Consider the following 72,089-nt stretch of genomic DNA (forward strand, 5'->3'; position numbering starts at 1 on the left):
AGGAAAATGAACAGTTACCACGACATGGTAGAAGGGAGGGAAAGAAGTTGATCCCTGAACTCTTCCTCCTGGAGGATTTCCGCGTTCAGCCACGGGGCTGACGGAGTGCAGTTCAGCAGGAATTGGTTCCAACAGATTCAGACTGCGACCAGGAAAAGCATTCTCTCCAAAGCTACAGGGCACGAGGAAGCTTCCCAGGGTAGAAGACGAATGAGCCCTGCTATTAATATGCACCCTGGGAACTGCATCTTACTAACAGTCCTGAACTAAGACGAAAAATAAGTTGCATGTGTTGGGCAAAAGACTCTAGCTGAGCTTGGAAATCGATCCCATTAATCTTCCTTGATCCTATCAGGAAAAGAGACATTAGACATGTATATTCTAACCAAGGATAATTTGTTAATTCAATGCCCAAATTGGTACTAGACAATGCAAACCCCTCCATTTTCTGAGGCAGAGCTGCTCTTTCTAAAAGAAAAAACCAGTTACCAGTGGACCGGGATGTGTTACTAGTGTCAGATATTTGAAACTCTGAGAGCAGCTGCTCTTGCTACTGTCTTTAACTCACCACACGGGACCTACACTGGGGCAACCATTTCAGCTGGGAGAGAGCGGGCATCTAGCATGTCTCAGGGAAACTTTAAACTGGCAACAAGATAGGCTGCCCAAGGACCAAATTCCTAGAAGTCTGTCTTCCTTTTCTTTAGGATAAATAAAATCTGTAATTTCTGGCCCAGCCTCAGACAGAACAGAAGGATGCCAAGATTAGGATGCAGGTGAGGCAGGATTCAGGATTCCTGCCTCAGAAATCCTGGATAACTTGCTAATAATCCAACGGAAATAGGAGGTTTATGTGAGGTTTTTGTAAATGTCTTTTCTGTTCACATTTACCTCAGGTGAGATCTGGAAAACAGTGAGACTAAATTTTATCAGAAGTATTACATGAGCAAAAATCATCCCTATCTTGGGAAGCCTGCAAGATTCCAAAGTGATTGGATATGAGTGTTGCTTTGTGTGCAGAGGGTCCCCTGGAGGTGGACACCTAGACTCAGGACAACAAAAGAAATCCATCTTTAGGATCTTGGGCTTCATTCAGATGTGGGCCTTAAGTGGGATAGAAAAGTCAGAGGTCAATTCCAGAGAGAAGTTATTAAAAAACAGTCTAAGTCACAGCCTAGCCACAGGTTTGGTATTCTAGGAAGATCTAGTCGTTTCATTCTTAACCCTGCTCTTTGTATTATTCTGTTAATCAACAAAACTAAAATGAAGGGGCTACACAGAGAACCAGTTGTCAGTAATAAATGTACAGTGTCCAGTCCATGTCCTTACGCCTCACAGCTGTGGCCAGCCGTGAGCACACCAGATTTATCCCTTCTCAGCCATCTTCAGCCAATTTCTAGAGTCCCGAATTACAGATCACACAGAGACCAACCTGTAGAAAATAATTAGTTTTCTTCAAATGCCAGTTTCACTATAAAATAGATACAAATAACCTAATCCACCAATGGAAACCTGCAAAAGAATGGTAACAGCCATTATTACTGCAAATGTTTTTTATATGACTTTGTCCTTGAACTATATGTGACTCACTTTGAAATACGAGTGTCCCAAAAGTTGCCCTACACAGGGAAAAATGGGAAATTGTAGCTAAATGTACCTCTATTTACAAAATATTACAAAATTATACAAAGAGGTAGCCAACATGTAGAGAATGTTTCATAAATATCTGTGAATAAACGTACATTTAGCTACAACATCCCACTTCCCCCTATGTATGATATCTTTGGGACACCCTATAGAGTCAACAGCTTAAAGAAATGAAGAGTCACATACCCCCAGCATTTAAAAACACACTGTGAAAAAGAGTATAATCAAGAGAATAAGCAATCAATCGTGTCCATGGCCTGCCCTGATGACTCCGGTGCATACTATAATCAGCGGTGAAGGACAAATACACGTATGTGACAAGCCCCCAAATATCGTTCCCTTTGCTCATGTGAATAAAATTACCTCATGCACTATATTCTACCTTTCCTGCCCTAACCTTCAATTTTTAGAAAACTTGAGTGTCTATCTGTTGAAATAAGTGTAACTCTTTGAGTGACACAGGAAGAAAGGGGCCCACCTAAAATCCATCAAACACACAGACAGCTGGTGGGGATGTCACTTTCTGCCACAGAACTTTATTGTCAAACTAATTGTAAGTACACAAGGATTAAAGTTCAAAAAAGCAAACCAAAAGAGAACCTAAATGGCCACAGTTGTCCATTTGCTGCTTTTCTAGCAGTCAAAGAGGAATTCTACTAAATGTCAAACAAAGGATGTCTCTGGACTAGAAGACAAGTCCAAGGGTCTTGTTTGCATCATGGTGATGTGCTTGTTAGCTTTCTTAGAGGAACAAATCTGTGATTTTCCCATTTAATGGGCTTCTAGACTTACCTACCAAAGTATCCCTTTTCCTACAGGAAAAGACTAGCAATACATACTTACAGTGTATTATATATTATCCGTTATTATCATCCCAGAAAATCTTACTAAATATAAAAGTGAACTACTTATTAGAACAGTGCCTGTGACTCAATAATGATTTATGGGATGGTAAAAACCTTAAATTTCATCTCTGCTTGTTAGTCTCCTGTTTCAGAAAATTATGACTTTGGTTAAACCCCACTGGTTACTAGTTTGGGGAGTAATTCAGACAGGGCTAGCAGGAAAGCTAACTCAGAAGGCTTATGACACAAACACTCAGGCATCCTAAAGCCTCCTCTGGGCCAAGATATGTTACCTAGCTACCTACACAAACTCTGCTCCATGGCCTAGCTCTGGAAAATCTGAAATATCAGGGAAAAATCAGCACCCATAACACACTGCATGCCACCTCTTTTGCATCTATTCCTAGCCAGCATTTGGGAGAGACTTCACTTTTTAGCTTGTTTCACTTTTCCTTGATCCTCTACTTTCTTAATGGCTGCCTGGATGGCCTCTTGGTCCCCCAGGAACTGGTGAGGCCCAACAGCATGCAGATTTTCATCCAGTTCCAGAAGGATGGGGACTCCAGTAGGAAGAGTAATGTTGATAATGTCTTCATCTGAAATTCCTGTTGATCAGAAGAGACAAGGTGTTAATGAGACAGAAGGAAGTTCTGTCTAATAATTTAACTGCAAATCCATTTAATACCATTTAACTACATGCTTGAAAATATGCCAGGTACTATGAGGGATTCCAGCTACAATTCCTAGAAACCAAGAACTTTCCAGAAATTAAAGAAGGAAAAAAGAGAAAAAAGCTTATACAGAGATTCACACTAAGTGCTAAATCAAATCTCAGGACAAGATACCTTTGGGGGCAACTTGTTCTTGGCTGTTTCCTATCTGAATTGGAAGGAACAAAAATTATCTTCTCTATGCACATTTATGTTATTCCTTTTCCACAGGAATCATTTAATGTTGAAAAACTGGGAAGTGAACCAGGAGCATTTTCTGTGTTTTTCCTTTTATATGTTTTCCCTGGGCTGGTACTAAAATCAGACTGCGTGAGCCTGGATACCCTGGCTAGATCCCAAGAAAGAATGTTCTCCTAGATGCTTAGGAGGGAGGGTCAAGGAGAAGCAGAAACAGGTTTACAGTCTACAGCCCTTATTTACAGGCCTTATAAACAGGTCTATTCCCCTACTGTCCCTTAACATCCCCAAAGAGGAAGTATATGTAAGGTCAAGTCATCCTTAATCCTTTTAAAAATACAACTGATTATTTCAACTTTGATTAGAAGAGTTAAAGCTGTAGTAGTGGTAGTAATAAACTGTTCATTCTTAGAACTACTTCTAACAATGGACAGCTCATATGTCCTGAGTACATACTTCAAAGCATTTTTTGTGTATTATTAATAACTCATTTAATCATCTCTGTAATCCTATGAGGATATGAACTATTATTTCTCCATGCAAAAAGTTCCGGCACAGAGAGGTTAAGTAAACAACTCAAGAACACATGATAGTAAATGGTAGAGCCTGGATTCAAACTGAAGAGGTTGTATGTTCTGTACAAGGTAATGCCTAAAGTTTCTTGGAGTTCAAAAGGGGCAAGGAGAAGGCATGCAAAAACATGGGGGTTCAGCAAATTAAAAGGCAACTGAAAGTATTCAAATTTTCTATTTTATAGATTTTATTAATTACATAGACTTCTAAATTCTAACCATGTACTTTCTGTTCTTTAACAGAAAAGATCTAGGTGAAGAAAGGTTTTAAGGAGAGCCCAGAGTTTGACTTTACTTGATGGGGGTACACTAAGTTGTTATCAGTTAGTTATCAATGCACCTTGTCATTCTAATTAGCCATTGGTCCTAACTCTGTGCACCAGCCAAGAGTCACAGAATCATAGCACTGGATCCTTACCACTAGGGTGATTCATTATTACAGTTTCATGTCTAGGCCCAGAAGGGCTACCTAGAAACTCTTAAATACAAACTATCCAGACTCAAACATCTGTGAAACAATGGAAAGCATCTGAACTCATCCTAACTAAGAAGACGGTGTCTCTTCCAAGTGCACTGCCCCATGGCCTCTCCCACCATCCCACCTCCATATACTGTCTGTTGAATTACAGTGAAGTAACATCTCTGGACCTCCCTCCTATGATGTTAAAAAAAGGAAACACACATTTTTCCTTTTCCAATATGCAGGATAGGAGTGGGGACTTAAAAGGGAACATACATGGACAAGTATAGCAAAGTCTTCTTTCCCTGCTAGGACTTTCCTTCTAGGTAAAAGATTTAAAGGGAAGATTACGAAGACACAACTTTGACCTGCCAAGTCCCACTCCTATACCTGAGACCTTACACAAGATTATCATCGCAAACTGAGGCTGGCAAGAAGAGGTCAATTCAGACCAGACATCTAGCTGTTGAGCAGAGATGACTGTCCTAGATTCTAAGAGCCCTCTGGCTCACTCAGCCAGACATGTCGGCTGGCTGTGCAGCGGCTGCCACATGCATCTCTTGGGGAAAGAGCAAGGGGCATCTCAATGACATATGGATTAAAGCCAGGCGGCTGCTGAGGCTTTAGAATCCAACAATTCTCATCCCCCAATCCAGAGGAAGCTCTGAGGTCTTTAAGCCTAAAGGACTTTTGTTTTTGTTTTTGAGATAGAATCTCACTCTGTCACTCTGTATTGAGTGCCATGGCATCATAGATCACAGCAACCTCAAATTCTTGGGCTTGAGCAATTCTCTTGTTTCAGCCTCCTGAGTAGCTGGGACTATAGGGGTCTGCCACAATGCCTGGCTAATTTTTCTGGCTCTTGCTTAGGCTGGTCTTGAACTCCTGAACTCAAGGGGTGCACTGGCCTGACTGCTAGGATTACTCATTATAAGCCACCCCACCCGGGCCTAAAGGACTTTTTACATGCATAATGCTCTGGGCAAGGACATGTGTCACCTTGGCCAGGAATTTGCCTCCAATGATCAATTTCTTCATTTATAAAATGAGAGAAGACAATCTCTTCTGACACCAAAGTCCCTCTATTTTATTCTTTATGGTTAAGAAAAAGTAGAGGCAACTTATAGGCCTCTACATATAACTATTGCACTTAAAATTAAGGCACGTTAGAGGCCCAAAAAACATGTTTATAATCATCTATTATGAAAGATTATAGTTGATCTGTTTCTATTTCTGTGAATAATGTGCTTTCATTGGAAAGAAAGATATATTTTACAGATTTCTCCAATTAATCTAAATCTCCACTGTAAAAATTTATTTATTAAGACATAACGAGTAGCTGGGCATGGTGTCTCACGTCTGTAATCCTAGCACTCTGGGAGGCCAAAGCAGGTGGATTACCTGAGCTCAGGAGTTTGAGACCAGTGGAGTTCGAGACCAGCCTAAGCAAGCAAAATCCTGTATCTAAAAATATAAAAACCAGCCAGGTGTTGTGACAGGCGCCTATAGTCCTAGCTACTTGGGAGGCTAAGGCAAGAAGATTGCTCGAGCCCCGGAGTTTGAGGTTGCTGTGAGTTATGACAACGCCATGGCACTCTACCCTGGGCAACAGAGCAAGACTCTTCTTCAAAAAAAAGGAAAAAAGACATAACTAGTAAAAATAACCATGTTTAATTAAAGTTTATCATAAGTAAAAACTATGAGTGTACATATTTATCAGCACAGAGTCATCACTCATAGGCATGTGACTTTACAAAGTCAGCTCCTATTAAAGATCCAGTACTTTAATTTAAAAGGACTAAATACTCCAGTTCCGTTCAGCATTGTATTGGAGGCTCTAGCCAGAGCAAGTCCAGGCAAAAAAACAAAATAAAAGGCACCCAGACTGGAAAAGAAGAAGCAACATGATCTCTATTTGCAGATGATGTGATATCACCAAAAATTGTCATAACTAATAAATGAGTTTAGCAAGGCTGCAGGATACAAAATAGAGAAACATAAATTGTATTTTTACACAGTAGCAATGAGCAACATAAAAGTGAAATTAAGTAAACAACTCCATTTTTAATAACAGCAAAAAGAATAAAGTGCTAAGAATAAATTCAACCAAAGAAGCACAAAACTTACATTTTGAACATTATAAAACACTGTTCCAATTAAAGAAGATCTAAATATATGAAAAGACTTCTTATTATGTTTATGGATTGGAAGGCTTACTATCGGTACAATGGCAATGGTCTCTAAGTTAACATACAGATTGAATACAATTCCTATCAACAATCTAAGCTGACATTTTACAGAAACTGACAAGCAGATTCTAAAAATCATATGGAAATCCAAGGCACCCAGAACAGCCAAAACAATCTTGATAGTTTCGGATTTCAAACTTACTACAAAGCTACAGTCATCAAGCCAATGTGGTACTTGCATGTCATGTGTGTATGTGTGTATGTGCGTATGTGTATATGTGTATATGTGTGTATGTGAGTATGTGTGTATGTGCGTATGTGCGTATGTGCATATGTGTATATGTGTATATGTGTGTGTGCGTGTGTGTATGTGCGTACGTGTGTATGTGCGTATGTGTGCATGTGTGTATGTGCTACTGACATAAGATAGACACAGATCCATGGGATGCAACTGACAGTCCAAAATAAACTATCATGCTTTTGAGCAACTGATTTCCAACAAGTGCATCAAGACAATTCAACACAGAAGTAATAGTCTTTTCAACAAAGAGTTCTGAGATAACTGTATATCCACATGCAAAATAATTAAGTTGGACCCTATACTTCATATCTTATATAAAAATTATCTCCAAATGGATCAAAGACTTAGATGTAAGAGCTAAAACTATAGAACTCTTAGAAGAGAACATCAGAATAAAGTCTTTATGACCCTGAATTAGATAGACAATGGTTTCATAAATATGACAGCAAAAATCTAAGCCATAAAAGACAGTAAGATAAACTCGGCATAGACAAATTTAAAATGTTTCTGTTTCAAAGGACACTACTAAGAATATGAAAGGACAACCCAGAAACTGGGAAACAATTTTTGCAAATCATATCTCTGGTAAAGAACTCGTATCTAGAATATATGCGGGCAGACAATGAAGTTCATGAACTCATTCTAGAAAAAAATGCAACATAATTCATTGCTGAATAGCACAATGGTCACCTTCAAGGTACTTCTCTTAGGAAGCTATACAGTGTCGGCTGTGCCTAGTTCACCCTTCAGAGCAATTGTGGGAATACTTTTTCTGAAATGGCCATCGGGGCTATAATGGTACAAGGTCTGAAACTCAAGTTCATAAACTCAATCCCAGAAAAAAGTGCTACATGCCTCACTGCTGAATATCACTATGGTTACCAGATGGCTGAGGGGAGTACTCTGAAGGCAACTACACTGATATTCAGCAACTATTTATCAACTACACTGATATTCAGTAGCTTTTTCTAGGATGAGTTCATGAGCTTAATTGTCTGATTTCGTATAACTATTACACTTCAATAATAAAAAGACAAATGACCAAATTTAGGAGTAGGCGTAAGATCTGAACAGGCCTTTCAATTTCTTCAAGGAAGACATACAAATGCACACGAAAATACGCCCAGCATCATTAGCTATTAGGAAATGCAAAGCAAAACCACTAGATACCGCTTTGTACCCAGGAGGACGGCTACAATCAAAAACTGGGTTATAAACAAATGTTAGTGACAGTATGAGAAACTGGACTCATTGTACATCAGAAAATGAGTTACACAAAAGGCTGTTGCCTCTGAGAAAAAGTCTAGCAATTCCTCTTAGAGTTACCATATGACCCAGCAATTCCACTCCAACAAAAATGAAATATACGTCTGTACAAAAACCGGTACAAACTGTCATAGCAGTATTATTCAACTAGTCAAAATGTTTTTGAGAATTAAATGTGGCCTTTAATTTTCCAGAATTCATTCATCCAGCAGATGAATTTGAATTCTCAGAAAAACAGAGTATTATTTGGCAATAAAAAGGAACGAAGTACTGATACAACATGAATGAACCCTGAGGAAACCTGTCACAAAGGACCACATATCGTACGATCCCATTTATATGGAATGTCCAGGATTGGCAAATCTATAGGGACAGAAAGAAGATTAGTGGTTGCCCAGAGCTGAGGGAGTGGGGGAAGTCTGGTGGGTGGTGATAGCAAAGGAGGGTGAGGTTTCTTTGAGGGGTAAGAAAAATGCTTTAAAAGTGATTGTGGTTATAGATTTATAATTCTGTGAATATACTACAAGCCATTGGGTTATATACTTTAAATGATGAATAAAGTGCTATGTGAATTATATCTCAATAAGCTATTTGAAAAATATCAAACAGGCCCACAGAGGCTAAAGAAACCTGCTTAAGTCATGAGACTATTAAGACTTAAACTCTGGTCACATGACGGGTATGGTTATTTCCACCACCACCATGAGAAGGGAGAGAGGAGAATGTTTATAAATATGGCTTGCCCTTGTGAATAGTTAGATAGTAACTAGAACTCTTCTGATGTACCCAGTGTTCCCAGGACTGCTAAGGGGCATAAATAGCTAACCCACTGGGATCATGATGGGCCTGGGTTAGGGGCTGCTGTGTGTGGCTTCAGAAACAAGTTCTAGGTTTCTAGCTAGAGGCTAGGTTAGGAGCACACATGGGACTCATTTGTCTGACCAGGGCTTTAGATGTAACCAGATCCAACAAGTCCTCTCTTTCATAGCACCACCCTCAAGGTCTTAGCTAATGACCCATTTTGTGTGGAACTGAATTAAAGAGCTAACTAAACAAAGGCCACTGGAACTACATTTCAACTGTAATATTTCAACTACAAAGGAAGGAGATTTTGACAAAAATAGAATGTTTCCAATAAATAAAGCCAACCTTCCATTGTAAAGACTACTCAAGCCATTCAGCCAGCAGACTAATTACTTACGAATATTTAAAATACTTAGACCGGTTAATAATCAGTCAATGTGACTTCAGTGATTGAAATTTTAAAATAGCAAATTAGGAAAAACCACAGTGAAGTTATTACTCATTACCCAATTTCAGCATAAGCTACATTTATTATCCTAAGAGAGTTAAGCAAGCAGATCTCCTAAGGCAGTGGTTCTCAACCTTCCTAATACCACGGCCCTTTAATACAGTTCCTATGGGTCGCAGCCCACAGGTTGAAAACCGCTGTCCTAAGGCAACAATAATGCATCAGAACCGTATTAAACCAAACTGAATTAGGGCTATGTTCTGTAATATCCCATCACATGCTCATTCACTGCAATATCATATTAGAGTTAAAATGATACGCAGTGGAGTTGGGTACAGGAGCCTGAAAATACCCAAATCCACACACTCAAATTCTGAAGTCAGCCCTGTATAGACAGACCATATGCATGAAAAACTGGCCCCGCTAGTATGATTATTTTTGATCCACATTTGGTCGAGAAAAAATCCTCGCATAAGTGGACCTGCACAGTCCAGACCCATGTAGTCAAGTGTCAGCTGTGAAGGGAAACGCCACCAAGTTCTCACACTGGACCTTCCCCTTTCCATCACTGTCCCTCTCGTCACGTGCCCCTCACCATTGTCTCTGATTCTTGGATCTTTATGTAGAAGCATCTAGGCATTAACTACAACCAATTTAAACTCTGGGGATACGTCAAGTAAGAAATCATGAAAGTTTCAGGGTAAGTGAAGGGGGGTAATTCAAGGCCAAAATAGGGAGAAATTCCAACAACTTCATTTTCCACACACATGATTAGCTTCAAAAAGTCAAATGTCCTCCTACCAACCCCCTCCTCCAAGTCGCTGCAGCAGGACAGAAGCTGAATGCAAACTGTTATGACAATGTACATTTACTACTGCATTTAATTTTAGAGTTAACATAGCCTATACTGTTAAAAATAAGGATTTCTATCAATCAATTACACTCATAATAAAAGAAAGTTTAAGCATCCATCAGGCAACTAGGTGCCTCATATAAGACAGGCCTGAATTGGTTGCTTCTGAAAATATCACACTAAAATGCCAAAGGTGACTAACTCATCAGTCCCCGTTCCCTCAGCGAGTCCCAGCTGACCTTTCCATCCCGATACTCTAATTTCATCTCAGCACTTCTTTGCCTGGTTATACGTGCAGCTGCACATAATTCTTTGGGGATCAAGTCTATCGTGCATGAGTGTCTTGCGTGCCACTCTTATTCCAAACTTGGAACTGCCTAGTCCTGTGCTTGAACCTAGACTAAACAATCCACTTCCTCTGGCAAGATGCAGACTTCATCTAATGCTTCAGCTTGGTACCTGGCTTTTTCTTGCAGGCCAGCAGGAAACAAACAGGAAGTGACTGTGCCAACCACAGAGAAAGAAACACAGGCCTGTCTGGAATGCTACAGAACAGGATGCTTTTAGATACTAGGCCGATGTTAGAAATGTTCATGGTGTCTGAACCAGTCAGAGGTTGGCCCTGATTTAACAACCCTGGACTTATACTAGCACAGTATATTATTTTTGCTTCTAAAAAAATTAGCAAAGCAGTCTCTTAAGCAGGAATTTTCTTACTATATCCCATGTTTTCTTTTTTCTGAAAGTATTAAGAACTACCATCAGATTAAAAACAAAGTACTCTCGGCCCGGCACCTGTGGCTCAAGTGGCTAAGGCGCCAGCCACATACACCTAAGGTGGCAGGTTCAAATCCAGCCCGGGCCTGCCAAACAACAATGATGGCTGCAATCAAAAAATAGCAGGGCGTTGTGGCGGGCGCCTGTGGTCCCAGCTACTTGGGAAGCGGAGGCAGGTGACTCCCTTGAGCCCAGGAGTTGAAGGTTACTGTGAGATGTGATTCCACAGCACTTTACCCAGGGGGACAGCTTGAGGCTCTGTCTCAAAAAAAAAAAAAAAAAAAACCCCAAAGTACTCTCAAAATCATATGCAATTTATAAGCAGAGATATTGCATCAATAAGTCATTTGACAGTTTAGAGACCATCTTCATCAGTCAAGTGGCCTGAACGTACAGTTCTTATGTTTGCAATTCTTAAACAAGCATGTCATCTAACTCTCAATCAGTAATGTTTGCCTCTCATTGTAACCATTCAATTGCCTTGACTCCACCAGGTCCTTGCTGACCTACTCCTAGACTCGGTGGTTGTGAGAAAGAAAAAAAGCAGATGGAAGCCCCAGTTAAGACTACAGAATTTGGTAACAAATAAAAGCAGAGGTAGTCCTGGGATGAAAAAGTCTTTATTAGCAGCAGTGGTAACCTTTAACCTTAACAAGGCTCTCAAACAAGAGTTCACGGTCCAGCAGTTTATACACCAACTTCTCATGAAGAAATCTTTTAAAGTCCTTCCCTACACTGGCCATGGCTTAGTGCTAAATAAAGTCAGGACCAGATAGCTCAGACAGCTCCGGAAGCCTTGAGAACACATAATAAATGTCCTTCAGGTTAGTTTTCAAAGGCACAGCAGGTATACGTAGCAAACTTCACTTAATTCTGCTAACGGACAATCAAACAACTGTACTCTGTTATTTGGCAGAACAGAAGGTTAAGGGTCTCAATTAAGCGGTGACTTCATTGGACAAAGTAGGCCTTTTCTGAGGTATAATTTACATATAGCAAAATTCACCATTTTCAGTGTGCAGGTTTATGAGTTTTAACAACTGCGTATGGTATAAACACTATAAACTATGGTATAAACTACTATGGTACAGTATTCTACACTACACTATACTACCCTTATATACTGCACTAATCAGGATATCACTCCCCAAATTCCCTTGTGCTCCTTTGCAGTCTGCCTTTCTCCCACTAATCTGTGTTATGTCTTGATAGTCTTGCTTTTTCCCAAATGGCATATAAATGGAATCATACGCTATATAGCTTTCAGAGCCCAGTCTCTCTCATTCAGCATAGTGCAGCTCGGTTATGCTGATACATCCATGACCTGGATATACTAAACAGCCAAAGTAAAACACAGCACTGGACTATAGCTTTTCAGTGAACTCAGAGCCATGTTCTAGTTCCTACATAAAATAATATATGTATGTAAAATGTCTAGAACTATGCTTGGCACATAGGAAGTGCTCAAAAGGGCCAGCTTGTACAGTTGTGCTAAGGAGTGCCATTCATAGACCACAATGTTATGATTACAGCAGTAATAATTTCAGATTCTTATTGCATCACACTACCTTTTTATAGCTTACCAGCCAAGGATGCTTTGGACTCCACTCCTTATAACACAGTATTCCAAATAAAGAACAGATCAAGGGAAGGGCTACTTTTTAGAAAAAAAAATTTAGAAGTCCAAGTGATAAGTGGGTGTGGAGACTTTGAACTAGGTTTTGGGTAGCGTTCACCATTCCCACTAATTATCATGATCATGGCCAAGTCATCTGAAGTTTCTTTGGGTTTCATTTTCTTTTAATAGCACCTGTCTTCCCTCCCACAAATGGAGGAAGCATCCGTCAGGATATGGATGCCTATAGGGTAAAGTCATAATACCAAATACTTGAGAAACCACGTACCATCTTAAGAACCAGTATTCTCGTGGTTGTATACAGATGACAGGTCTGAGGACAGATCTGAGAGAGGAGGAGTAATAGCAGCATACTCTCAGTAGAAAGATCTTGAGACACTTGGACACTTCAGGGTAGACTAATATTTTAATTAGTTATTTAAATGGGCTATTTTTTCTTCTTACTCCAAAGTTACAGTTTTTAAATAAGAAAGTATTTTTATAACAGGACAATATGCTGTCATTGATTCTATCCCTTGCCATGCTCTATCCCAGCAGTAGGTAAAACACTTGAAGTTTGTTGAGCAGTTGAAGGATGAGATGGGGGGGAAAAATCACCCCACTTCCTTGAAAGAGCCCATTTTATAGGGGAGAATTTTATATAAACATTTCTAGAAAACATGACTAGAAATCAGATGACTTTACAACCACAAGCATTTTTGCTCTTACAATCAACATAAAGAGATTTAGCAACTTTTGTGTTTATAGGAAATATGGAACTCTGGTCACAACCATTTCTGGTATTAATTCTTAATACTAGTGAAAGCTATCATCTTGAAAGTAAGGTAACCACATAATTTATCATCCAAGCTGGGCACTTCCAGTAAAAGGAGATGTAAAAGCAAAGGGAGGTGCTATTAATAACTGCACTGGGACAACAGGTATTAACCAAACAGTGGGGTGTATGGTCATATAACTTCATAGTAAACATAAATTATTAATTAAGGGGTACATTTTATGATATATATTTTTTACCAAAATAAAACCATATACACAAATAGCAAGCAGCTCTTCCCACAAGAAGAAAATGTTTATTTTCCCTAAAGTAAGGGAGATTCGCTTAATTTTTGGAGTCTTAAAAAGATAGCATGTAAATTCAATGAAACGTTTTCTATTAGACCAGGGATTTATCAGGTACCACATGGAACCTCATAACTTGAGCTGTTGAAAGTTAGACATGCAAGACAACAGGACTAACTCAATTATTCTGGTGAGCAGATACATCTATAATAAGTTTCAAAAGGGCTAAAATCTCACTAAGTTAACAGAAATGACGTGGATCTGTGGTCATACCACCCTGAACACGTCCAGTCTCATCTCAGATGCTAAGAAGCCTGGATAGGAAAAATAATGTGGAAAAAATAGCACATATTATTTCTTCTGATGTTGAGAAAGTCACTTATGTTTAATTCTCACAGCCATGATATAGAATACTTGGACCTTAATTTCCAACATACATTGTAAGAGAAACTTTATTAATACAGACTGGCAGTTAGAGGACCCCTAAGAGAAGAGAGAACTAATTTATGAAGTGATCCTAAAACTCAAGCCAGACATAATTTCTTCCATTTTAGGCACTGGAGTTAAGTCACGGTAGGATAGCAACACGTAAGAACTACATGAATCTTAACAGCAGCACTAGGCTACTATAGGCCAGAAAGGAACAAGGTTGTTCTAGCCAGGTGGGGTGAGCCAGGATCACAAATCACCCTTTATCTTCCTGCAGGCAGGTATCAGTCGTTACATCCACTCCATTTGGTTCCTGGACTATGGGTTTATGCCCAACTACATGTTCTGGCTTTTCTGCCATTTTCTCCCCCTGAATGTCCGCCACCCTCCCTGGTCACCAACTCTCCATTTCCCTTCTCTACCTAGTTCACATATACTCCCTTCTCCCACAGACATCATTTTCCAGCTCTGTGCCTTTGTCCATGTCATAGACTTGCTACCCCAGTCAATTCCTACAATCTGCCTCTTTCCACACCAACCCTATTGTTTGACATCAACTATCCCCTAAATAAAACGTTTCCATAAAGCCTCTTTGTGGTGACAGAGATAGGAGTTAGTTACAATGTAAGGCTACTTTAATTTCATCAATCTCTGGAAGGTCATTTAGTTTCATACATCCAACTTAAGAAAAGACCTTCAGATGAAGGGCTGGAAGCAGCCTGAGGACCAATACTTGCTCATTTCTCGGCCTGTCCTGTAAGTCCTCTTCTGTCCCAGGGGACAAAGCTGCATTTTCATTTATCTCCTTATTCTACATTCCACATCTGTGCATTTCTGCTTTGTGGTCACTTCCACATATTTGCCCTAAACTATTACTTTCTAGGTCAACAATGACAAATAGTTTAACCTTTCAATTCTATTTAGTAAATGTTCTGAAGCTTTAATGAGATATAATTCACATACAATTCATCCATTTAAAGTGTACGATTCAATGACTTTTAGTATATTCATAGAGTTGAGCAGCTATCACCCCAACAAGAAACCCTGTACCCATTTGCAATTACCACTCTCAATCTCCCCCCATCCCTGTGTTAGGTAACAACTGTTATGTTTTCTGTCTCTACTGATGTGCCTATTCTGGACATTGTACATAATTGGAATCCTATAATACGTGCTCCACTGTGACTGGCTTTTTTCATGTAACATGATTTCAAGGTTCATCCACACTGTATTATGTATCAGTACCTCATTCCTTTTTATTGCCAAATAATATTTCATTGTATGGACTTACCACATTTAATTTATCCATTCATTAGCTGATGGACACTTAGGTTGCTTCCATCTTTTGGCTATTAAAAATAATGCTGCTATGAAGGTTTGTGTGTAAGTTTTTATGTGAAAATACCCTTTCACTTCTCTTGGGTAGTTTTTTTGTTTGTTTGTTTTTGGCCGGGCTGGGTTTGAACCCGCCACCTCTGGCATATGCGGCCGGAGCCCTACTCCTTTAAGCCACGGGTGCCTCCCTCTTGTGGGTAGTTTGCAAGTTGAATTGATAAAAGGTAAGTTGAAGTTCCAAACTCCAGTACCTCAGAAAGCAACTTTATTTTGAAATTATCTTTATCACAGACAATCAAGTAAAAATGAGATCAGTGGTGTAGGCCCTAATTCAATAATTGGTATTCTTATAAGAGAGAGAAAAATCCAGTACAAGAAACATACACACAGGAGAATGTCATGTGAAGTTGGAGGACTAGAACGATGCTTCTATAAACCAAGGAACACCAAAGATTGCCGCAAATACCAGAAGCTAGGAGAGGCAAGGAAGACTTCTCTCCCACAGCCATCAGAGAACAAACCCTCTGACACCTTAATTTAGGGCTTCCATCCCCCAGAAAATAAATTTCTGTAATTTCTTACACCAGTATTAAAAAATAAACACAAATTTATACCTAAGAATGAATCATATGATAACTCTATTTTCAACCCGTTAGAGTAACTGCCAGGTTGTTTAAAGAAGCAGGTATACTGGGGGTGGGTCTCGGTGTGTGACACAACTTTTGGGGGCAAGGCACAATTGTAAGAGGGACCTTACCTAACAAATGCAATCAGTGTAACCTGGTTTCTTGTACTCTCAATGAATCCCCAACAACAACAACAAAAAGCAGCAGGTATACCATTGGATTATTTTTTAATAAATTATTAATGCTTTCAAAACCTTCCTCAAATGTAGCAAATTAACCTTTTCTGTCTAAACTCATTCTCAACATGTAGTTCTCTCTCTGCTCCTACTACAGTGACAGTCTTCTACCATTTCTCAAACTTTCTTCCTCTTTCCCTCAAAAAGAACATTAACAAATAGTTAGATCATCAATACACTTGGGGAGAGGTTGTCTAGAGTGTGCTGTGTCTGGTGCTGTGGGATAATCTCAAGGAGAGCTAAACTGGAAGACAGGTGAAGGGCAAACAGTACTAACAACAGGAAACTGCTTTTAAAGGGAGGACTTCCTAGCTAAGGCGATGGGCTGGAGGGGATCCAGAAGGAGACTGTGGCATTTTCATTAGGAAAGAGAGCCCGGCCACAACGAGATCTAAATCTCATCTCTGGAAAAGAGTTGGCATGGTCAAATAGAATTTATCTTCTGACAGAAACTTTGAAATTCTTAATTTCCATTTGTTGTTGTTCTAATAGCAGCCTCATACTTCTTCAAACAGTGACAGAATTGTGTATCTTTTGATCAAATATCTGATTATTCTGAACACGGAAGAATAGATTGTTTTATGTAGCCGAGTAAGATATATACACCCACATAATCTAGCGCCATGTCTAGCCAATAAAGTTTTTAATAGTCAAACAAAGTCTGTGGATTTTAGATCTCTACATGATTAATGGATGTCAGCTATATGAGTAATGATTTGGCCCTTGGCCTTTCCATATAAAAATTAGGGAAAAATAATCACACGCTAAAGATCATTTTGTTAGCAATAACCTATTTCACATACAAGGTCGAAATTTTCATTTTTCACAGCCTCTTACAGAAAAGTAAAGCAGAATGAAATGGAATGACGGAGAAATGCCTTCTATTTAGTAAGCCAAATGCTGACAGTGATCAAAGGCAGGAAAACACCAGACAGGGCAGATGACTCAAAAAGCACAACCATCTGGGATTAATGAAGGAAAAGAGGGGAGCGAGAAACCCCCAGAAGGTGCCACAGTGCAGACTGGCACTCAAACTGGTAAGCTCGAGTCCTCACAAGAGTTCATTGAGTTCATTTTACTTCAGAAGAAGAATACACTACATTTTAGGATACATCCAGAACACAGTATCAAGTAATTGAAATAAAATTAAGGCTACTGATGAGCTACAAAATTTTAGAGTCAAGATAAGTAAATAAGCCAACTATCCTTTTATTTTTTTTCTCCCTAACTTTCTTACCATTAGTGGCTAAGCCTGGTCTGGAAAGAGAGGACTGGAGCACAAGAACTGCTCAGGAAGCCTAGGTGAAACACAGCAGTCATTTAAAGCTGGGAGAAAGTGGGCAAAACTGAAGTCTACTAATGTACTCAACTTAAAAAACTCAAATTTATTTTCAACACCATTTCCACGATTCTTTCCCTTCCTAGCTCCCTTTCACTGTCTGACAACTAAAGCCATACAGTCTTGACAACCAGTGTTTCTCCAAGTGCAGAACCCCAAGCAGGAATATGAGCATCACCAGAAAACATCTAAGAAAAACAAATTCTAAGGCTGATTTGGAAACTCTGATGGTGGGCCCACAAATCTGTGTCATACCGAGCTCTCTGATGCCCGCTGAGGTCTGAAAAGTGCTGCTTCAGATAATACCAATGGAAAAGACACAGGAGTTTTTATACCAAGATGATTCTTAAGTCTGAAGTGACAAAGGGGAATGGGAAAAGTCTGTTATGTAAATGGTGCATTATGACCTTAATTTCCAGATTAAGGTCCGACTATAATACTCAGCGATCTCTAATAAGTAGTACATAAAGCTGGTACCTTCTAGATGTTTCAGAAGTGCTCTACTGCTATTTCCATGAGCAGATATCAGAACGGTTTTACCACTTAAAACTTCAGGAGCAATCCTTTCATTCCAATAGGGAAGGAGTCTTTCCAGAACATCCTTTAAGCTTTCAGATTTTGGCAGCTGATCCAGGGGTACATCACACACTTTATACCTCCGGTCACTGTAGATTTCATGGTAGTAAGGATGAGACTCCTCTATGGGAGGCGGGGTCACATTGTAGCTTCTTCTCCAGAGCCTCACTTGTTCTTCACCATGATTCAAAGCCATCTGCTCCCTGTTGAGACCAATCAGAGCTCCATAGTGGCGTTCATTTAAACGCCAGGAGCTTTCCACAGGAACCCATTCCTGCCCCAGCTCTTCCAGGATCAGCCAGGCCGTGTGGATGGACCGATTAAGGACAGATGTGAATACACAATCAAACTCAAAGTTTAGTGCTTTGAGTTGCTTCCCACAGTTCCGAGCTTCCTCCATTCCGTCACTGTTAAGTTTCTGATCCACCCAGCTACAGAAACGATTCTCCTTATTCCAAGCACCCTCTCCATGTCTTAACATAATAAGTTTGTACTTGGACATACTGATGTCTGAGCTTCGTTGGTGTTTTCAAATTGGCTAATGTTCAAGGACAGTAATACATCTAGAGAAGAAACAAAAAGTTTAAGTTACAATACTCATTCACCTGACTACCTGGAAATGGAAGCACAATGTTAAAACATCCCATTTCTAATATAAACTGAAATCCTTTTGAAGAATTTTGACATCAGATATCTGGTAACTCACACACTATGGCACATACAGGTATATTCTACAGATAATTAATTACAAGGAATGTAGTTGACTTAAATTTTATGACGGCTGCATAGTATGTTAATTGTATGACGTAAAATAACAGAATACTTCATTTTAATGGCATGCTGCGATTCCGGCAGATCAAAGGTCATTGTATGCTTAAAGAGTGTAGTAGGATGAGTTATAGATATTTACAAGAATGATTAGGACCTGTTTTCCCAGTTTTTGCAGCTGAATCTCACTTCGTTTTCCTCTGATGGAAAAAGAAATATTTACCAGTCTCACATTCTTGTTACTGACACTGCTAAACATGTTAACTCAATGAACCGCCACATGTATTTGGTATGTATCACAACTAGCTCTTCAATGCCACAGGCTACAATACAAACAAGAAAATTCTAAGGTATGCAAGATGGGGGGAGGTGTTAACATTCAAATAGCATTAAAAGTGATTTAAAGTGACATTAAAACCAAATATAGTACTCACCTAAATAATTTCTCACCTGCTCCAAAATACAGCTTTTAGCAGGAATAAATCCGGGTGCAAAACAAGCTATCAACTGGGAGCAGCTGAGAGATGCTGCCTGTGGAAACAGATTAACGGGCGCAAGGCCGTGGGAGTGAGAGGAAGCACACTGATAAGGAGGCCTGCCTCCTCCTGCCCAGACCTTCAGGCATCCCCCACACACCAGCCTCCCGTTAACAGAATCTAGTGCGGTGGGACAGGCACCCCTCAAGCAATTCTGAACTCCTCCTATTTAAGCTACCGGCCAAAAATCTGCTGGGGCCACTGTGCCTTGGGAGACCTGAGGGCCTGACCGCCCTGTGGTGGACACGTTTATACTGGCAAGTGTTGTTCAGTTTCCTTGCCCGGGGTCTCCACCTCCACATAGGGGAGTCAAGATTCTATGAGCACTGGGGCCTTGTCTCCTGCCACTGTTGGCAACTTCCATTAACTGGGGATTTTCTGTTCCACTTGAAACCTCAACAGATCCTTTATAAATATTCAGCAGTTAGATGAAAAAAGTCAGCTGATAGTACATTCTGTGTGATTCATGACAGTTATATAACTATCAGTGACAAAGTTAACTGGAATCTAGAGCTAGTTTCTACCTTTTTTTAGTGATTCCTAGAGAGTCTAAAGGGAAAAGTCTTTTATATATATATATGGAAGGAAGGAAATCAGACCAAGATGGTCTGTAAGAAGTCATGCATCACTTAAGGAGGGGGATATATTCTGAGAAATGTGTCCTTAGGCAATTTTGTTGTATGAACATTACAATATACTTACCCTAACCTAGATGGCATACATATTTCTATTTATATTTTTATATGTGAAAAATCAAATGCCCCAGCACCATCACTGAATACAATCATTTCCCCTAATTGATCTGCAACGCCAGGGTCAAGTATATATGTGCCATTATAATTCCATGGGACCACCAACACATAGGTGATCCATTATTGACTAAAACACCATCATGTGGTGAGTGACTATAGTCGAAAGACTATAGCAGTTACCATACTCCCTTTTCATCAAGCATCAGGCTTGAAGCTTCAGGGTATATGGAACAGGGAAGCACCAGGGAACCCTTGACGTGCCTGGGCTCAGGGCTCACGTGACGGTATCTCCCAGAGCTAATAATTCCCAGCGAGGGAGCATGATGTCTCTACCCTCAGCCTATGAGAGGCATCTGGGCAACAGAAGAACAGAGAAGGGGATAAGGTGTATCTGGGCAGTGTTTTGCCCAGGAGCGGAATAATCATGAGGCTAATGAAATAAAGCTTCAGCTCCAGGGTCCCCCTCCTGGGAGAACTTGCATGGAGAGAAGGGTGTGTGTGTGTGTTTAATCTGCAAAAGAAAGAGAGTTTTCTATTATTTCTTTATAAATACCCAGTCTACCAAGTAGTAGAAGATTCAGGCCCATCAAAAACTGGATACCCTTTGTAACCACATATTGCTTTACTTCTTTTCTTTCTTTCTTTCTTTTTTTTTGTTTTGGGTGGTAGTGGAGGAGGGGTGTGGAGAAACAAGAAGCAAGCTATCAGCTATCCCCCTACAAGTTTATCTTGTCCAGCAAGAAGGCTCCACAGGCTAAGAAAGCTATTTTTGACTTCAAAAAAGAAAGGCATAGGGAACAAACTGTGTAGGCAGAGACACTTCTCCATCATCTTTTGATTATGAAGATACCAAGGGAACCAAAAAAATACAGCAACAACATGAACACAGAGATACCCACCACCAAGCCTCTGTAGCATCAATCTGCTATATTTGCTTACTTTGCTTAAAAAATAATGAACAATTTGTTTTCTTTTTACTCAAAATATGTATACTGGAGCAGAGGAATAGTACCACAGCCACAAAAACTACACAAATACACACTGTTCCCTCATTCGGATGTATAAGAATATATTCACTCAGGTGAATACTGGATAAAGTACCAAACTAGTGTGTTTATCTTGGGTTAAAAAAACAAAGTCACTCTCTTCTTCTTGGTACTATCAAACTGACTTTTCCCATTTAATTAATTGCTAAATACAGTAGACCTCTGTAAGTTGACCCTCCAAGGGATTGTAACAAACTGGTCAACATAAGAAACCATGCCCACCGTACTGATATGTATGTGTGGTGTATGTTCAGTCTATGAAAATTAACTTAGGGCATTGGTGGATGTAGGGAGGTTCTACTGTATTTACGAAGGAGCTGCTGAGGTCTGAAGTTCACAAACTTACATTTCAGTCAGCATCTACTGGAACTGGTTTACCAACAACCACACAACACTGTAGTCAGTTTGATTTAAAGGTTAAGGCTTGGATAGCAAACTCAAGACCTAGAGGCAGGCTAGAGAGAACCTGTGGATTCTGTGAGTGAAGAAGTATCTTAAAAAAAAACTAAAACAATCAGGCCCTAAAAATTGTTACATAAAATAAAAGAAGTACCTACTATTTAGTTCTAGCCCATGCCCTGTGATGCTGAGAAACTGGGGTTTCAAGAACTTTCAATTTTCAAAAAAAAAAAAAATCCCAAACCCTAGAAATATACATTTTTATGTGATATCTGATTTAAATATTGACAACTAATACAAATACATGTATCAAATATGAGCTGAACAAAACATGTCTGCAGGCTGAATTGTGTCTCTGGCAGCTTACGAGCAGGTGAATGGCGAGTTCACCAGACCCCAAGACATAGTCAGAACCCATCCCCACTCCTCTTCTCCCAGCTTTTCTGTGTTACTGTCCAACACCCCCTGTCAAGGGACAGACTCTGTAATCTCCACAATGCTCTGAGCTTTCTTCTCGCTGACCCACTCTTACAGCCCTCCTTCACCACACCCTTCTGAATGCCTTGCAGAGTTCCCAGCTTTGTAAACAAACTCCCACTCAGCTTTGAGGTTCAATGAGCTGAAAATGAACTGAAGACTCCCTCTTCCCAAGTGACACACTTCTCTCACTAGTGAGGATGTGCTCTTGCCTCACACACAGGGTCAAGGTCAGGTGCTAGGCAAGGTTCTGCTCCCCCTCAATGGTACCTCCAGACCAAATGACCCCTCCTTCACCATCTTGGAGTGGGGGAGCTTTGATCCTGAGAGTCTTGTTGTACTCAGCTGTAGCTCCTTTGCTCACTGATTTGTGGCAAACTTACTGAGCATCTTATTTAAAGATGCTCAATTCTTCCTGTTGATCTTAGGATAAAATTCAACATCCTTAAGGTGACCTGCAGAGCTTTGTTTTTATTTCCTTGAGCATGACAGGTTCTTTCTGGCATCAGTAGTTGTGCACATACTGTATCCTACCTGGGATACTCGCCCACCACCTCCTCCCCTCCACCGCCACTTCAGTCCACCCTGCTTTAGGTAACCACCAGTCATCCTTCAGAGAAGCTGTGTCCACTGAAGATATAAAGCAAGCCACAAATGTAATTCTGGATTTTCTAAAAGCCACATTAAAAAGTAAAAGGAAGTAGGTGGAATTAATTTTAATAACCTATTTTATTTAATCCTATGGTCCAAAATACTATCATCCTGACATGTGATCCATATTAAAAATTACTGATGAGGCATTTTATGTTTTTTAATTTTTTCACAGGAAGCCTTTGGAACCTGGTATTTATTGATTTTTTTGTAAATATGGAGCACGTCACAAATTTGCATGTCACCCTTGTGCAGGGGCCACGCCAATCTTCTCTGTAATGTTCCAATTTTAGTATACAGGCTGCCAAGGAACCTGGTATTTTATACTGAAAGTACACCTCAATATAGACTAGCCACATCTCAAGTACTCCACAGCCACATGCGACCATCTGCTACCACACTGGATAGGGCAACTTTAGAGCTCAGCGTAGTGTTACTTCTTGCAGGCCAGCGGTTCTCAAACTTTAATGTGCTACAAATCACACTGAACAGATTAACGTAATTAAAACAGATGGCGAGGCCTCTTTCCAGAGCTAGATTTAGGAGGTCTAAGGGAGGCCTGGAATCTGCATTTCCAGCAAGTTCCCCACTGATGCTGGCCCTGCTGGTCTGAGGACCACATTGAGAACCTCTGCTCCAGGCACACTTTCTGCCCTGTCTCTTCCCCCAGTGGAAAGTAGGTCAGCCCCCGCTTTCACACATCTGGTGGACCTGTGATGACTTATGCAGATTATCTGTTCAGTGTTTACGCGCCTTGTTAGGCGGGCAGCTACACTGAGGAGGGTCTTCCTGATGTATCTCTAGCATGCCACGTGACACTTACAAGGCACCGGGCAGGTGTGCTGACTGAATCAAAGTCAGACAGAAATAATTAGATTGTCCTAATGAGCCCACAGTTTTAGGGGTAATTGCCTAAGTAACAAAGTCAGTTGTCAAGGTCAAGATGTTAGGGAACATTGACTCAAAGAGTCCCCATGCATTTAAGAATAAGCAGGGGCCAAGAACAATTATCCACTATAGTTCTGCGCCCTGTACTTTTGTTGTGTGAGTTTAGTACGTTCATGGACGGCCATTATCTGCACAGAGGAAACAGGATTCTGACCCATTGACTTGTTTAAAAATACGTGGCCACTATATGGCAGACTGGGACTGCAACCCAGGTCTTAGGACCGCAGATCGTAGAGTCGTGGTTTGAGGGCCCGGGCTGCCTTGGCTTGACTTCACAGGAGCATCTCCAGTCCCAACTTGTCCTTCTAAACCCAGGCAGCCATTTCATAAAACACGAACAGACGAGGTGAGCATAGAGGAGGGCTCTGCTCAGTACTGCACTTGGGAAATACGTCAGGGCGCAAAGTCAAGTCAGACAGCCGTCACCCAAACTTAGAGGAGGAAACTTACCAAGAATCTATACTCCTCACCCCTAATTAGGAACTATTCTTCTTAAAATGTAAAGCTTTGGTGTTTCAGTTTGCTTTTGGTAAAACCTAGGACCCTGCACTTGGTTCTTAAGGTTCCTCATTTATCCCGCAACAAAAATTACTGGCACTTTAATCAAGTACTAGTTTTAATCAATAATTTACCTTATAACATAAAAAGGGACACAACGGTTACTGAATTATCATTCCCTTGGGTTTCTTCTTCTTTAAAGTATGATCTGGTTTTGCACGACTCTTTATCTCAGCCTCCTTCTCTTTCACCATTTTTATTTCCTTCTGGCCATTACTTTTTTAGTTCCCTGACACCTACTTGTACCTCTCCCACTCTACTGAAATAGTCTTTGAAAGAGCTAGATTAGTTATTTTAACTAAGTGGAGATCACCTTCTCTCAGGACTCACTCTGCTTTGACCCATCTAAAGCTGACTACTTCTATGAAAAGATGAAAAAAAAATACACAAAGATCTTGGTGCTGCATTTCCTCTAGCTCTTCTACTGTCCATCATGGTTTTGGTTCTCTGCATTTTCTTAACCACCTGTACTGTACTATGATGATGATGGTGTTAGCCACAGCAATTGACATTCCCTGGGTGCTTGCCATGTTCTTGGCCCTGTTTGGATCCTCAACCACTGTTCCATGAAGTAGGGACTGTGATTACACCCATTTCACGGATGCAGAAGCAGGAGAGGTCACCTTGCCTAAGGTAACACAGGTTCTAACTGGCAGAGCTGGAATTCAACCTCAGACAGACTAGACCCCAAAGCCCATACCTGTGCCTTGGACCATTCTCTCACACTGCCACACTGAAACCCAAGCTCTGTCCTCAGTCCTTGGAAACCCTTTCCTCACTACTTCACATTAAAATGGGTGATTCATAAAGTGAAAGCCCTAAACACTCACTAGTCTCCCCAGCCTGATCAATTAATTCATTCTTCAAACCGGTGTTGCAAATAGCATTTAGGCATGGCACCATGCTAGGCCTGCGAGGAATAGGGAATCCAACATGGATTATGTCATCAAAAACTAGGGGGAAAGGTGATGTGTACACATTTGTGTGTGTCACTAAAGCTCAAGGTAATTCACACCATGGAAAGCACTTCTTTTATAAAATGGAGACAGGAAAAGAGAGATTACTTCTGAGTAGGGCTTCGTGGACACTGCACTATTTAAACTGGATCTGGAAAGACATTTAAGATTTAGATTTACAGAAAAAGGAAAAGGAATTCCAGCATAAAAGAACAGTTGAGTGGAGTCCAAGGACCAAGTGCTTATAGAGAATGGTGAGCCCATTCAAACTGGCTTGGATATAGGTAGGGTGACCACATATCCTCATTTGTCTGATTTGCCATAAAAAGGAAAAAACTGTTCAATAAATTCCACCATAAACATTGAAGGTATGTTTCATGATTAGCATTCTCTTGACAAAGCAGGGACAGAGCAGGTAGATAAGGAAATGGTACATTTGCCTCATTAGAACAGTACGGCTTTAGGCTTGTGTCCCCATCGTAATTATTATTAGGGCTCCTTTCACACTTAAGTGTCCCATGTGGAAAATTATATGGTCATTCTAAGTATACAATGTAACAAGGAAGTAGGAGGAGACTAGCCTAAGAAGATAAGACATAATAGTGGCCTGAGAAGGGCCTTGTCCCAAAGAATGTAGTTTTTGCTACAAACATAGGAAATCATTAAAGGTTTAATAATATGAATTTGAGACGCTCAGGCAGTACTTACATATACAGAGAGAGATGGGGAAAACCACAGGTACAAATACTAGCTGGGAGTTTTTGTAATAATTTTGAACATACAATGAAGACCTGACCAGGATATTGGCTGTTAAAATGAAGGAGAGCCACATAAAAGACACTCTAACTCTACCTCAGCCATTAGCAACTTCTTCTGTAAAAGACCAAATAAACTTTTCAGGGTTTGTGAGCTACATGTTCTCTACTATAATTACGTACAGTTGTGTAATTCTGCCATTGTGGCTGAGTCACTGACAAGACATAAATGAATAAATGTGACTGTGTTCTAATAAAACTTTATGTGTGGACCCTGACATTAGAATTTCATATAATTTACATAGACATGAAATATTATTATTTCAACCATTTATCTCAACCACTTAAAATATAAAAACCAATCATAGTTTGTGGGCTATTCAAAAACAGGTAGTAGGGCAGAAACCTTCCTATGCCAATAGTTGACCTAGCTGGATCCCAAGCTCAGATCTACTAAACACATTAGCATTTTAACATTTAAACAAACACAACTGTCAGAGATAATCCAAATAAAACCCACAGATTTTAATCTTGGCCAGAACTGCAAGGACCTTGAGGAATGGAATCCCATTTAAAAGTGTTTTCATTCGACATAGAATATAATACTGAGCACATTTAAGTCAGTCTAAAAATCTGACTTTTGAGTTATTTAGAAATGAATTCAGAGAAATACAGATAAAAAGTGATTCCTGTTACCCTCCTTCAAAAATATAATCTGTCATTATGACACACTTTACTCCTATTAGACATCTTCAGAAATTCTTTCACAGTGCCTACATTTCAGTGAATGCATACTTGGAGTAGAGGTATGCGATTGCCTTGACAATAAACAAACAGGTGACTCGAAGAACACACTTCACAGGTGACTTATGACTTTCAAAGACCTTTCACTATTAGGTATTGGAATTCTACCTAACTTAGCTATCAAGTAAAAAATATTCTTTCAATGAATGCCACCATAAAATTAAAGTTATGTTTCAAGGTGGCCATTCTTTTGGCCAGGAAGGAACACAGAGGGAAAACTGGGGGAAAATGCCAAGGCACTGCATTTTCTGATGTTACATCTCTAATATTTTTGGAATCTCTAAGTAGTTTCAACAAATATAGCAGGAATATCTTTCTGCCGCTTCCCATTCCTGCTCTTCATTAGACCATATAATTTCACATATGAAATTGGGTGAAATATAATTTTGTATCATTATATTTCCTTCATAACTGAGGCTCCCCTGTCATAACTCCCCCATAACTGAGGCTCATCTTGTCTTCCAAACTAACACTCCTGGGACTCTGCTTCATCCTTTCCTTATGTGTTTGAAAAAATAATGTCTATGACTCTAGTCGCTTAACTCATGAGCAGGTAGGTCAAATTACAGTTCTAACAAGTCAAATAAAGTTCTAAAAGCTTAGTTTTTCTTCCATTTCCAAAAACTGAACCAGAAATTTGAACTCTATCACGTGGAAGTACTGTAAAATATGGGACGTAGAACCAGGGTCCCTTTGATCCAGAGTTACACTTATATATTTTCTACACTAGACCACACAGTATTTTCCTTGTGCAGATTCTCATCACACAGTTTTAAGCAACTTTTAAACTTTTCCCAACTATTGCATTGGGAATTTAACTTTAGAGAAAATGGACTATGTTTGAGGTCGTAGGAAAAGAGGGTTGGCTATGTCTCAGACAAATTAAAAAGGAACAGTTCTCAAGAGAACTGAAATCTGGGGCTCAGTTCTTCACAGTTTTTAGTTGAACATAAAGGGCAAACATGACTGCACCCAAAAGTATCTAGTATTCCATAGTCTATCACTTCTCCTAAAGTGTTATAGTAACTTTTCCATTTGTATTTGCAGTCAGAACATCTTTTTACCAGGAGCAAACTCAACCACTCTGGAGTGTTTTCTAGACATTATAATCCTTTCATTCTCCAAATTTACATCTGCTAATCTACTAATATACCCTACTGATCACAACAGTAACAAACCATACCACGTAGACTCTTACAGGGAAAAGATATACACGTATAATGAAATGTGTATTTTCTTAGGTCACGTTGCTTGTTCCAGTCTGCCTGGCATCACCACCTTGCACAACACCCACTCATAACACCTTCTTCCTATCTCTGGTCTTTTACTTCCTTGGGGTAATAGCTTTTGTCAACACAAACTCTTTCCACCAAACCCTAAAGGTTTAAGGTAAAAAGACCTGGATATGAACTCAGCTCTGCTGTTTATTAAAAATGTGGTCTTGAAAAAGTTATTTAAGTTGTTTGGATCTCAGGTTCAATATCCATAACGATGAGGATAATGAAATTATGGTTCCTAAGAGCTATTAGGAAAATTAAGTGAGATTATAGAGAGGTGCTCTAACAAAAAGTGAGAAGTACAGTGGACCAGATTTTGATAAATTCATGAAGAATGGCACAGATTTCAGGATCACCAAAGCGATCCTACCACACTGATAGTATGAATAAATAGAAGCAAAATCTGTGAATAAAGTAAAAAGAAGGGAAGAGTTAGAGAGGAGAAGCTTAATTTAGTGTTGGCAAGAGGAATGCAATCCATCAATCAATCATACACTGTGTGGTGGGAGAGAGTGATGGTGAAATACAGTCCTAGAAGCAAACTAAATACTAAGTAATCTTCTGCAAATCATGCTTCAGTGACGTGGTAAACATTTAATTCCTATTTTATAAAGAAAGTTTTTCCCAAATTTGTGGCCAAGTTTCAGTGAAAGAGTTTTGTTATCACTACTTTTTGCCCTGTCCCCCATACAAAACATTCCCTCATACCAACTTTATTCCAAGGATGTTTCAAGAAACTGTTCAGTACAAACATTTGTGTCTGTCCAGGCACCAGACACACGAAGACAGGCAAATACAGATATATCAATCATTACTTAAAATAAAAGGTGCCTCTTAATCTCAACCAAGTACAGAAGGGAAAGAAGAACTATTAAAGATCTACCCCAAACTAACAGTGGTTGGCTCCGAGGGCAGGGATTAAGGATGACACTTTCTGCCACATTATACTTCTAAATACTACAATAGCCTGTGGTTTGGTTTAAACATGAACACAAAAGAACATATTCTTGAAGCTTGGAACTTTTATTTGCTAACAAATCGATACAGAATTTACTGCAAGAGATTCTGCTTCTGTACCTATGATGAAATTTTTGTCTAATCCTTTTTATTTTAAAACAGACTTTTTAATAGGCATGAACTTCAGAAAATGATCTAGTGCACCCTTTGCTTTCCAAAGATGTAAAAATTAAGAGTCAGAGTTAAAATGGTTCATTTAAGGTCACACAAATATTAACAGCTTCAGAAGTAAAACCAAAGCATCCCGACTTCTAACTCAGAGCTCCTTCCACTATGCCATTTGTTTCAATTATGCTTCTCTGAAGTCCATTGCCCTCTGGGGAGCATCTACGGTGTATGACACGCTAGAGGAATACAAAGATGGATAAAACCTACACCCTAGACTCAGGGGAGACAAATAAAAGACAAACTGACACAAGTTCTGCTTTCATGGTAGAAAACCTTAGTAGCTACTAATGTGAAACACAGCGTTTTGATTGTCTCCCCCCCACCACCACCAAGGGGTCTGCATTCAGTCAGTCAATATTCCAGTTCCACTCACAAGCTATAACTCCTCCATAATTTGGAAGAGAGGCAAGAGGGGAGTGGGAGTTACAGTAAGTAATCTAACAGCCAATTATCCCTCAAAGCTTAACGGCAAACCTAACTTCAATTATGCATTTTTATTGACCTTCTCTAGTGTAATACCAGGCGCTGCCCCTTAGAAAAAGTGTATTACGGGAAATACACTTACTTTTGTACCTTTAGTGATTCCAAGAACCTGTGATTTGGCTCCAGATTCCAGCGGTACATGAAACCAGTGCATATATTCACCTCCTTCTCTTTTCACGGCATTTAAGTTTTTTTCTGTCTACTTACACAAAATGATGCGGCTAGACTGACATCAGCCTAAATACAGCGGCATAGCCGTGATTACCTCCAGGGAACCCTACTACTCTTCAGGCTCTGCTAGACGTCCAGGAGACAATTTATCATTCCCTTCAACTTCTATTTTTTCTTGCCTCAAGAACCCACTAGTAAGACGGCTTTCTCCTTTTAGGTGGCAGAATGAGCTCAGAGGCTCATTCTGAGAACAGCGGATGACAGGGACCCGGGGGACAGGTAAAGGTCCCAGCTTAAGAGGTGGAGCGGGCACCAGACTCCCACCAAAGACTAAACCTGGGAAAGTAAAGGGACTGGCCTTTCTCCACGCCCCAAAATAAAATACCACATCATTTAAAAATGAAAACGTTGGCGGTAGTAACATTCTAAAACAAAACCACTCACCTGCAAAAGGCCACCAGCAGCCAACAGTCAGAACTGCCCGGCAGGCACCTCCAACCAGTCATCGTTGCTGCCGGCATCGAGGCTCTTTTCTAGCCCCGGAGCCAGAGGGGCAGGTCTCAGGGCTCTGCCTATTGGGCGGTCAAGCTGTCACTCACTCACGCCCCCGCCCTACTCCCGGGACCGGCAGCAGCCTTTTCCGTTTCCACATCCTTGAGGTAAAAAGCGAGGCTCTGATTGGCTTTCTGCGGGACGAGCACACGTCTAGACCAATAAGGAGCTGACTCCGGACGCCGGTGAGTGGGCTTGGGCCTAGGGAAGTACAGAGCAAACCCTGCAGCGTCTCTGGGGTCGCAAAAAAAACCTCAGACCCGGGGAGCTCCGTGGTGGTTTGAGATTCTAGAAAACGATTGGATTCATACGGGGAAAAAGCTGCTGGTGAGCAGTGTCGGCGCGGAATCTTGGGAGAGATGAGGTGACGTTCTTTTATTCCTGAGAAGTTTAGGAATTGAAGCCTGGGGATGAAGCCGGACCATCCTCACAGAAGAAAGTTCCCTTTGCACAGATACTTGTGCTTTTAAATCTTAAATCGTGATTAAAACGAAAGCCTTTAACGTGCCCAATTTATAAACTCTAAGGTCTTTACTTTCACTGCTTTTATGGGGATTTCCCTTTTGGCGATTTCCCAACCGGATCGTAGGTGGGGAAGAAAAGCGGTGAATGGAATGCACCAAAAGCTTACAGCGCAGAGGCTGGGAGGATGGAGTTGGAGGAGAATTATAAATTTGGAGGCAGAAAGTACAGAACCGAAGAAACCTTTAAAAATACCCGAAACCTCGCACAAGCCTCCATAAAGCTTCTAAGCAGGCTTGAGCAACCGCACTATGTTTTGAAGCATATGTCAGAACTTATGTGTGGGCAAGAAAGATAAGGAGTGGTATGTGTGTCTGAATATGTGGGGAATTCCCTTATTGATTTTTTAGACCTCTGAGTTTTTCCTGTTTCTTCTTCATGACAAGTGCAGTAGGTTTGTGACTGGCAAGCAGGTAGGTCGTCACCATAATTGTACATAGGCTTGAAAAGATACTTTTCACGTTTTAAACCCTGCGACACATTAATATATCGGACTCATAAAGACGTAGTTGTTTGCCGGGCGTGATGGCTCAGGCCTGTAATCCCAGCACTCTGGGAGGCTGAGGCAGGTGGATTGCTTGAGCTCAGGAGTTCGAGACCAGCCTGAGCCAGAGTGAGACCCTGGTGTTCTGGGGGTGCCAGTAGTCTCAGCTAGGGGCCTCTTCAGCCCAAGAGTTTGAGGTTGCCGTGAGCTGTGACATCATTGCACTCTATGGGGGAACAAAATGAGATGGTCTAAAAAAAAAAAAAAAAAAAGAAATACCTAGTTGCTTGTATCTAGTTCTATATCTCATTTATCCATCTTAGAACATGTATTCCTCCTGGGAACTCTAAGAACATTACTTCTGGCAGAACACAAATCTGGGGTATGATAGGTCTCAGCAGGTGACAGGTCACATCTAGTGATAGTTAAAATTTAACTTGGACACAGTTCAGGTTAGGACGGCTGGAGGGGGCAGCCTTCAGCATTGACTCTCAGGACAAAATCAGGAGAAAACTATTCTACTGCAGTGTAATAAAGCGTCCTTCCTATTTGGAGTGCCCACCATCCGTACACTGGCGAATAAAGACAGCCATTCACAAAGGCAGTATGTGATGACATTTGACATTTAGGGAAACTTATTCTGGACTTGTGGGCACCTACTCACTGAATTTAGTTTTACTGCCATTAAAAAGATACACATGGGGTAGCTTATATAAAAAAATAGCCTGACTTTTGCAATCATTTGCAAGAATATGTAGCTTATGAATAAGTTATCGTGATTATAAGATGGAAGCAATTTTGTCAGTGCTTCTGTTGAGGAGGAATTAAAATTTTACTCAGGAGCAGGCACAGTCTTTGTAAAACAAAATTTGCCCAGAAGCTAACAATTTCAGGAGTCACTATTGTCCTAGGCAGGACTGTTTGATGAGCTGTCTCACTTATGAACTTTTTTATTTTTTTAGTTTTAGACATAGAATATCACTCTGTTGCCCAGGCTGGAGTGCAGTGGCATAATCATAGCTCCCAGACTTCAGACTCCTGAGGCTCAAGTGGTCTTCCCTCCTCAGCCTCCCTAGTAGCTGGGACTGCAGGTACATGTTACCACATCTAGCTAATCTTTTAATTTTTTGGTAGAGACAGAGTCTCATTATGTTGCCCAGGCTGGCTCAAACTTGTGGCTTCAAATAATCTTACCACCTCAGCCTCTCAAAGTGCTGAGATCATAGGTCTGAGTCACTGTGCCTGGTCCTTATGAACTTTAAAAATGAGAACAAGGCTCACAAAGATGATTGTAAATCCATTTAAGGCCAAGATAAACTCCAAAGGATATTAGACTTATAAAAACTTACTACTTGATCAGGCTTTAGAATTTATACTCTAGCCCCTCATTGTACAGGTAGACATTGAGGAGACCAGAGCTCATCATTCCCTTAATCCCAGGCTGGGGTCCCACACTTAAGTGATTTGTGCTCAGAATTACTTGGTTGGGAGCAGAGCTGGCACAAGGACCTAAAGTTGCTAATTCAAAATGCTGGGAAAATACTTCCTCCTGCTGCTGCCTCCCCCCTCCAAAAGCAGTGTATTTGTTTTAAATCAATTATTTTAGTATTAACTTCTATAAAGATTAATCATGAGGAATTCAATGCTCATGCAGAAGTAATATAGATAATATGAAAATAACTTGGTGTCATCAGACAACTTTGATGTATTCTCACTTTCATCCAAACAAGAAATGTAAAGCAATAAATTAATTGTAGCCATGTTGTCTCTTTTTGTCATAATGTATATTGAAAAAAGCCATGTTAACCCATATTATACTTCAGGGATCAGTAGCAGATTGTCTCCTTAATGACTTGAATAAAGTACTATTTTGTGATAGCGTATGTACCTGGTCAAAATGTTTTCACGGGTATTACAGAGACTCTAGCTTTTTCCAGCTGGGGCTGAGCTGGTCCACCATACATTAAAACACTGTCCACTGACTTAGGCTCTTTTGCTGTGTGCTAGTCTGGAAGAATCATTGGCTCCCTCCTTCCAGCAAACTCCAGAGTTAGCTAGTCCTATGTCCTACGTATAGGATTAATCTCCTTATCTTCACACCAGGAGCTGGTTGTTCACTGACAGTATCTAGTCTCCAACTACACTCTACCCTTTTCACAGTCAGACTGAAATCTGCCGCCCATAATCTAGCATAATAGGCCCATGTCTGGCCCCTACTATTGACCTACTAAGTACAGGACACCCTTTAAAAAACTGGAAACTTACAGATCAGATCTGCAAACTCTCAGATGGGACTTTAAAACCATTTATCTTTTTGTTTCAAACATGAAAACAGAATTTTCATTTACCTTGCAGAGTAGTGAAGAAAAATGGAGGCAATTTTGAAACAGCTTGGCAATCTCTGAAGCATCTACATCTGCCACTTTCTAGCTCTGGGAACTTAGACGAATTCCTTGCCCTCAGACTTGGTGTCTTTATCTGTGGAATAAGAGATAGTGACTAAATGGCCCATGTGGAAATTGGATGGAATAAGGTAGTGTTGTGCCTGGCACATGGAAAGATTTAACAAATAGTAGTTGTGATTCTTCAAGATCATGATAATGGTAAACATAAAACTGTTTTGACTACTTAGAAGGGTTCTTCATGTAAGAACTCAGGAAAGGTTGGCTTTGTGCTTCTCTTTCTTTCCTGCTCCCTGTTCAGTGATGATTCTGCCAGGTAGGACTCCTGCAGAAGGTGTAGGACAGGGATTTCCCCAGCTATCTTGCGGCTCCCGAGGGAAGAGACTGGCACGAAATGAATGTTGAGGGGGATACAAACCTATTGGCAGGGCCAGGAGCCTCTGGTACTGGGAAGTCTGAACTATGTGCAATGCCCCTACTGTAAGTCTCAAGACCGAGTGAGCCTCTTGTGCTCACTTCAGATTGTGACAAGGACAAGAGAAAAAGAAACTTGAGAAACTCAAGAGAGGCACTTTTCTCTTTTACAAATTCACCCCACTGTCCAAAACCCCACATTTCTTTAAATGCTTTCTTTAAAGCATTGTGGTAGTAAAAATAATTTCTGCTCTGTGGAGTTATTTTTTAAATGTTGTATCATATTTGTTGTATCTTTATATTTAAAAATACTTATAAGGTTTAGAAAAGAAAAAATTTCCAAAACTCATAACTTACCATTCTGAATTTGTTTTTAACACTTTGTATATCCTACTATTTTGCCCCCAAATCAGTTATTTTAAAAGTGTTAGAATCATAGAATAGATACTGTTGTGGCAGTATTTTTTTACTTAATTTATTAAGAGCATTTCCCAATGTCATTTAATATTCTTCAATGTATAATTCCCTTATGCAGATGTGCATCAGGGTATTATGTCTCACAATCCAAGCAAACCATTCTCAGGCATTGAAGTTGTTTCAGTTTCTTGAAAAGATCCAATCATTTAAATGAGTTGCAGCTTTCTGTAAGTGAACCAATGGGATTCATTGCCTGTTGGCTCCAGCCCTCCTTCCTGGAGACTGATAAAGTAGCCAGGAATTCTTTTCTCTGTGCCCTGATATTACAGAGCCTAAGAAAGATTAGGACAATTAAGCTTGATAGCTAGTGGAGGGCTTCTCCTTAACCCTCCTCACCCAGGGTTTTCTATTCTTTGATCTGAAGGAAAGGGATTTAGGTAAGGAAAAATGGGGAGAATGTTGGAAATTAGAGCTCCCTCAATAAAACCTCTCAGAACTCCTGTCATGTGTATTTTTGTCTAACAGATGAGGAAATTAAGAGAGATAATCTGCCCAAGATTGTGCAGCTGGAGAACCAGATTTGACTCAGACGTGGTTCTAAAATCTTTCCACTGTGTACTGCTCCTAAAAATGTATGGATATAACCTCATTCTTCTTTTTTGTGGGAAATTTATTGTCAGGCTCCTAAGATTAATTTATCTGCTCCCTAAAAGTAAAAAAGTCTCCTCCTGAATGTCCAAGAATGCCTTCTGCCTATGCGTTTCTCCAGTTGGCTAGCACTGTACCAAAAAACACATCCTCATCCTTTGATGAAGAATCAGATAACCCAGCTTCCCCCCCATGTACTTGCTCATTTTCTTAAGGAAGTGATAATCATAAAAGGTAGTTTTTATAAATCCTTCATCAATTAAGATCATTATACATTTTTGTTTAGCTTTTGAGATTTATTTTCTCCTTTGGCTTATGAACTGGTTCTGAAAGAAGTTGTAAAAGAAGGTTTTCTGAATTGTTTAAAGCCATGAAGCATCACTGAAATGGGCATATAATATGATACTTTGAAGGCAACAACATTTATGTGGAAGAGTAAATGCTGGAATGTTTTGTTAAAACATCTTTACATGGCTCGGCGCCTGTGGCTCAAGTGGCTAAGGCGCAAGCCACATACACCTAACTAAGGTGGTGGGTTCGAATCCTGAGCCAGGCCAAAACAACAATGACAGCTGCAATTAAAAAAAAAACAAAAACCAAAAACAGCCAGGCGTTGTGGCGGGCGCCTGTGGTCCCAGCTACTTGGGAGGCTGAGGTAGGAGACTCGCTTGAGCCTGGGAGTTGGAGGTTGCTGTGAGCTGTGATGCCACGGCACTCTACCCAGGGGGACAGCTTGAGGCTCTGTCTCAAAAAAAACATCTTTACACAAACTAATCAAAATTAGTTTCATTCAGGTTACGCATTTCGTTACTTTTTTTCCATCCTCTCACCCCACTCACGCACACTACCAACACCCAAGCTGCCATTACTTCTTGCCTTCATTTTCTCAGCTCCTAGCAAGTCTTCCTGGATCTGCTTTCACTCTCTTTTAGGCAGCCAGGGTGATAACAGTACAATGATTGCGTCACAGGGAACCTCTTTTGTCCCCTAGCTTAGAGCAGCAACTTCTCCCTATGCTCTTTAGGCCTTAGCACGTGTATTTTCTCTACTTTCAACACTGTCACCGTCCCCTCCCTCTCTCTGTCCTTTCCTCATCTTATCCGCTTAGTCTAATGAACTCCTATTCAACTTTGATAATAGTTAAGTGATTATTTCCTCAGAGAAACTTGATGCCCCTGGCGGATACCTCCCAGGTTAATCACCCTGTGTCAAGGCACCGTGCACCACTCCTTGTAGAACTTTACAGATATACTTACATTGTACACTATTTGTCTGTTAGGCTGTAAGGCCCCTAACATGGGCCCTGCTGCTTTGTTACCACTGGTCCACAGTATCTGGCATTAGGTACTCAATTAATACAGGTTAACAAATGAACACATCAAGGAAAGAAATAGGAACTGAATTTCCTCTACTTTCTTCACTAAAAAGCACTTCTTAAATATGCACTTGTACAAATAAATAAGCATATCTTTTTTTAAAAAAAAAACTATACACGCAGACATAAGGAGTATGTTAAGATAAAATGTGATATATATAAACTCATAAGAATAATGTTAAATTTTATATGTAGCTCTGAGAGAAATGGTGAAATCACAATTCAAATCCCTTATTTTACAGTTGGGAAACTAGAGGCCCAACGTGGGTGAAAGAATTGCTTAAGTACAAAAGCAGTCAAAGCACAGGACAAGAATGGAAGATTCCTAACTCCCAGATGGAATCTGTAATGCACGTATATTACTGGGAACGAGTCGTGATCCCACAAGAGGAAAATGTGAGTTGGGAGTTCCCAAGAAGTACAACAGTGCAGGGGGTAAGAGCATGGGCTATGGACCCAATCTGGTTGGTTCTCATAGGGACTCTACTCTGTACTAAACATGTGACCTTGGGCAATTTGTGTAACATCCCTGCCTTGTTTGGTTGTATAATGGGCATAATAATAGTATCTACCGCACAAAGTTACATTATTTAAACAAGTTAATAGGTGGAAAGACCTCAATAAATTATAGCTTTCAGAAGTCTCAGTGATAAAGACCAATATAATTTTTCATGTATAGAGTAAAATCCACCTTATTAGTTTTCTCTTGTTTTTTTCCTACAGAAAAACAGAACATGCAGCTGAGAGGCCTTCCTAGGGGAGTGAAAAGCTGGTTCTAGCAGATAAGGTTTCACAGGCTGCACTAGGTAGAGAAAGGCATGTGATTACTTAGTCAAAACGAGTGCCAAACCACAGATGCTAGTCAGTCGATAAAACATGAAGCTTAAGAGGTCTGAAAAATACAGAGGGGAAAAGGTAAAGGAATCTAAAACTCTTAGTATAAAAATCACAACCGAGAATAAGAGACAATCTATTTCAAGATGAAACCATCCTAGCTTCGAAACTGCCGTTTCTTTAACTGTTTCTAGGTCAAGGGTTCTCAGTCTCTGGGTTGCCACCCTTTTGTAACAATGAAAATAAATACATCCTGCATATCAGATATTAACATTATGATTCATAACAGTAGCAAAATTAGAGTTATGAAGTAGTAATGAAAATAATTTTATGGTTGGGGGTCACCACAACATGAGGAACTATATTAAAGGGTCGTGGCATCAGGAGGCATTAGGAAGGTTGAGAACCACTGCTCTAGGTGCTATATTTTATGTCAGAGAGAAGCTACTTTTCCTGTAGATCTGTGACTCCAGCACGAGTGGGACAAAGCTCTTTCTGTTTCCCATTTGAGCCCTCACAGAATCCTTATAAAGTAAACTTAGGAAATAGCTTGACTGGCTTCATGCATTAGTAAGTTTCAAGTAATAATGAAAATGAAGAATTTGTTCCTGGTCTTGTATCAGTACTCATGACCAACAACTGAATTTTGATCTCTTTATGCCAGTTGTGTGTCCTAACTAGTCTCTGACATCGTTAATCTGAGGTCCCAGGTAAGAGAAATAGATAACTCACTGATGCCAACCAGAGGATGTAAAAATCAGGAAGAGAAGAGAAGTTGCTCTCACTAGTTATGATTTACAAAGTAAGTAATGAATGGCAAGCTCCACAGTTTGATGGATGATTCTAAGTAATGATGGGTTGAAACTGAGTTTGTTACGATCCATTATCATTCTGACAGCCGAAGCAAAGAACTGCAATGCCAAAGGACCTATGTGTCTTCACTATCAGAACACCAAGCCAATTATAAGGCCTGTATCCATATCTTGAATAAGTTTCCCTTCCATAGAGAATTATTTTTAGGACTAATAAGATGTGTGTTCTCGACTCCAAACTCAATTATATTAGGCAGAACAAGAATAGATCCACTTTTAACAAAATATTAAGGAAATCATTTTTATTTTTATCTCAAGAAAGGATAAACTTAGTGCATATATATAAAACATGTATGCATATGTAAAACACAGTTATATCTCCTCTTGTCCTAAACTCAACTTTTGTTGCATCTCCATCTTCTCTACAGTTGGGGAATGAATAAGAGAAAAAAAGGAAAAGGAAGAATAAGAAAACAAGTAAAACTTTCAGACATGTACAGGATATGGTCTCAACCAGCAATCAAAGCAATAAATAACCACTTGTTCATTGATTGCCTCCTAATGTTTAAGAACTTGTGTTAGGAATTTTGAAAGAAGTGAATGAATATTTTTAGTTCCTACCATAAAGAATCACTATCTTAGATAGTGCACTCCACAAACTAATGATTTTAGTCAAGTGCAAACCTTGCAGAAACTTTTGCACATGTCCAACAAGAATCATACACGTATACGGTTTTGTTTCTAATAGCACAAAACTGAAAATAACCCAAATGCCCATTCCTAAGAGACCAGACAAATAAAGTGGAATGCTCTGAAGCAGTGAAAAGGAATGAACTACAGCTATACACATCAACAGGGATGAATCTCAGATACATAGTTTCATCAAAAAAGAATACATACAGCGACTTCATAAAGTCCAACAGCGTACAAAATTAAACAATGTATAAAGTGATAAGGCAGAAAGAAAGGGAACCACTGCAAAATCCAGGTTATAAGTTGGGTGTGGAATGCAGTTGGGCTTCAGAGTATTGGTAATATCCTGTTTCTTAGTTGACTGGTGGGTTAATGAGCCTTCATTTTCTTTAGATCATACATATGTCTGTGTGAAATACTGCATAATGAAGAACGAGGTAAGAGTGGGTGGCACTGGGGGAAGGGAAAGAGGAAAAGAAAAAAGGGAGAGAAAAAACATAGGAAGGGAGAGAGAAATGGAAAGAGAAACAAACGAACACTCCTGTACCTGATGTCTTAAGATCTGGGTGGTAAGTCAGATTCTGACACCAAATATCTGTGTGTCCTTGGATGAGTTACTAAACTTCTCTGAGCCTCAGATTTCATACCCGTTAAATGAGAACAAGGTACTCTGCCTTGTATACTTCCCAGTGTTATTGTGGGGATAAAATGAAATACTTAAACCTATGTAATAGCATGTCAATAAAATACTAAAATGTAAGACAAAAATATCCCAAATTATTATCTTGCTTCCTAATGACAGACCTAGTATATCTCAATATGTATGTGCAATTTCATATTCAGTGATCATTTAACTTATATCCTGCTTACTCCTGTCTAAACTAACATATAAAGAAGAAAGCAAATATTCTGTTGTGCCTTTCAAGAAGGTTTGTTGTTCCTCTGACCAAATTTTTATAAAAGAATGGTTTACCCAGCACATTCTGTACTTGCCAGCTAAACAATTGAGGGCTTTTCTCCTTTTAGAAGGGCAATGTTGGTCTGCTCTCTGGTGGTCAGAGGGGACGGCACACGTGAAGGGAATGTCAATTGGTTCTCGATTTCAAAAAATACAGTAATAGTCAATATAGCAGGTACCATGGCTTAGTATGTGCCAGGCTCTGTGCTAACTACTTAATATTCATTATCTCATTCAACTCTCACAACAGTCCTAAAAGATACATCACATTTATCCCTATTTTTTCAGGTGAGAAATAGGACCTCAGAGAATTGAAGGTAATGACTTACAGTTACCCAGTGAGTGAAGGCAGGTTTTCTCTTCAAGGCTGTCTGTAGCTAAAGCCCACACGCCACATATAAATTAGATGTCTTGGCACTCAGATCTCTTTGGAGAGCTTAACAGCTCACGGTACTTTAATTTTCTCATTGTCCCTATTTTCTTGAAATAATCATTCCCTCCATATTTTGACTAGTCCCCTAAGTGGCTAATTCTCTAGCCTCTGACTCCTCTAATTTCTGTCTCCTGGTCTTTTGCTTTATTTTTTATTCTATGAATGAAATTCATTAGTTGACTATTTCATAGTATGTAAGTACATAGTATTTATACTACTTAGCATAAATACATAATATTTCGTATTTAGTTATCCTTTAATTTCTGGAACAAAATTTTGTTGGGCACAGTGTATTTTCTAATATGCCATGAGAGTCAATCATTATATATTTTATTTAGGTGTTTTCAACTTTTTATTTTGAGAGGCTGATCTATACTTGTGAATGATTCTTTGCCAAATTTTAGTTCCAAGTTATCCTAACCTTGTAAAATGAATTGAGAGATGAATTTCCTTCTTTTTTGATGCTCTGACATAATTTGAATATCGGCAAAATTTTACTCACACTCTGAATGTTTGATAGGATTTTCTTTCTTGATCATTCAAGTTTGGAGATATTTTATAGGTAGATATTGTCACATGCTTTACAGCCTCACCCCCACCTTGACCTCTGGTCATACCTGGCCTATTCAGGTTCCTAGCTCCTTTTGAGTCAGTTTTGGTAATTTGTGCTTCCTATATAATTGTTTCATGTAGATTTTCACATTTATGGCACCAAAATTTTATGTCATGTGTTCTTATAATTTTAAGTCCCTTTTTTGATTGTTCTTACAATGCTTTTGTTGTAAGATTGCTGTCATTTCTCGTGACTACAGTAACCTCCTGACTGGTCTCCCCAGATCCGCTCTAACTACCTTTTCTCTGTGTATCTATCACATCTTTTGTCATTCTCTGCTGCATCCATCAGTGGGTCAAAGAGAGCTATAAGACATTAACTGACCAATGCCACACATCAGAGAAGGCTTGTTGAAGTAGTAAAATGTTGTAGTCTCTTCCTGGCGGATATGTACTGTATGAATCCCAGCTGGGAGCTGTGGAACAGAGTCCTGTGCCCATTCTTAGGCATCCAGGTTGTCACTGTGGTACTCTCGTCTCTAGCTCACAGCATCTACATGCATATGTACACCTGCCCTTCGCTTCTGTCTGCTCTACCCAGGCTAGCTACATCCATCCTATGGACCTGCCTCCCCGCCCTGCCTCCATAGCTCACCTCTGTTATTGGAGAAGGAAATGAGGACGTCCAGTACAGGTTATCCTCAATCCCCAACATTGCAGAACAACTGCAGCACCTGATGATCAATTGGGGACCCACAGTGCTACAAGCAAACCCTCAGCAATGTGCCAGTCTTTACTACACAAACCACTAGGGAAACTCCAATTCAGTTCTGTTCAGCATCACCCTGAGGGGAGTGGATAAATCTAGAGATGTGCATTGAGTCTTGATACCTTTAAAACTAACCCCAACTCAGAAAAAATTATCCATCCTCTAGAATTTCAGATCCCAACCTGACCATTTCACACATGTATGCCTCTCTTTTTTCTCAACCTCTTTCATCACATATTTACTGGTGATAGCTCTGTGTTAGACATCCTGATTTTTGGTATACAAATCAGGTATCTTGCTTGGCTTCTAACTAGAACTGTATTTCTTACTCCTGGGAAGTATCCAGCATAAGTAACCAAGATTAGAAGTTGAACTATTACACACACACAATGATTGTGTCCTTATCATTTGAATTATATCTTTGAAAAGTATACAATTGAGGATTTATATTCTTGGAGAATATACTATTCTTTCAACAAACAAAGTTATGTATGAGGTCATCAGTTCTATAAAAGTTAAAGAAGAGAAGAGAAACAATCTAGAGAGCTTTTTTCCTCCTTATTTTTTGTATGCAATGCTGCATACTTAAACAATTCACTTTGACTCTCTTCAATCATGTAGTGTGGATAGTAGATAAGCTTGGCCTGGAGTCAGGAGACTTTGGTCTTCTTCCATGATCTATTATATTGGCTGTGTGTCCTAAAATAGGTAAGGTGCTTAAAACCGTCATCCAACTTACCTGTCTGAAGCTGTTAAACTACACAACCTCTAATAATCTCTCTGGAACAGTAGTTTTGGATCCTAAAAGGTACATAGATGCGTATTCTTTGTTGAATAAATAATGTGGAAGAAATACAGTCCTTATTCTCAAGAACAAAATATATTACTTATTTTAAGTAGTTAGCTATAAGGCAACATTTTCTCTTTTTCATTATTTGTGGTGAACTTGGTTTAAGCTGTTCTAGTCCCATTTATGACAAACTTTTCTCCATCTATTCTACAAGCCTCCTTTTGAGCTCTTGGAAGAAGAAGCATGGTATCATCGTGGTCAAGAAACCATGTTATTCGACACCTCTACATGGCTTACTACTTCTTATTTCCTCCTTTTTCTTTCAGCTGATATAGATAACATTTTTATGCCATTCACTACTAGGATTCTGGTGGACTAGATAGAACAACTCTCCCACTGTAGTATGACTAGAGCCTGGATGAATTTCAAATACAATTTTTAATGCACTGCTGACTGAGGTTTTTTCCACCTAACAATCAAATGTGTGATGTCTTTTCCAACATCATTTCTCTTTCTGACACTGAGAGTCTAGAATTAGTGCAGACCCCACAGGATAAGGGTTCATTTCTACAAAACTACCCCCTCCAAACACACACATACTTCAGTTACTGGTCATGAGTCAGTCCTAGGTCTCCCATGCTCCCATTGACCAGCTATAAATCACAAGCTCCCATGACCCCCTCCTCAGGTTCAATAATGTACTATTATAGCTCACAGAACTTAAGAACATGCTATACTTATTATTACTTATTTATTATCAAAACTCAGCAAGCTTCAAAGGGAAGAGATATATAGTGTAGGGTTTGGGGGTGTGTGGGAGCTTCCATGCCTGCTCTAGATAACCTCCCAGCATCTTAATGTGCCCAACAACCTAAAAGCTTTCCAAATCACATCCTTTAGGGGTTCTTATGAAGTTTTCATCTGTAGGCAATTAATTCATCCTCCATCTCTTCCTCAGATATTGGAGGGAGGCCGAGCTAAATGTTCCAAGCTTGTAAGGAAGTCTTGGTCTTTCCGGGAATCAGCTGCCATCTTAAACCTATTTAGAGGCCCACTAAAAGTCACTTCATTAGGGAAAAAGAAGATCTTCTTATCACACTTATCACTCAGGAAATTCTGAGAGTTTTAGGAGCTCTGTGCTGGGACCCAGGACAAAGACCAAGTATCTTTCTATGATATCACACTGACTTTCAAGAAATAAAGGCTATTCTCATGTGCCAGAAGTAGAAAATAAAAAATAGCAAAAACTGGAATGGTGAGCAGTTTAAATAAGTGAAAAGGCTAGGATTGCCTTGGAGAAATGTCATTGGCAGAAAATGTCCCTGAGATTCCAAGACTAAGCCTTGAACTTCCTACAAAGAGGAGAATGAAATTCTTCCATTAAGTTTGGATCTTTGGAGAGTCTAGAGTGGTGAGTCTAGACCACTATTCTAGAATGGAGAGTCTAGATCAATAGCCATCCCTACTTACAAAGAAGCAAAGACCCAAATAAGGCCCTCTGATTTGTGAAGACTAAATTTAACCAAATAAGTTATTAACAAATATATTGTGAATTAAAGGACGAAGAAAAAACAACACATTTAAGTTCCTGACAACTTAAGATACTGAAATTATTACACAGCATAAAATAATTTTGTATCAAATGTTTTGAGAAATTAAAGATGGAATACAAACTGAAAAAGGATGAAAATATACATCTAAAAAATATCAGGCATACTTGAAAAAATGAATGAATTAAAATATTTGCAAATAAAAATATAATTATTTGAATTAATTGCTCAGAGAATGAATTAAACAGAAGAATGCATGCCAAGGGAGAAAGAATTAAATCTGACGGAAACACTCAGAATACAGACAGAGGAGATAACAAAGAAAGAGAGGTTAAGCTACATAGAGGATGGAATGAGTAAATATAACACAGCTAAGTGAAGTTCCAGAAAGAGATGATAGAGAATATAGAACAAAGGCAATATTTGAACATAGAAATACTGAGAGTTTTCTAAAACCAATGCTAGGACATGAATCCACAGGTCAAAGAAATGAATCCAAGGAAAAATAAATAAATAAAGAGAAATCCACACGCAGATATAGTTTAGAAAAACCGAAGAATATAAAAAACATAGAGACCTTAAAGACAGGCAGAGAAAAAGGGCAGAAAATTTATAAAAGAAGGCAAATATCAAGGTTCTCAATAGCAGCAATGGAAGCCTTCTAATAAAGTGATTCGCAGACAAACATGTTCAATTTACTAACAAGAAACCTTCCCTAAAGGAATTTGTAAAGAATGTACTTCAGAAAGGAAAAAATGATTTCAAAAACTAGTTCAAGATATCTGCATGCAGAAGAATAAAGTTAGACTCTAACCTCACACCATCTGTAAAAATTAACTCAAAATGGACCAAAGGCCTAAATGTGAAAGCTAAAATTATAACACCCTTAGAAGAAAACATAGGAATAAATCTTCACAATCTTGGATTTGACAGTGATTACTTAAACATAACACCAAGCACACAAGCCACAAAAGAAAAAAAGTAAATTGGATTCAAAATTAAAACTATGCATCAAAGGACATTATCAAGAAAATGAAAAGAAAAGACACAACAGGAGAAATTACATGCAAATCATATAAGGGTAAGAGTCTGGTATCCAGAATGTACAAAGAACTTTTAGAGCCAAACAATGAAAAGGAAGACAATTCATTTTTTTTTAATGGGCAAAGGACTTGAAAGGACATTTCTCCAAAGAAGATATACAAATGGCCAAAAAAACACATGAAAAAAAAAAATGTTTAGCATCATTAGTCATTAAGGAATGTAAATCAAAACCACAATGAGGTGCCACTCCATTCCCACTAGAATGGCTATAATCTTTTTAAACATATTGGTAAGGATGTGGAAAATTTGAATCTTTATAGATTACTAGTGGGAATTTAAAATGGTACAGCCAATGTGCCATATATATAGTATAATTCCATTTATGTGAAATATCCAGAATAGACAAATTCATAGAAACATCAGATTTCTGGTTTCCAGAGGCTGAGGGGATGAGGGAGGAATGGTAAGTGATTGCTTAATGGATATCAAGTTTCCTTTTTGGGTGATGAAAATGTAGAACCAGGTAGTGGTGAGATCACACATCACTGTCACTGTACTAAATGCTACTACACTGTACATTTTTAAGTAAATAGTGAATTTTGTATGTGAAAGTGGCATTTTCAAAAAGTTCGCAGGTGTAAATAGCAAATATGTAGGTAAATCTGGACAGTGTATGTTGTAATAGTTGGTGATGATAATGCCTAATTTGTGTGGTTTTAAAAATGAGAATTAAAATCATGGACAAGCAAATATGTGAGTTCCAAAAATGTAATCAGAGTTAAAGCATTTTTATAAGGATTTATGAAAGCCACTGGCTCTTAAGTGCTTTTGCCTTTGATCCACAATAAGACATTTTTTATATCTTTATCCAGTGTACACACATATGTATGTGACTGAACCAGAAATTTTGCAATGTCATACTTGTGTGTGTTGTTTAATGCTCTGTAAGCGAGCGTAGGGAAATGGTGAATTGGCTGTGTTTTCCAAAATCTGTTGAAGATGTCATTCTGTTCCAGTATTATAAACTGTGGAGGTGTGGGGGGAAATTCTAGTGCATTAGAAACCTTTGAACAATTCTGTATTTCTATGGTATTCTGTAAATTACCAAGATAAAATTCTCTTGAGCTATTCAATATGGATGCAGCTCATGGCATGCATTTCAGATTCATCCATATTGATTGTAAATAGTCTACTTCATTTGAAGAAATCAGAAGGTTGGTGTTGTGGTCCTACCCTTGTCATCCTAGAGGAGTCCCTTTATTGCTCTTGGTTTGTTTTTTTTTTGGTTTGTTCTCATTTCTAAAATTAAAGGAAACTTTAAATTTTTTAGGAGGCTCTCCTCCTAAAAAATGAATCTGTAATTCACTCTAACAAGTCTATACAGAGCCCCAATTTCACACACGCGTGCATGTGCACACGCATACACGCACAAATCCATTGCATTAAGACAAAGAAAATTTAATGTAGATTCTTAGCGGTATTAATTTGTTTTAAAATAAGATGTAATGAGTAGGATGATTTACCGAGCACATTTCTCATATATTTACAGGTGTAATTTTCTGTTTATAAGACATTTGTAGTTTTTTTAATTAGTTGATTGGGTGTGGTGTATTTTAAGTTACTGCAACTTAAGATGATTTTACCAAGTTAAAAAATGGGATTATACTGGTCTGAGCCTGTACCATTAAACATGTCCATCCATATTCCATGGTAGCTGCCTGGCTCTTGTTTAAATCCTTGTTCCAGTTGTTGCCAGGTACCTCAAGTAACAATATTTGGTAAGTTGTTTACACTTGAGATAGAAACATCTGTTTTTTTTCCACTACAATTATTCATTTATATTAGTCATTGTAACCATCTATGTTCTAGAATAGGATGTGACTAAGAGACTTGGTGTTTTCAGGTCACCACTGTCTGGGAAGATTCCTGTAAGATGAAACAATGTAAAACACATTCTCTGCACTAGCCATACTGAACTATTTTCAGTTCTCTGAAAGCCTTTTGATCATTTTTGTTTACTGTTTTTTTTTAAAAAAAGCTTTTGTAGAACATTTCAAACATAAATAAACAGAGTAGTATAATGAATACCACTTACTCATTTCTCAACTTCAACTATTATCAATATTCTCTCTTGCTTTATCCATTCCTCAACTTGTCTGTCAAATTCTTACTATTTTTACAGCTTTTATGATAAAGTTTACGAACATTGAAATACACAAGTCTTGACTGAACAGTGTGACAACTGGATACACCACTGTGCCTACATCTTTCCTAGATCTCCATGTCATAAGAAAAAGTCCTCCTCTGGAGTAATTGCCCAACCTCTCAAAGGCAACCACTGATTTTTTCACCTTAGTTTTGCTTGTTCTAGAACTTACATTTAAGTGGAAACATACAGTACACAGTCTTTTGTATCTGACTTATTTCCTAAGCCTTTGTTTCATTCATTCATGTTGTTGCATGTATCAGGACAGTAATTTGTTCCTTTTTATTGCTGAGTGATAATATGCCACAGCTTGTTTATTCAATCTCTTGTCCAGGGACATTGGGTTGTCTTTAAATTTTGACTACTATAAATAACATTGCCATGGACATTCTTATACAAGGCCTTCCGTGAACTTATATTTTCACTTATCTCAGATAATTCCCAACAACTACAATCCCTCAGTTAGAAGGTGAGTGTTCAACTTTATAAGAAAACACCCAAACTCTTTTTCAAAGTGATTCTATCATCTTATACTCCCATGAGCAATATACATAAATGAGCTCTAACTGTTCCACATCCTTACTAATACTTGGTGTAGTCAGTCTTAAATTTTAGCTATTCTGGTGGGCATGAAGTAATATAACATTTGGGAAATCACTCAATTTAGACTTACTTTTGACTCAACTTTCCATCAACAAAATAGGTCAATAAAACTTAGAAGTCAAAGGAGATAATGTATTTGAAAGGGCTTTGCAAAATCCTTCATCAATGCAAGATGACAGAAGCCAAGGTCCAGATGCTCAATATACCACACAGAGCTCCAGGTGTAAATATAGAGTGGAAGAGATGAGACTGGGAAAGAAAACACACATTACTGTTTAATATCTTCCTTGTTTTCTTTCCTCTCCCTGAAATTTAATTATGAGAAGACAAGTCCAGGTAATTTATCTAAGTGGAACCCCATGATCAAGACTTATAATCACTCATTCTAATCGTCTAACAGGTATTAAGCAATGAAGTATCTAGTGATACATTTCTCATAAATACATGAATACCTTCTTATTGTCTGTTTAAATCACTTATGATTTCTTTGAGGAAATGTGCAAATAATCAATATATCTTCAGACATACTCCACTTTTGGTTTGCTACTGGTCAAGCATGCTGCTAAGACTTCCAGCCACCCACCCCTACCACTTTCGATGGCTGTGATCTGTTTCATTTTCATAATTAAAAATTATAGTTATTGACCATTAAGAAAAAATTAGCAACCACATAAAGAAATTTTATTTGAAGCAAAATATTACACTACCTGTAGTTATTTTTTTCTTTTGGTAATTGGCATTCAATGCTGCCTTTTTGTGGTCACTTTATCAAAAGGAATCCTTTCAGCAAAGTTAAGAGGTAAGGAAATCAGCTTCAAGGCCACATGAGAATCAATTTTCCAGAATCAGTACGGACCATTGTCTTTTTGTTGTTCCCTGGATGGAACCTATAAAGGAGGGGCACTCTCCCTTTCTGAATCCTTCCCTGTTTCCCAATTTAGGAAATAAAAATAGTCTAAGTCTTAATTGTTCATTCGGTTTGATGCAAAGAGGTACAAAAAGCTTCCAAGGCTGGTGGCATTCAAGGAGAGACTAAGGCACCCATAAAATCTAAAGAGAAAAGACTATGTGAAAATTTTATTTGAAGGACAGAAAATCCCTTGGCTTCAACATTTCCCTTTGAACGGATACTCCATATGGCTGTCAGCATAAAGAGAGGTATGATGATTAAAATTTACAGCATGAGAAAGAACTCTCAGTATAGGCACTAAGTTACCAGGGATTAGAAAGTCATCACATTCTCCTACTGGCAATGCTCTGTAAAGCTCCTCCTCTGAGGTCTTTACAGTGTCTTCTGAGATGAGCAGGATTTTTTATTCAGGCCTCCCTTAACCTGACCTCAGTGATTGCTTGCGGGTTGAAGAGAAGCGTGCTTGGACCTGTTGTGGGAGGACAGTAGGATTACAGTTTATGCTTTCCATGTCTTGCCACTCTTGGTAGCCTGCCTTTTGGTTTCTCACATTAAGAGGAGGCTTTAAGAGTGTATTTCTAATCAGTTGTGCCTCTGAAGTAGGCACTTGCAGCGCTCAGTGCATCATCTCCTTGCACTCATTCTCACACATACTGATGCTTTCTACGGCAAATACCTGCATCTCTCGGCCGAGAGCATTCTCTGCCCACTGGAGCATGCTGGGTCCTGGATAAGCTGGAAGTACCAGGGAGTTAACATCTCTGGGAATAGCCCTCAAACTAATGACAGATTAGAGTCAACCAAATTCTCCAGCTTTCTCATCCTTTGAGTGGGACAACACTGAGGCATGGTATTCACCACCTCCCAGAGTTGCCGAGTAGAAACAAGCCCGAGGTGCCGTGGCTGTCAGCTACTCACTAAAGTGTCCTCTGCTGGCTTCCTTCTCTTCCCAGCCTCCATCATCCCTCTCCCCTCCCAATGCTTCCTGGGACCGCCTTCTAAGAAAATACTAGCATTCCATCCTAGTCTCAGGGCCTGTTCTAGAAAAACCCAACCTAGGCTAGCTTAATATCAAGCAAACTCACTAATAAAACAACACAGTGGAACCTCTGTAAGTTGACCACCCAAGGGACTGTTACAAACTGGTCCACATACAAAGGTGGTCAACATAAGGAACTAGGCCTACTGTACTGATATGTACTTGTGGAGCACATCCGGTCTATGAAAATTAGGTCAATGTAAGGAGGTGGTCAGCGTAGGGAGATGGTCAACTATGAAGGTTTTGCTGTAATAGTAAGTCCTATGGTACTCTAAATGTGTTAATTCACATTCAGCATTCTTAAAGACCTAGAATTCATGTCCTTTGAGTTTACCTGGTATTTTCCCTGAATATTATTGTCAGAGAAATATTCTTAAAGATCTAGTTTAAGGAGTAAACCCCAAATCAAGATATTGTCTTACATATTTTCATTCAGCTAAGTGATTTCTCAGAGCAAATTAATATAATATGTAATTCACTGTTTCCTAGCATATTAAGATGCTTCTGTGTATAATTAAAGACATCCTCAACATAATAATGTTTTGGTTTTATGCACTGTGCTCATGTTTGGCAACGAAAATGGAGAGCTAGAGTAATTTTGCTGAAAAAAGAGATGGCTGATGCTGGTATATGTACATGCATGTATGTGTGGGTGAATTTCGGTCCCACACTCTCCTTCAAAAGTATTAACAAAACAACACCTAAAATTTTCTGTTAAGTTGGGTTTACGGATGTGTCACAGGTTGACAAGTTTGGTAAACAGTGTCATATAATATTTTATAAGTCAAGAATCAGAAGATTATAAAAAACTTGAGACACTATCAGGTTTTCCAAGCTCAGGAATCTGCTGGCACTGAGATACATTTGCTACCCAATACATTTAAATATTTCTTCTTAAACCTCTATTTCATACCCAGAAATTGAGGCCAGAAGCCTACTTCCACAGCCAAAACAATCATCTTCCAGGCACATTAGTGTAACTTTCACTGCTGCCTTCTGAGTGCTATAGTCTTGTCATGATACTTTTAGAGAAGCGCTTTTTTTTTTTTTTTTTGAGACAGAGTCTCAAGCTGTCCCCCTGGGTAGAGTGCTGTGGCTTCACTGCTCACAGCAACCTCCAACTCCTGGGCTCAAGCGAGTCTCCTATCTCCACCTGCCAAGTAGCTGGAACCACAGGTGCCCGCCACAACGCCTGGCTATTTTTTGGTTGCAGCCATTATTGCTGTTTGGCGGGTCCGGGCTGGATTCAAACCCGCCACCTTAGGTGTATGTGGCTGGCGCCTTAGCTACTTGAGCCACAGGCGCCAAGCCTCAGAGAAACACTTGAGGCCAACATGGTACAATGGAAAGCTAACTCCTGCTCTAGTCACAGATCCTCTAATTCTCCATCTTTTTGCTTCTCAATTCAAAATTAAAGACTTTGTAAACTCTCTGTAACCAATTTCCTTGTTAACATAACACCTTACCCTACCTCCTCCCATGCTTTCTTTTCCGAGGAAAGTAGCAAATGTTAATAAACATCAGTTCTGGGTAGTCTCTGTGGATTCTCTGTTCTTTGTTCAGGGAGCCTGACCTCTAAGGACTGTATCATCCAGGCCCCTTGCCCTCCGCCAGTGGAGGAGAGAGATGTCGGAAGGTTATTCCTTCTCACTTGCTCTCTTCTTCACTGTGGTTCCATCAGGAGCTTTGTCACCAAACCGCAGCTACTGTTGGGTGCCCCTCCTGATTCCAGTTCTTAAATAACATCTGAAAACAGCATTTTCTCCCCCTGTGGTTCACACCCAGGGACTGTCCGAGTTCCCTGCTGTGCCCGGTTTCTGCATGCCTCAACATCCCTTGCTGGGTCCCCTAACCCTGCCCACACCTCTGAATAGCTCCTTATGAAAAAGCCTCTACACAGCAAAGCTGGGAGTGCTCTCCATTTTATGCAGAATGCCTCGTTGATGTAGCCTCCTCCCTTCAAGTTCTCAGTAGGTCATGCCACAGTAACAGATGTAGGGATCATAGATTCCTCCAAGCCTGGAATCAAATGAACACTGTGCACACAGAGTCATCACATTTCCCTGCATGCGCTCCCAATGCTCAGAGAGAAACGTGATACCAGAGATTGCAAAAATTCAGCAGAAACATTTGTCTGAAGTACACAATACATTTGAGCTGGACTCCCATAGGGGAATATAAAGTTTGCATCTTTTAGGGTCACAGACAGTATTTTCTGGGAACTGAGACAACTGGGAACATGTGGCCACTTACGGAACTATTGGGATGTATGTCAACTATCGCTATGAAAATTCTGCATCGCAACCCCCCTTAAAAACTTAGTATCTCAAAATAACAATCATTTAATCCCAAAGAGCTGTGGGCCAGCTGGGTGGCCATGTGCCATATGTCCTTGCCCATCTTGGACAAGTAACTTCAAAAACATTAAAAAACAATGCCTGTAACAGAGTTACAAGAGGACAACCTGATCACTCAAGCATATTTCAAGCCCCTGTTTGTGTCACGTCTGCCAAACCAAATCACAGGACCAAACTCACAGTTAAGGGTAGAAAAAGGATATTCCCCTTGCAGAAGTGAAAAGAGGGAACAAGTGAATATTTTTGATAGTCATCTACTACAGTGGGCCAGCTACAGAAAAGTCATTCAGAGCAAGCTACAGTTTATACAATAAAAAGCAAGAGAATTTTTGTTTCAGGATTTTTCCTTTCATTCTTCACAAGAGAATGTGAATGACTTTGAAAAATAAAAGGCTAATTTCTTGGCATTCAAAACAATTTTTTTATGCAGAGCTGGTATTGCCCTAGAAATAGAGGCATTTTTAGGTTTCAGATATTAGGCAAATATTATTTCACGAAGATTTCATTATCTATTCTTGATTAAACTGGGATTAGGTCAGACTTTGAGACCTGAATCTAGTCTTGTCCATTTTTATTTTCCTGCAAAGTTTCAAATCATAAAAGAATTGCTCTCATTCTGAATAGTGGAGTGAGACTCAGCACCTTACCGGCGAATGTGCCTGTTGATGATTCTGCAATCTGGATATACAAAGGGTTCCAGACTAATACTATCCTATCTGTACATAGTTTCTCTAATTAATAAATGATTTGGACTTTAACTGAAGCTACTTCAAGAGCCCCTCAATTTGGAAAGGGTTAAAGTTGAAGATCACAACAGATTTTATTAGTTGAATATCCACCAACTCTTTCTTATCCTAAGAAGGGGTAGAAAGTGTTTTCCTTGCATAGGATTAAGGAGGAACAAAAAGTCCTTAGTTATAGGGTAGCGCCTGTGGCTCAGTGAGTTGGGCGCCGGCCCCATATACCAAGGGTGGTGGGTTCAAACCTGGCCCCGGCCAAACAAAAAAATAGCTGGGCATTGTGGCAGATGCCTGTAGTCCCAGCTACTTGGGAGGCTGAGGCAAGAGAATCACCTAAGCCCAGGAGTTGGAGGTTGCTATGATCTGTGACATCACGGCACTCTACTGAGGGCAAAGTGAGACTCTGTCTTTAAAAAAAAAAAAAATTAAAAAAAAAAGCCCTTAGTTGTCTTGATCATCTTTGGGAGGGGAAAAAAACTGTTTAAAATGGTTTTAGATAAAGGAACATCAAAGAAAACAGTAGGCACATCAACAAGAAACCTCCATGTGCTTCCAGCAGTGTGTGGACCAGAGCATGTTTGCAGTTTAGCAGGGGCCGGGTTTGAACCCACCACCCTCAGTATATGGGGCGGGCGCCCTACTTCCAGCAGTGTGTGGACCAGAGCATGTTTATAAATGATGGTTGATTTCAATAGAAACATTAGCTTGGACTTCTAGGTCTCAAGTAGCAGTATAGCAATTCAGCACAGGTAGATACCCAAATAGTTTACAGTTATTAAAGATTTCACAGAGAGGATCAACTAGGACTGGAATTTGAGGATACATTGGTTTGAATTTGAAGATGAAGATGATGAAGGAACAGGCACTGGGAGACAAAGAGCGTGAGAGTCGTTTAGGAGTTAGGAATGAACATGGATGTTAAGGGATAGTGAGACCACTTTGACCCCAAAGGAGAAATGGTCAGAAATAAAGTGGAGCACAGATCATGGTGCCACATTATAAGGGACTTAATAGGCAAAGGGATTTAGATTATCATCGTGGGTGTTAGTAGCTATTGGAAATCCTTGGTGTGGAGATTATTTAGTGCAAACATCTGCAGTTATCACAACAGGCTGGTTTTCACTATGACTCTTGGCTAACTTTTGACTTGGACATGTTAATGATCACAGTGGGTGAGAAGGGATGAGTCATATGTATTTTGACTCCTAAACAGATTTGATGTTTGCCTGAATCATGAAAACTCTGTAGCCTTTTCTCATGCTTTTGTTGGCAGGAACTGTATGTTCCCATGGGAACATATACCACTTAGCTACCCAAACCTCCCTCTTGCCCTCAGCTTTTGTTCCCTGGAATGTTACATCTTTTCTGAGGAGTGTATTTACGTATAAGCTTAGAGTACATAGTCTACTTTTTTTCTTCAACTGAAAATTTATTCTGAATACAATAAAACTTCTATCAGTTGACCATGCAAGGGGTGATAACTAGTCAACATATAGAGGTAGTCAGCATAAGGAACTAGGCCAGAGGTACTGAATTGTACATATGGTGCATGTCCAGTCTATGAAAATTAGGTCAACATAAGGAAGTGGTCACCTATGGAGGTTCTGCTGTATTTTCTTTCTTTCTTTTTTTGTTTTATTAAGTCATATACACATAGATCATGAATACATTTATGCATACGTGAGGTACAATGTGTTGTTTTTATACAATTTGGAGTGCTTACATCAAACTAATTAATATAGCTTTTACCTCATTTACTTGATTATTGTGTTAAGACATTTATGTTCTATATTTGATAGATTTGACTTGCACCCTTGAAATATGCTGTATTTTCAATTACATAAAACTCCAGGTGTAACTCTGAGGAAAAGATAATGAAAGAAAAATTGGGGAGGGCATGGAATGATAACATCACATTAAACATTAACTGGTATTAACACCAGTTTTCTGCAGGGCCCAGACAAAGGAAATACGGCCCAATGTGCCTCTTCAGTGATTAATCCTGAAAATCCTTTGCCGAATCTTAAATCCAAAAGAGGAAGAACTCACATCCCACATATTCAAGAACACTGCCCTTCACATCTGCTGGAAAGAAGTTCTTCCCTGACCACAGTGGCAAAGTAGCACACACTTAGATATGTCTACATTGAATATAATTCTGCACTGAACTCTTTGCTCACATAGGACACACTAATTTTTATGCTACTTTGTTCATTTTCCAAATTCTATTGCCTTGAAATCCAAAATTGATGAAGTGAAATCATAGCAGTTGTACACTTTGAATCTGGTTACTAGAGATTTTCTAAGGCAGAGATTTTCAACGGGCCCAGCCATGGCATACCAGTGTGCTGTGAAAGGATCTTAGGTATGGTGCAAAAATTTTTAAATATCATTTACTAAATTATTTTTGAAAGAAGTTTGAAGCACAGTAAGTATAGTCTTTCTTTTTACTCTTTTTTTTTCAATCAACATAATTGAAGTGTGTTCCAGAAGTTTAACTATAGGTTCAAGTGTGCTGTGAGATAGAAAAAGTTAAACAACACTGGTCTAAGGTACTGTTTTCCTTATTTCACACAAAAAGTATTTATTGAGCTAGGTTCTAGATTAAGTGCTGGTGATTCAGACATGAATAAGTCATGATGCTTCTTCTGGGGTATTTTGGGTAAGATATAACTAAAAACTAAGCTATGATCGAATGCTATATGTCCTTTAATAGAGTTACATCGGTGTGTGGGAATGTAGAAGGCAGAATTGATTCTGCACTTCCAAGGAGGGGTTCACAGGGCAGAAGGCATTTGGACAAGTTTTGAAGGATTAGCCGGGACTCCCTAGGAAGGAGAGGGCACTTAGGGTACAGAACATACTGAATAAAAGAAAAGCACCAGATGAATAAAAGCATCAAAGTGTAATATTGGTTGTCATTTCTTTTCATTCCAGGTGAGACAGTTCAGGAATCAGGGACATACAAGGGTCTAGACAGTGGTTCTCAACCTTCCTAATGCTGCAGCCCTTTAATACAGTTCCTATGGGTCGCGACCCACAGGTTGAGAACTGCTGGTCTAGAAGGCTGCCCTCCCCAAGTGCTGCCTTCCCCAAGCACAGCCTTCTCAGCACATACTAGCTTCTAGTGGAGACTTCAGGACGGTAGGATCAGGCTGACTAAATCATATGAGTGTGACTTTCAGGGGAACAAAATATTTTCAAACACTTTCAAGGAAATAGGACAATAGATTTAAGTAATTACAAGGTTTTCCAGAGTATCAGGATGTGTACTTTCTAAAGGAGACATATTCTTCTATGTCTCCTACAGAGACACCTACTGGAAACACTAAAGCTTTGGAAGCTACAGTGGTCTCAGTCTCCTTCCCTAGCCCCAAGAATGCTTCATTGTCTTTTTCCTGACCATCTCACTTTATTAAAATATGAGTTCACTCCCTATACCAGTTTCTAGGGCTTCTTAAAAAATTACTACATATTGATGGCTTAAAAACAATAGAAATGTATTCTTCCACAGTTCAGTGGGCCGGAAGTCTGAATGCAAGGTGTCTGCAGGGCTGGCTTCTTCTGAAGAGTCTGAAGGAGAATCTGTTCCATGCTTTCTTCTGGCTTCTGGTGGTGGCCAGCAACCCTTGGTACTTGTAGACTTCTCTGTCTCCATCTTGACAACATCTTCATCTCTGAGTTTCTGCATGTGTCAAATCTCCTTCTCCTTTCTCTTAGAACAGCAGTTCTCAACCTGTGGCTTGTGACCCCTTTGGGGGTCAAACAACCCTCTCATAGGGCTCACCTAATATCAGATATTTACATTATGATTCATAATAGTAGCAAAATTACAGTTATGAAGTAGCAACGAAAACAATTTTATGGTTAGGGGTCACCACAACATGAAGAACTGTATTAAAGGATCGTGGCATTAGGAAGGTTGAAAACCACTGTCTTAGAAGGACAACAGTCACTGGATTTAGAATCAACTACTCTAAATCTATGACAATCTCATCCAAAGATTCTTAATTTAATTATCTCTCCAAATAAGCTTAGGTCCACGGAGTCTGGGAATTGAGACATGAATATATTCTTGGGTGGACACTATTCAACCCTCTATCTCCCCCTCTTTCTTGGACACCTCCTGTGGCTTGGTGCTATGGATGTCTTCTGAGCACCTATAGATCAGCTGTTTGACCTTGTCTAGAAACCAAATAGATACCAGAACAGAAAGCCACAGTACCTAAATTGCCATTGGCTGGGGTAAAATAGAGGTTCCAATTATCCAGCTTCAGGTATGCAAGAGTTTTCTTACAGTCTTTGACCAGAGGCTCATCAGATATAAGAGAGATAGAGAGAGGCTCATCAGATATAAGAGGGCGTTGGTTAAATCAGATGAACTCTACCTGAAAAATATCCAAAGTAAGACACTGTTACTGTAAAAGGTGGAGCTACTTCAAACACACTCTTCTTGCTTCTTAAATCCCTGTGGTTGTGTAATAATATACTCAGCCTCTTGTAAACTGGAACAAGTTATTTACAATTCTAATAGTTAAATGATATGTTGGGTTCTGATTACTTAGCTAATCATTGGCTACAGGATGCTTTAGACTCAGAGAAGAAAGCCAGCTCACAACATTTATTGAGGATAGAGAGGTTAACCTGTAATTTCCTGCTAAATTCCGGTTCAGTTTTTACATTGAAATACTTTCAAAATAGATTGAGTAAAGCATCTTCTGCTTTGCTTTCCCTTAAATCTTTTATCTGGCTTTGCTTATAACATATTCTCCAAAATCTTGGAAATTCAGGATTATCCTTAGCTAATTACTATATACTCTCTTCCTAGAGCAGTGGTTCTCAACCTTCCTAATGCCTCGAAGTATTTTCATTGTTACAAAGGGGTCACGACCCACAGGTGGAGAACCGCTGTCCTAGAGCAAAATTAAATGTTGGAGGTTGTAAGTAAAGCATACCCAGCCTTGGTTAAATCTAATTCTCACCTACATCATGCCTGTGCCCAAGCAGCTGAACATGGCTGGAGGAAAACACAATCCGGCTGACAGCTCTTGTGCTCTTGCTTTATGCTGCTTGGCCACCCTTCCCCATTTCCTCTCTCCTTCACTATCCCCTCTGCCCCAGTCATCAGTTACTGGCTGAGCTGACTTCCTGGTTTTTCTCAAAATTATTGCCTGTAAGAAGAGAATTTCTACACAGTCCATCACCTGTCTGTATCTGGGGCCACACCCATTGCCTTCCCACTCTTGCTACTGATAGATAGTCTGTGCTCCTGAGGAAGCCCCCCTCCCCAATGATGTACAAGGTCTCATTCTCTCTCATTGTCTTAGTTTGTTTTGCATTGCTATAAAGGAATACCTGAGATTGGATAATTTATAAAGAAAATATGTTTATTTGGCTTATGGTTCTTCAGGCTGTGCAAGAAGAAGGCTCCAGCACCTGAATCTGGTGAGGGCCTCAAACCGCTTCCACTCATGGTGGGAGGCAAAGGGGAGTTGGTGTGTGCAGATCATAAGGCAAGAGAGAAGGCAAGTGAGAGATGGGGGTAGATGCCAGGATCTTTTTAACAAGCAGCTCTTGAGGGAACTAAGAGTAAGAAGTCACTTCCCAGGAGAATGACACCAAGCCATTTGTGAGGGATTGGCTCCCAGGATCTAAACACCTCTGTCACTGGGAATTTTATTTCAACACGAGCCTTAGCGGAGCCAAACAAACCATGTCCCCAGCATAGCACTTTCTAAGGGCATAGCAGTTCCGTAATTTTCTTTCTTTTTTCCATCTGTTCTTCTCTATCGATTGGATTAATCCCATAAACATACAATCTGGCAGCATTTCCCATCTTCAACATGCAAACGCAGACACACAGCCTCTCTTTTGACCACCCCCCCCCCATACTCTTTTGTTTCTCTGCAACAAAATTAAGTGTTGTCTGTATAGACTGTCGCCATTTTTCCTTTCCTCTTTTGAATCATCCCCTATCCTGAACCAAACCTCCAAGGCTGCTCCCGTTAAGGTTACCAGTGTCCACCCAGTCCCTAAACCCAATGGTCAATCTTCATTTCTCACCTTAGTTGACACTTCTGCAGCACTTGACGTGGTTGATCTCTACTTCCTGATTGGAGCACTCTTACCTTGGATTCCAGGACTTCACCCTCCCATTTTCCCTGGCCTTGCCTTGGTCTCCTTTGCTGATTCCATCTTCTTGACCTCCAAAGAGTGGAATGGTATAGAGCTTTGGTGATTATATCTTCTCTTGGACTTCACTCACTCTTAGCATGCAGAGAGTCTGATTCTTGCACAACCTACCCATATCCCCTCAAGACTCACTTCTACATACAGAGGGCTGCATACTGGGAACACTTCTGATTCTCTGCCTAGGGGGTATTGACCCAGAGAGCACTGGACTCTCCTGTGAAGAAGCTGGAAGCACTGAAGGGTTAGTGCCCCCAGAATAGCCATCAGCCAAAGATGAGTGGTAATCTGGTGGATAGTTATCCTATTCTTCTGGTCTTTGACTTAGGTAACTTTAAGTCCTATTCTGCACTTCCTCCTAGAGTCCCACAATAGGACTGAAATTCTGTCACCTGCGGAGGTAACTTACTTCATAATGTACCTTTATTGACTGCCTTCATTTTCCTGTCTTAGTTTCCCACTGTCTACCTGCCAGCTTAAGCATAGTTATTCAAAACAATCAGGCACCTCATGGCCTTCAGGTGAGAAAGCCTAATTTAACTCATCTTCCCCACAACAGGTTTGTGTGTGTGTGTGTGTGTGTGTGTGTGTGTGTGTGTATGAGTGAGGGGGATGGAGAAGGGCAGTGTATCTCAGATGTTGGTACAGTAGTCCCAAAGAATAAACCATTCCACAGCAAATTTATTTTTACTTTTCTAGATTGAAAAATGGAGTGAATGCAGCATAAATTGTGGATAAAGGGCTTGAATAAGGTACTTGGCTCAGTCCCTCATGATTTGTTTCACAAAATGTGTCATAATGTGTGGACTGGTTCTAGATCAATTAGATGAATACATGTCTAGTTGAATGAACATACACAAAGAATGGTGCTTAATGAATTTCCTTTCAGCCTGTTAAGAGGATTCTGTTGACAGGTCACAGGGCTTTTGTGTTGCCTCTTGTGCTGCTGAAACGTTTTAGCAATGTCTTCAATAAAGGATATCACTGGGCAACCAATCTAATTTGAAAAATATGGCTGTGTTGAGTGGCGATGAAACTGGACAGTTGATGTGCTAAAGGCTAGAATGGATAAAATGAATCTAACAAGATGGAATTTAATGGGCATGAGAAGTCCTTTACTTAGGTCTAGAAAAGAAAACAGCTGTCCCAGATCTGGGTGGGGGTGAGACAGCTTAACAAGCATCACATGGGGGGAAAAAGGGCTCAGGGATTTCCTTTGGCTAGAAACTAAATGTGAGTCAACAACAAGTTGTGGCTGTTAAACCAAACCAAACCAAACAAAACAAAACCCTAAAGAAACACTTAGCCTAGAAAAACATAATTGTATCTAAGCTGAGGTGAAGAAATCCTTCTGTTTCTCTGGCATTAGTCAGCTCATACCAGGGCAACGGGTACTGTTTGAGGTATTGCATCATTGAGGGACAGCAGCATAGCACAGGTGTCCGGAAGAAGGGGACGGAAAGGGGTAAGGAAGAAGCCATCTTATATAAGGATGTCTGCAGGAATGACAGAGAAATTAGTGGGAGGACATGTCTTAATTTATCAGAATGGGAGGTGGTCAAACAGGGAATTTATAGGACAAAAATTACCTTTTTTGGTGCCACTTTCTTCTGTAGGAAAAGGACAGGAAGGGAACTTAACATTGAGTGTCTACTCAGTGCCAGAGAGTGATAACTATTTTATGTGTGTTATTATATGGCACCCCTATGCTACTCTCTTAAGACATTTATTGAGGTGCTTCTAATACATTTGCAGCATTCTAATTACTCTCTTTTGATGATCAAGAGGGGAAAGCATATGCTTGCTAGCATAAACATGGTATTTTGATACTAAGTTCAGCTGGATCCTGTATTCAGCTTTAAGGTTAAGTGATCAACTTGAGGGAAAAGGACCCTTTGCACCCAGAGTTGACACAGAGGTGTACCTTTCACTTTCTGTACTCAGACCAGGATCAGACTGGGATGAGGTAGTAGGTGGACTTTAGGACAGAGATGGACTTTTAAAAAATTTTTACCTCACCCTCCCCTCAGGAAAAGATGGACTTATTGGAGGCAGCCAGATTCAGAAGTCACTTGTCTACTTCCACCTCAGCTATTGCTCACTGGTGGACCAAATGAGAACGTTAGGCTCTCTCTGTTCCCTCATTCCCTCACATTAGAATAGTATCGTGTAGGTACCCCAGTCGCTACTCTGCTTCTTCACCAGTCTCTTCCCATTGTTCCCTTGATGGAGTCTTACTCCCATTGAGTCTATCTGGAGGCTCAGTTTATAAACAAGAACTTAAAGAAATTATTTTTAATATAAGTTGTAATCAATCTCTTATGATGTCTTAGTCCATTCTTGCTGCTGTAACAAAATACCTTAGACTAGGAAATTTATAAACAATAGACATTTATTTCTCACAGTTCTGAAGGCTAAGAACTTCAGTATCAGAGTGCTGGAAGATTCATTATCTGGTGAGGATACTCCCGGTAGAGTCTTCACATAGCATAAAATGTCAAAGGAGCTGACAGTTTCCTTCAAATCCTTCTACAAAGGTACTAATTCCATTCATAAAGGTGGAGTCCTCAGTACCCAATCACCTCACAAAGTCCCCACCTCTTAATACCATCATTTTGGGGGTTAAGTTCCAACATATGAATACTGGAGGGACACATATGTTCAAACCATAGCATATGACTACCAAGATCTATAAATCCTGCCCCCTTGTGTCCAAGATTATCCAGATAATGGCCAGATATATTTCTCAGACTTTGGTGGGGGTGAGGGGGAGAGGTTTTTTTTAAACTTAAAAAAAATAGATTTGGAAAGTATATGAGCGGTTTTGTTACATGAATACATTAGAGGTGTATAGAGGTGAAGTCTGGGCTTTTAACATATTCCATATGTTACATACTATATACAAAAGGTAATTTTTCACCTCTCACTCCCGTTCTACCCTCCCACCTTTTGGGGTCTCCAGGGTTATTTCACTCTGTATGACCAAGCACAACCACAGTTTAGTTTCCACTTATAAGTGATTTTCCCTTCCTGAGTTACTTCACTTAGGCTCATGGTGTCCAGTTCCACCCAAGTTGCTTCAGAAGACATTATTTTATTCCTTTTTATGGCTGAGTAGTATTTCCTGGTAGATACTTACCCCATTTTCTTTATCCAGCCATTGGCTGATGGATGTTAGGTTGATTATGTATCTTTGCTCTTGTGAATAGTGCTGTAATAAGGTCTTTATTATTTTGATATAATAATTTATTTTCCTTTGGGTAGACACTCAGTAGTGGGATTTCTGGATCAAATAGTAGATCTATTTTTAGTTCTTTGAGAAATCTCCATACTACTTTCCAAAGAGGTTGTACTAATTTACATTTCCACCAACATCCCTTGTTTTTTGACTTTTATATAATGGCCGTTCTGACTGGAGTAAGTGGTATTTCATTGTGGTTTTAATTTACATTTCTGTGATCATTAGTCATGCTGAGTATTTTTCCCTACGTTTCTTGCCAATTTGTATGTCTTTTTTTGAAAAATTTCTGTTTATTTCATTTATAAGATGGACTAAAGACTTAAAGATAAGACCTAAAACTGTAAACATTCTAGAAGAAAAACTAGGAAAATCTCTTTTGGACATTGGCTGAGGCAAAGAATTTATAACTCGGGCTCTGTTTTCCATTACATCCCTCCATGTGTTCTTTATTTCATCTAAATTAGATTTCTCATTCCTAGTATCATACTGCCATGCTGTTTCCCATTGTTACTGCTACCTGAAAAGATTTCTTTTCTATAAGTATGTATCATCCCCTTTACAAAACTTTGAACAGCAACCCCACACCCATGGAAGAGCTATTTATTTCTTACCTTGAGCTCCATAGCACATGGCTAAGATGTTTGTATGGCACTTACTTCCCAGTCATAAAATCAATTCACATAATATGGTATGCAGATTTAATGTATTTTTTCTTTGTTTATAAAAGATGGACTATCTAGTGGTTTCATATTGTATGATGGCTTGTTTTAAAACATTTTCTAATGACAAAAAAACAAGCCAAAGAACTAGGAGGCAGCAACACCATTTGCACTGCAATACTTGTGCAACAAGTTTATTTGAACTGTCAGTAAGGGGTGGTGTCAACAATGAGGAAGCAGCCTATTTTTCTTCCACTACTGCCTTCAAAATATTGAAGGATTAGGTCTCTTCCCTGTTCCTTGGAGATATCGCAGGCAGATATAAGGGCTTTCCAATCACTTCTCATTCACTTATGAGTACAAAAAAAAATCTGATTTTTCATGTACAAAAAGGTACTGTCTAGATTTTGTGATATAGGCTAATCTGCAGATGCTGGCATGGATGTGGAGAAAAGGGAACACTTCTACATCATTGGTGGGATCACAAACTAATACAACCTCTATGGAAAGAGGTATGGAGAATTCTTAAAGAACTAAAAGTAAAACTTCCATTTGATACTGCAATCCCATTACTAGGTATCTACCAAGAAGAACAAAAATCATTTTACCACAAGGACATTTGCACCAGAATCTTTACTGCATGGAAGTGACCCAATGCCCATCAACCCATGAATGGATTAACAAACTATGGTATAAGGTATACCATGGAGTACTATTCAGCCATAAGAAAAGATGGAGACTTTACAACTTTTATGTTTACCTGGATGAAGTTAAAACACATTCTTTTTAGTGAAGTTATCTCAAGAATGGGGAAAAAAGTATCAAATGTACAAATGTATTCAGTACTAATATGAAACCAATATATAAACATGTACATGAAAGAAAAAACAGCAGTATAGTCTAGCGGGGGGCGGGGAGGCAGAAGAGGGGAGAGAGAGGAGGGTGTTCAGCATACACCCTGGGTGAAAGGCTCAACCTCAACTTGAACTTTACCTTAGAAATGAAAACAATGTCACCTAAACATTTGTATCCTTGTATTAATCTGAAATCAAAAGTAATCAATTAATTAATTTTAAAAAGGTACTATCTGGCTAAAAACTTCAAACTATAATACATTTCCAAGTGTTATCCTCCCTCAGTTCAGAAGTGATTTTGGTTAAAGGACTTAACAGTGGGAAGATGTGTAGCCTATTCTTTCACTCTCCTTGCTCTTTGTTTTCTCTTCTCCTAGCTTATCCTGGAAAGGACACCTGGATATGGTTCTAAAAAATTTCTTTGAAACTTAGAAAAAATGATGCCTTCAGTAAATAAGGTAGATATAGAGGAAATTCCATGGCAGAGGAATGAGTTAAAAGGCTCAGAGACAGCATGTCAGAACTGACTTACTGTGTACCACAGGAGAACCACTAAATGATTATGTTTCCCAAGAAGAGGACACTCTCTTCACAACAAGCAATGATGAATAAAGGTACGGTTGATAATAGGAGATAACATCGTAAATTTGGCTCCCTGGTCTCAGTAGGGATGATAGAGTCTAGAATAGCCAGTTGACAGAATAAAACTGTCAGAGAGAAGACAGGATTGGTGGAATTAGTTGGCTTCATTAGTTACCACAATGACCCTATAGCTATAAGTCCCAATCCCTGGGCTGTGGACCAGTACTAGTCTGTTGCCTGGGTCACACAGCAGAAGGTGAGCAGTGGATGAGCAAGTGAAGCTTCATCTGTATTTTCAGCCACTCCTCATTGCTCACATCATCACCTGAGCTCCACCCGCTGTTAGATCAGTAGCAGCATTAGATTCTCATAAGAGCACACATACCAGTGTAAACTGCACATATGAGGGATCTGGGTTGCACACTCCTTATAAGAATCTAATGCCTGATGATTTGAGGTGAATGTAATGCACTTGAATCATCCCCAAATCATCTCTCCCTACCCTGGTCCATTGAAAAATTGTTTTCCATGAAATGGGTCCCTGGTGCCAAAAAGGTTGGGTTCCTCTGCCCTGTAGGAAGATAATTATACATAATTATCCTAATGGGTTACAAAGCCCAAGTAATGCCCAGGGATTCTTGACCTCAGGAATCTGTGGCAAAGACTATAAACTATGATATTCTAGGAGTGAGATATGTGAGCAGGCAATAAAGGAGTTGTTTGACTTATATATCAAAAAAAGATCTTGGGTTGGTCAGTATTACAATTGGAAATCATAGTCTTCTGTCCATTTTCAAGAATGGAGGCAATTTTTTAGACTTAGAACACACTGATTAAAGAATCATGTCTCCTTTAGGAAATTTCCTACAACACCATAGCAAGCAGTTAAAGTAGCTATTCACAATCCTTCCTCAAAGGAACGTAGTTCTATTCACCAGTCACTGTACACTAGGGAGAGTGAATATTTAGAATATTTTTAAGACTGTGGATAAGTTAACATGGACACCAACCACATGACCCCAAATAGCATCAGCTTCTTTATTAGAATGAAGATGTTTAGGGGCCAAGAGATAAATGGAGTTCTAGCCCAAGTCAGAGGGCTGTGGAATACTTAGTAACTGGAAGAACCCTCACATTGGTTCCCTAAAGAGTAAGTCTACTTCTTTAGGAGATGAGGTCTTGCTATGTTGCCCAGGTTGGGCTCAAACTCCTGGCCTCTAGCAATTGTATCCAGTTTAAGCAAGAACCAAACTGGTCTGAGATTATAGATGTGAGCCATCATGACCAACAGAGTAAGTCCTTATGGTGGAAAAGGTTAGATATAAACTCTTAAAACCTCTAAAAGAAACTTCCTAAGCCTCTTTCCTGGGCAAAGATAGTAAGTTGGAAACATCAAAGCATCCTGCAGGGATTCATGTCTCCCTCAAACACTTAAAAGGATGCAGGAATAATGATCTTTATGAAAACCCATTCAATTCACTAGTTTGGTTCTTGCTTAAACTAGATAGTTGATGAACAATGATAACGGACCTTGGTCACCTGGACATTCAGGTCATTGGACCACTATTTTGACGATACCATGCCAACTGGACCTGGTAGCAGAAAGTAGTTAGACCTCTAAATGCCCCAGTAAGGCATATCAATCAAAGGCTGTAGGAGATAAACCCTACAAAGATTCAGGGGCCTGGTTCATCAGTAGGAGTTTTAGAGGTACAATGGTCTAGATCATGGAATTCCAAATGATAGCCCAGAGGTCACATCCAGGCCACTGCCTTGGTATAATCTGATAGCTAAGAATGGTTTTTACATTTTTAAATGGTTGAAAAAATAATAATGATATTTTATGATGTGTGAAAATTATTTTAAACTAAAGTTAGTCCACACTCATTAATTTACATATAATCTATGGTTAGAGTTTTAGCAGCAAAGTTGAAGAGTGGCAACTGAGACCATATGTAGAACTTTCATCACTAAGTAAGTCAACTCACCAGTGTTTCAAGTGCCAAATATATTTATTTTATTTTACCAGTGCATATCTTTCATGTCAAAACAAGAGAAGTAAACTTTAAATGTTGTATTTTTAAGTCACTATGGCATTCTATTTATTTTGTTTTTGTTTACTTGCCTTGTTTATTATGCACTAACAGTATGACTAAGCTAAAACAACACAGTACATGTCAGCCTTACTAAACTAAGCACGAATCACAAAATGCTCAACTCACAAGAAAGCAACAGGCAGAAAAATTAGGAAATTAAAAATGGAATATCTCATTATAGCAAAATTTCTTCACAAGAATTATAATTGTAAATGAGACTGCAACCAAAGTTAACTTTTTAAGTAGCTCGTGTGTTAGCAAGCAAGAAAAGCTATTTGCCAATGGTAAGATAATTAAATTCTATTAAATTCTATTTCATTGTACATGTACAATAGAATCAGCTAAAGAAATGTGTACACAGAAAATAAACTTGTTTAAGACCATAAACATTTTGATAACAACAGTTGGTTGAAGAGTTGGGACACTGTAAGCAGCATTAACAGTTAAAAAATAAGGCTAATGGTTCTGATTATCTTTCCTTTCCTCTTGATGAGTTGAAAGATATTACTAATACTTCTCAGGTTTTTGTTTTTTTTTACTTGAAAGGTTAATGTTAAGTTTGAAGGAATCAAAGAATTAGGTTTTATGAATACTCTGTATGGAATAACTACAAGTGAGAAAAATATTTTCTAAGTTGTTGAGAAAAATCTCCAATTTGGTACAACCTGAAGTGGAATCTGCTAAGATGTGTTACAATGCATAGTAGCAAAACTTTGTGTGCAGCAGACAAAAGATTAGTTGGACAAATTTATAAAAGTTGTGAAAGAGTAAGATGTTAGAAACCTGTGATTATTCATTTTATTATTTATCAGCAGGTACTTTGCATCAAATATTTGAATCTGTCATATATTATTGAACCAGTAATGTGAAAAATAAACTTTATTCATTCTTGTGGACTTAACCATCTTTGATTTTCTAATTTTTGGGGGGGGGGTGTTGTTCATTTGTTTTCTTCTCTTTGTATTTAAAATATTTTACTTCAGTTTTCTGATTTTTTATATGAGAAATAGAAGCTGAATATCATAAATTGATATATCAAACATCAGTTTGATGGCTTGCAATTGGTAAAGCTTAACTGTAACTGTTTGGTTTTAGCTCCAGGGTAAAATTGAAATTTTTTCTGAACAAGAGGAACTCCTTTCATCCACTATTATTCAACAATGAATGACTTGGGAAATTTTTTTTGTTAAATTTTGCTAATGTTTAGGTGTGATGGGGTATGAAGAGTTTTTATCTTAGAGCTATATACTAACATATTTACAGATGAAAGGATATCATGTTTGGAACTTACTTTAAAATAGGGAGGACAGTGAAAAGTTAAAGGGTACAGATAAAATAATATTGGTCATAGAATCATACTAAAACTGAGTGATATGTATATTACATTCAATTTACTATCTATCCTCTCTACTTTCGTATACATTTGAAATTTTCTATAATAAAAGGTTGAGGCCAGGTGCTTTGGCTCACAACTGTAATCCCAGTACTTTGGAAGGCCAACATGGGAGGATTGCTTGAGGCCAGGAGTTTGGAACCAGCCTGAGCAACATAGTGAGACCCCATCTACAAAACTTAGCTGAGTATGGTGGTGCATGCCTGTTGTTGCAGCTACTCAGGAGGCTAAAGCAAGAGGATTACTTGAGCCCAGGAGTTTGAGGTTTCAGTGAACTATGATAATGCCACTCTTTCTAGCCCAGATAGCCTGGTGATACCCTGTCTCTAAACAAACACATAAAGGGAAAAAATCAATATTCATTATTATAGCTAGCAAAGAAAGAAATCATCTTATAGATAGATTGGCTTGAAAAAATATCCTAAGGCTCAAGAGACAACCAAAATAGTCATCAAAATGGTACCAATTCTTCAGGTAGCTGAGAGCTTGGGGAAGCACCATAAACTTGCCTATAGAACTAACGTACCTCAGGGTAGTTAAATAACTGTGTCAGAAAGAGTCAAGCCGGTGATTTGGGGTGAGCAGAAATAAAGAGCCCACTGCCTACGGAATGAAAAACATTTCTGGAAATCCTCTAACCTTTCAAGAGTGAAGAAGGAAATCCATGTGGGTGGGCCAAAGACTGAGAACAGTGTGAACAAGAGCCAAGCTACCCAGAAAGGAGATATGTAAGTATTCACTAAAAATATTAATTAGTGAGGTCTATATCTTAGAAAAAGGAGAGCTTTATTTCTCATAAATAAAGCTCAGACAGGTACCCATGCTTCAAAGAAGGTACAAAAGCAACAGAATTTTATACTGAGTGCAGTGGTCAAATATACATATTTGACAAGCTATAGGAGGAGTCGTGAATACTTACAGAAGGAAATCATAGGCATGCCATTGTGCTTTACCTCTCACATTCCCATTGTGATACAGCGGGGAACTCACTTGGAAGGTGTTTCTGGGGCCCTCTTGGCCAAGAGTAGTCTACTCAGGTAGCAGAGAGCTTAGGGTTTCATTTTTTAGTTCACACAGGAATTCCATATTTCCTGGAATAAAATGCAAAAGTAGAGTAACTGTCCAAAATTTTTATGAACTCAAAAAGGGGGGAAGATCAGGTAGGTTTTGGATGGTACAGAAATTTACTTGAGATCAAAGGAAGTCAAATTTCCTAGCATGGGTGTCCAGCCTTTTTTCTTTTTCTGCTACATTTTGGAAGGATAGGAGTTGTTCACACATTAACTACACAAACAGTAACAAAAGCTGATGAGCCAAAGAAAAAAGTCTATGCATACTTTTTCCAACATCCCAGATAAGCCAAACAGTCCTCATATAGTCTGCAGGCAGCCTTCAGGCTGTAGGTTGGAAGCCTACAAAGGCTCTTCCTCTTTCATGGGCCAAATAATCCTTTAAGAATTTGAGTTTTTAAAAGAGAGAAAATAAACATATTCAAACCCACAAAATTTTGCATTTTATTTCATGGGATGTCCAAAGCATGAAGTCTGAGAACCTTAGATTAAGAATGCCTATATGGAGTGGTGCCTGTGGCTCAAAGGAGTAGGTCGCTGGCCCCAGATACTGGAGGTGGTGGGTTCAAGCCTGGCTCTGGCCAAAAAAAGAAAAGAATGCCTGGATGAATATTTTGCTTACAGAAAGTTCACATGAAGAATAAAAGGCAGGGTAAGTGAGAAGGGCATTGTTAAGTGTGATGTGTTTCTTTCATGCAAAGAAAACACAGCAAAAGCTAGGATGTTTTCCTGTTCTAGGGACATTTACATGAAACTGTCAAGTATCAGGAATGGGGAGATTTGCCTAGTGGGGATGTGCTGAGGCACTCCCTGAAGGCTGAACATAGCTGCTTGGCTTGAGAAAGTCAAATATTTAAAGCTGCATGTCATATAAAACTATAGATCAGGTAAGTCACAGCTGTAATCTCCACTCTATTCCCTATAATCTCCATTAGTGAGTTTTCAGTGTTCAAATCAATTCAATCAACATTTTATAGACAATGTATTGGGAAATGTGGGGAAAAAATGACTGAAACATAGACCCTAAGGATACTCATCTTTAAGTGGAACATGTGAACATCCCTTGCAACAAGCCTGACCCTGAACTCTTCGATCTTCAACTTTAATATCCTTCTTCATTGGTCTTTTCCAGCTCCACACAACCATAGCCACTCCTTTAGTATTCTCCTCACTTAATACATCTCTGTGGTCGAGACCTCAAATTCTGAAATATTTTTTAGACCCCAAACTCTTATTCTTCTGTCTTTCTTCTCCCTAATAATTTTTCTCTTTACCCTCATCATGAGCTCCAGACCCCTTTAAGGCTTATATCCAAATCTTTCATCTGTGTCTGGGGTTTCACTTGCTGTTTCCTGTCCCAGACACCATGGACATGTGAAATGACCAAGGGCCAGTAGATGGCAGCATTGTCTCAACTAAACTACTCACTAGCTTGAGCACCAAGTCAGGTACGGTTATTGTCATTTATAAGGGGAGCAAGACAACAGTGAAATTAAACAAAGGATACAAAATGTAGGGAAATCACTCAGCTGGGGGTAAGCACATCTTGCCCTCATACAAGTAGAAACCAGAGACGTGGCCAGACCTGAGCAATAAGGGAGATGACAGGGTGCTCTCAGGTTCATTGTCTATGAATGCTTCATACCTATCCATGTAAGTCATCTCCCTGCTTTGAAACATTTCTTGCCCAATGACCCTGAAGGATTTTATGTTTGAATAATTAGTTATTTAATACCAACAAGCCTCCTAGAATCCTTTGCTTTTAACTGCCTCCCCAATTCCCAGTTGCTAGGTAAAGTCAATCTTATCTGTCTTCTTCTGGGGATCCAGGTGCTCCTACAGAAAATTACAGAACTCTGCACCTCGATTCAACTTCAAATTCATAATATGTAATTTCAGTGGTGACTTCAAGGCTGTCCGACTTTTCTTCATTTAATTCTTAGGTAACTCCTCAGGACATTACTCATAGAAGCAATTATGTGCTTTCTGCACTCCCTGTGCCTTACTACATCTCGGGTCTCCCAGCCACAGCAGTTGACCTCACATCCTCCTTTATCTGAAGGGGTTGGATTGCCCATCCTGGCCTGTTCTGAAGCCCTCTCTCCTGTAGAGTGAGCACAGGAGCTACAGAGTTCTACATGGTACACTAACAGGGTTGGATAGAGAAGACACCAGACATCTCACCTCTTCAATGGAAAGTTAATAAAAGTGAATATCCTATATATCTTCTCTAAATCACCTTACTCCTCAGAAAGATAAGTTATGAATTTTAATACTGGAATATTTCCTAAATCATCAGAAAAAGACTGGGGTATTTTACAAATCTTATTTGAGGAGAAAATGTTTTAAAACTATTCACTAAGTAACTAACAAACTAATAAAAAATTTTCTCTACTTCTTTAAATTTCAATCGACATTATCCTATCCCAGTGACTCACAAGTTTGTTTATTCAGTCATTTTATTTAATAAGTACTTTAGAGCCAACACTCAGAGCCACTACAGGTTATGCCACACACAGAACTGTAATGATTGATAGGAGAATTTTATGGCAGATGATGAGTATCGAAAAAGAAGAAAGTTATTCATCCAGAATCTGTTGGGATCTCTTTCCAGCACTATCAGAAGAGAATCTACCAGTTGGACTCCAGGCATATGCCAGTTATGATCAGTCAAGATGGTGAGTGCCTCAGGCTTTATTTATTTATAATAAGCACTCATATAATATTCAAGTAGTTTTCAAAGGGTATCTACTATTGAAAAGATAATGTTCCAGTCTTCTTGATGGATGTATCTCTCAGAACAGTAATGTGAGTAAGAATTCTACCATG

General features: G+C 39.3%; 1 protein-coding gene and 1 non-coding gene across 3 annotated transcripts; both read right to left on the reverse strand.

Annotated features, from left to right (window-relative positions):
- Window positions 1-2,172: 2,172 nt before the first annotated feature.
- On the reverse strand, window positions 2,173-30,576 carry BPGM (bisphosphoglycerate mutase). Of its 2 annotated transcripts, none has more exons than XM_003791606.3 (3): window positions 30,517-30,576; window positions 18,208-18,869; window positions 2,173-3,097 (listed from the first exon to the last, which is right to left on the reverse strand). In XM_003791606.3, the coding sequence occupies exons 2-3, from the start codon at window positions 18,806-18,808 to the stop codon at window positions 2,919-2,921; spliced, it is 780 nt and encodes a 259-aa protein (XP_003791654.1). In that variant the 5' UTR covers window positions 18,809-18,869; window positions 30,517-30,576; the 3' UTR covers window positions 2,173-2,918. The 2 variants fall into 2 exon arrangements, with proteins under 2 accessions (XP_003791654.1, XP_023370006.1); XM_023514238.1 differs by lacking the exon at window positions 30,517-30,576 and adding an exon at window positions 19,509-19,539.
- Window positions 23,146-23,250, reverse strand: LOC111725898. The gene has a single exon (XR_002773843.1). It is a non-coding gene; the product is annotated as a U6 spliceosomal RNA (small nuclear RNA).
- Window positions 30,577-72,089: the final 41,513 nt, after the last annotated feature.

The sequence above is a fragment of the Otolemur garnettii genome, unplaced genomic scaffold, assembly GCF_000181295.1.
Source record: "Otolemur garnettii isolate 467f Iridium unplaced genomic scaffold, OtoGar3 scaffold00049, whole genome shotgun sequence".
Lineage (NCBI taxonomy): Eukaryota > Metazoa > Chordata > Mammalia > Primates > Galagidae > Otolemur > Otolemur garnettii.

What these genes read in the sequence shown, in the direction of transcription:
- BPGM (XM_003791606.3), bottom strand. Translation starts at nt 18,808, where the DNA reads ATGTCCAAGTACAAACTTATTATGTTAAGACATGGAGAGGGTGCTTGG. An exon ending in ACTTCTGAAACATCTAGAAG is followed by an intron (nt 3,098 to 18,207) that starts GTACCAGCTTTA and finishes TCTGATCAACAG; the next exon opens with GAATTTCAGATGAAGACATT.